This window comes from Salmo salar, chromosome ssa23 (genome assembly GCF_905237065.1).
Source record: "Salmo salar chromosome ssa23, Ssal_v3.1, whole genome shotgun sequence".
NCBI classification, from domain to species: Eukaryota; Metazoa; Chordata; class Actinopteri; order Salmoniformes; family Salmonidae; genus Salmo; species Salmo salar.
The window spans coordinates 33601885-33673973 of NC_059464.1; the positions used below are offsets into that span (position 1 = coordinate 33601885).

Here is a 72089-nt window from a genome sequence, read left to right on the forward strand (position 1 = left end):
GAGCGACATCATTGATGTATAGAGAGAAAAGAGTCCACCCGAGAATTGAACCCTGTGGCACCCCCATAGAGACTGCCAGAGGTCCAGACAACAGGCCCTCCAATTTGACACACTGAACTCTGTCTGAGAAGTAGTTGGTGAACCAGGCGAGGCAATCATTTGCGAAACCAAGGCTGTTGAGTCTGCCGATAAGAATGTGGTGATTGACAGAGTCAAATGCCTTGGCCAGGTCGATGAATACGGCTGCACAGTATTGTCTTTTATCGAAGGGGATTATGATATCATTTAGGACCTTGAGAATGGCTGAGGTGCACCCATGACCAGCTCGGCAACCAGATTGCATAGCAGAGAAGGTACTGTGGGATTCGAAATGGTCGGTGATCTGTTTGTTATTAACTTGGCTTTCGAAGACCTTAGAAAGGCAGGGTAGGATAGATATAGGTCTGTAACTGTTTAGGTCTAGAGTGTCTCCCCCTTTGAAGAGGGGGATGACCGCGGCAGCTTTCCAACCTTTGGGGATCTCAGACGATACAAAAGAGAGGTTGAACAGGCTAGTAATATTGGTTGCAACAATTGTGGCGGATAATTTTAGATAGAGAGGGACCAGATTTAGAGCGTTGGGCTAGTAAACTGAAAGGTTGCAAGTTCGAATCCCCGAGCTGACAAGGTACAAATCTGTCGTTCTGCCCCTGAACAAGGCAGTAAACCCACTGTTCCTAGGCCGTCATTGAAAATAAGAATTTGTTCTTAACTGACTTGCCTAGTAAAACAAAATAAAAACCCGGCCAGGTAGTCCTGAGGCATGGTCCTAGGGCTCAGGTCCTCAGAGACAAAGAGAGAATTAGAGAGAGCATACTTAAATTCACATAGAACACCAGATAAGACAGGAGAAATTCTCCAGATATAACAGATTGAAGCATAAACTACTGCAGCATAAATACTGGAGGCTGAGACAGGAGGGGTCGGGAGACACTGTGTCCCCGTCCGATGATACCCCCAGACAGGGCCAAACAAGCAGGATATAACCCCACCCACTTTGCCAAAGCATAGCCCCCACAACACTAGAGGGATATCTTCAACCACCAACTTACCATCCTGAGACAAGGCCGAGTATAGCCCACAAAGATGTCCGCCACGGCACAAGCCAAGGGGGGGCGCCAACCCGGACAGGAAGATCACGTCAGTGACTCAACCCACTCAAGTGACGCACCCCTCCTAGGGATGGCATGGACGAGCATCAGTAAACCAGTGACTCAGCCCCTGTAATAGGGTTAGAGGCAGAGAATCCCAGTGGAGAGAGGGGAACCAGCCAGGCAGAGACAGCAAGGGCGGTTCGTTGCTCCAGTGCCTTTACGTTCACCTTCACACTCCTGGGCCAGACTACACTCAATCATAGGACCTACTGAAGAGATAAGTCTTCAATAAAGACTTAAAGGTTGAGACCGAGTCTGCGTCTCTCACATGGGTAGGCAGACCATTCCATAAAAATGGAGCTCTATAGAAGAAAGCCCTGCCTCCAGCTGTTTGCTTAGAAATTCTAGGGACAGTAAGGAGGCCTGCGTCTTGTGACTGGCAGGACCAAATCGGAAATATAAGTAGGAGCAAGCCCATGTAATGCTTTGTAGGTTAGCAGTAAAACCTTGAAATCAGCCCTTGCTGAACAGGAAGCCAGTGTAGAGAGGCTAGCACTGGAGAAATATGATCAAATTTTTGGGTTCTAGTCAAGATTCTAGCAGCCGTGTTTAGCACTAACTGAAGTTTATTTAGTGCTTTATCCGGGTAGCCGGAAAGTAGAGCATTGCAGTAGTCTAACCTAGAAGTGACAAAAGCATGGATTAATTTTTCTACATCATTTTTTGGACAGAAAGTTTCTGATTTTTGCAATGTTACATAGATGGAAAAAAGCTGTCCTTGAAACAGTGTTGATATGTTTGTCAAAAGAGACATCAGGGTCCAGAGTAACGCCGAGGTCCTTCACAGTTTTATTTGAGACATATGGTGTCCAGGACACAGCTGTGGGCTGAAGGTGGTCTATAACAAGTGACATCTAGCAGTGGCTAACTGACTACTAGCTAGTAGCTAGTTAGCTGCCTGTCTTCTGTTGGGGGTTCCGGTTCTAAAGTATAGAAAATAGCAGATCCATTTCACATTGGGTGAGGCAGGTTGCAGGAGAGTATGTTCAAATTGAGGTTAACATTTTTTTTTAAATATATGAAATATATACGAAGAAAAAAAATATATATCACGGGACACGACGAGACAAAGACCTCCCACATGTCTGAACTGCTACGCCATCTTGGATTCTGGTTAAGTACGCTGGTTAAATAAGAATGAGCTTTTAGACAGCCCTATTTCCCCAACACAATGGCAACGTCTGAATTTCGCCAAATAACTCAATGTATATTTAGATTTTTTTTCAAGTCGGTAGGCGAAATTAAGAGGGGTAAATAGACCAATGGTCATTAATATAGAGTTGGTCCGACCTTTGCTGCCATAACAGCCTCCACTCTTCTGGGAAGGCTTTTCACTAGATGTTGGAACATTGCTGCGGGACTTGCTTCCACTCAGCCACAAGAACATTAGTGAGGTCGAGCACTGATGTTGGGCGATTAGGCCTGGCTCGCAGTCGCCGTTCACATTCATCCCAAAGATGTTTGATGAGGTTGAGGTCTTTGTCTTCTCAGACTGCTGGGTTTCAAAGTGCTGAGTGTCTCTCTAAACCCTTTACAAGATGTACCACTTAGTTTCACAGGGTGTGAAGTCTACCACAGTGGGGACTTTCCATTTGTACCATTGCCTGACACCTGGTATAGATCACAGATTATGACTGTTGATATTTGCCGGGAGAACAGCCCTAAGATTATATTTTGCCGTACTTAGTCTATTAGTTAACTTTCTTTGATCAAACAGAAGGACAGTTTTAATCACTACTTTGTCTTATGAAAAACAATGGCTTAAAAGTATTTTTAATTCCAGATATTAATGAAAGGATTGTGTTTAGAAATGCTTGTAAGATCATTTGCCATGCATCTCAGTATATCCAGCAGAGGGAAGTCAGACATATTTAGTCTTACAAACAAAAGATGGTGCAGCTTCCTCATTAAAGTAGACATGGGCCTAGTTTCCCACATTCAATGTTTTCCCCCCTACAATGCATTGTTACTACGTGCAACATTGACCTACTCTAGTGTTTTTTATCACACCAGGGAATCCCACCAGTTTGTTGTACCTATTCATATAGTATATACCTCGTCCCTCATTCAAGAGCTATGTGTCTCACATGGAGGTTGACACCCTCCTGTGTTTCACCCAATTCTGTGCCAATGTAACCTCTACATGCCAACCATGACCACCTACAGGTTTATAATGTTTGACCACACTCTAGATACATTAACTTTGACAGACCTTGCTACTGTCATCTCAGTCTGTTTTTCCAGTACCTATGCAGCAGTTTTTGCACCTGCTAAGTTTGCAGTGTGTTAGTGCCGTGCTTAGCAGCACTACGAACCAGATAGATGAACCACAGTGACCAAGGCTTCTGGCACTGAAAATAAGAAGTGGTGAGCTGTCAGAGAATTGTGTCGCTTTCATGTAACCAGAGATACTTTGTTGTCTGAAGCACATGTTTCCATGTAGCCTATCTGTCTAAAAATAATGCATATAAAATAGTAACCCTATGTTGTCTGTCAGTACTTGAGACTTTTACAGGAAATCAACACACATGTACATACACTCAGTTAATATTTTCTGTAACAAAGAGTGTGTGTGTTTATTAATCATTTAGTTGACTGATTTAAGTCCAGTTACTTTCTTGATCCAGGGGAGATAGGTTGATATGTTGGTGTAGACATTGGGTGCTCTCGACTGGTTGCAATGGTCTGCATCATTGAAGGACACAACTCCCACTGCTATCCCTCCACACACCAGAGGACCTCCTGAATCTCCCTGAAATCAATGGTTGAAACACCGACGAGAAGAAACAGTTACTCTACATTTGAAAAACAAGTATTTTATATATATATACAGTACCAGTCAAAAGTTTGGACACACCGACTCATTCAAGGGTTTTTCTTTATTTTTTACTATTTTCTACATTGTAGAATAACAGTGAAGACATCAAAACTATTAAATAACACAAATGGAATCATGTAGTAACCTAAAAAAGTGTTAAACAAATCAAAATATTATATATTTGAGATTCTTCAAAGTAGCCATCCTTTGCCTTGATGACAGGTTTGCACACTCTTGGCTATTTGATCAAGGAGAGTGATGGATGGCTGCATCAGATGACCTTGACTCCACAATCATTTGACCTCAACCAAATTGGATCATTGCTGCCCGGACTTGCTTCCATTCAGCCACAAGAGCATTAGTGAGGTCGGGTACTGATGTTTGGTGATTAGGCCTGGCTCGCAGTCGGCGTTCCAATTCATCCCAAACGTGTTCGATGGGGATGAGGTCAGGGCTCACTATTTTATTCACTTGTCAGCAACGAGTGTGGCTGAAATAGCCAAATCCACTAATTTGAAGGGGTGTCAACATACTTTTGGTCATGTAATGTATATACACATACACTGAGTGTACAAAACATTAAATCAAATCAAATGTTATTTGTCACATACACATGGTTAGCAGATGTTAATGCGAGTGTAGCAGGGACAACTTCCATGACATAGACTGACCAGGTGAATCCAGGTGAAAGCTATGATCCCTTATTGATGTCACCTGTTAAATCCACTTCAATCAGTGTAGATGAAGGGGAGAAGACAGGTTAAAGAAGGATTTTTATGCCTTGATCAGAGGGCGAATGGGCAAGACAAAATATTTGTGCCTTTGAATGGGGTATGGTAGTAGGTGTCAGGCGCACCAATTTGAGTGTGTCAAGAACTGCAAAGCTGCTGGGTTTTTCACACTCATCAGTTTCCCATGTGTATCAAGATTGGTCCAATACCCAAAGGACATCCAGCCAATTGGAGTCAACATGGACCAGTATCCCTGTGGATGTCACGATCGTCAAAAGGAGTAGACCAAGGTGCAGCGTGGTAAGTGTTCATTGTTGTATTTATTTTAAATCAGAACACTAAAAACAAAATAATAAACAATGATAACGACCGTAACGTCTTGCAGGCTTAGACAACGATAGACTGCTGCCTCTGATTAGAACCATACCCTGACCTAACCACATAGAGAAACAAATTGTCTCTCTCAGGTCAGAGCGTGACAGTACCCCCCCCAAAGGTGCGGACTCCCGGCCGCAAACCTGAACCTATAGGGGAGGGTCCGGGTGGGCATCTATACTTGGCGGCGGCTCTGGTTCGGGGCGTAGCCCCCACACCGCCCGCTGATCCCCCCGCTTCTGTATCGCCGGAGGAACCAGTCCGTGGATCATTGCCGGAGGCTCTGAACTGCCGACCGCCGCTGAAGACTCTGGGCTGCAGGCCGCCGCTGAAGACTCTGGGCTGCAGACCGTCGCTGGAGGCTCCGGGCTGCAGACCGTCGCTGGAGGCTCCGGGCTGCAGACCGTCGCTGGAGGCTCCGGACTGCGGAGCGTCGCTGGAGGCTCCGGACTGGGGAGCATCGCTGGAGGCTCCGGACTGGGGAGCGTCGCTGGAGGCTCTGGACTGGAGAGCGTCTCTGTAGGTTCCGGACTGGGGACCGTCGCTGCAGGCTCCGTGCCATGGATCATCACTGGAGGCTCTGGGCCATGGATTATCACAGGAGGCTTCGTGCCATGGATCATCCCTACATGCTCCGGGCCATTGATCATCACTGGAGGCTTCCTACGTGGAGCTGGAACCGGTCTCACCGGACTGGGGAGACGCACAGGAGACTGGGTGCGCAGAGCAGGCACAGGGTATACTGGGCCGTAGAGGCACACTGGAGGTCTGGAGCTTAAGGCTGGCACACCCCGTCCTGGCTGGATGGTTATTTTAGCCCAGCAAGGGCAGGGCGCTGGTACAGGACGAACTGGGCTGTGCTGGTGAACGGGGGGTACCGTGTGTAGAGCAGGTGCAGGATAACCTCGGCTGTAGAGACGCACTGGAGACCAGATACGCTGTGCCGGCGCACTTCTTCCTGGCTGACGGCCAACTCTAGCATGGCAACGGTGAGGAGCTTGCACCGAGCGCACCGGGCTGTGAGTGCGCACTGGCAACACAGTGCGCATCACCGCATAACACGGTGCTTGCTCGGTCACTCGCTCCCCCCGGTAAGCACGGGGTGTTGGCTCCGACTTCGACAATCTCCCCGTGTGCCCCCCAAAATGTTTTTTGGCGCTGCCTCTTGGGCTTCCGTGGTTTCCTTGCCTGTTCCTCCTAGTATCGCCGTTCCGCTTTCGCCGCCTCCATCTCCTCCTGCGGGCGGCGATACTCCCCAGGCCTTGTCCAGGGTCCTGCCCCATCCAGGATTTCCTCCCAGGTCCAGTCCATCGGCCCACGCTGCTTGGTCCTTTGGTGGTGGGATCTTCTGTCACGATCGTCAAAAGGAGTAGACCAAGGTGCAGCGTGGTGAGTGTTCATCTTTGTATTTATTTTAAATCAGAACACTACAAACAAAATAATTAACAATGATAACGACCGTAACATCTTGCAGGCTTAACAAGCAGTACAAAAATAAGATCCCACAACTACAGGTGGGGAAAGGCTGCCTAAGTATGATTCCTAATCAGAGACAACGATAGACAGCTGCCTCTGATTAGGAACCATACTCGGCTCAACACAAAGAAATAGACACCATAGAATGCCCACCCCACACCCTGACCTAACCACATAGAGAAACAAACCGTCTCTCTCAGGTCAGGGCATGACAGTGGAATGCTTTCGATGCCTTGTAGAGTCCATGCCCTGAAGAATTGAAGCTGTTCTGAGGGCAGAAAGTGTTCCTAATGTTTTGTCCACTCAGTGTATATATTTATATAATATACCTGTATATTATTATGATTATTATTATTATTAATTTCAGAATTAACTATACTTTATAACCATACCTGACAAAAGCCTTTATCATCAGCAGTACCACCAGCACATATCATAGAAGTGGGTATGGCTCTTCCCCAAGTTCTCTGGCAGTCACCCCTGTCTACAACAGCAACATTCACATCCAATAGGTCTGTGTTTACAAAGCCGTTAGTTTCAGTGGCTCCCCATCCTGCCACATTACAGATAGCTCCAGCCTTGATGTGCAGGTCTTTCTTAGCGACAGGGATCGGCTTCACAGATCTCCGCCATGGGGTGGGTGTCTTGAGCTGTGTTTAGAGTACAGGATTGCAGTTAGAGTCCCATGTGTTGTGTCAGGCAGGGTAGAATATCCCTGCAAATGGTTTATTAAGGATTTGTATGCTACACAATTCCCTTCTGGGAAGGTAATCATACAAAATCATATACATCACACCTGATTTGAATAGGTGTTTATAACATACTCTAGTTACCCCTTACACACACTTCATTACTTCCCTCTCATTTACCTCCAACAGCATGATGTCATTCTTGTGTGTTTCGAGATCATAATCATTGATGTAATAACTTTTCACACCAATCCTGTGAGCCGAATGTTCCCACTTTTTAATGTTATGAACACCAACCACAACCGTCAGCTGTACACCACTACAAGGACAAAGAAACAATTACTGAATGGCAATAGTTCACTGAAAATATAGATTGTGATTTTCCCCTAACTTGGAGGATATCACTGGAGCTACTGCACTTCCTTTCCTCTATAAGCTTTGACTTACTTATCTCACCCCTATGAAGAGGAAACAACATGCTACTCACTGAGCTTCTAAGCACACAGCACATTCAACAGCGAGGGAGTCCAATCTGGCTGATGGGGTGGTTTGAGCAAAAATATTTACAGGAAATACAATAATATTAATAATAAAAACATTTAATGGAGGGGGGAGGGAACTCATTTATACTTTAAAATGACTGAAACCAAATTTAAACTGTAGAAATTACAACGGTTTCTTGATGGTATCCACTGTCCAGGTTGCTAATAATTACCTAAATAATCACCTAAATTCAGGACAGTCAGGCAGCATCGTAAACTATGTTTTGCAATCTTTTGCACATTTTGACGGCAAGCAAATATAACACATTTTCAGTGCGGCCCTCCAGACCTAGTTGTAGACCGAATGTGGCCCCCGGGGCAAAATTTGTCTGACACCCCTGTTCTACAGCATAAAGCAAATCTGCAATTTTTTACAAAGACCACAGAACCACTTATGACTTCTTGGTGTGAGTTGTTTTCTCCCTCAAATAGTTCAATAGGATAAGAGTAAAACACAATTTACCTTGTGTAGCAGTGAGCGGCCGTCATGACAAAGTTATCTGACACAAGAAACCCCCCACAGATATGTTCCCTCTTTTCCGTTTCCTTGTTCCTCTCCTGCACAGAGACCATGTAGGGTTTAGAGTTGGTTTTGGTCTTTTCTCCATTCACAATGCCAGAGTCCTGGTGGGCTGGTAGAGACATAGAGATATCCCCAAAGAAACCCAAATTAACAACAGTGGGCTTTAAACGACTAGAATTCAAAGACTAGAATTTGTGATGATCACGTGAATTTTTATGCTTTTGCTATGCAACCAAATCAGTGTGACTTTGCAGTTTTCTGCTGTCCATGGTTAGAGGGTCAAATGTCATCCTCTTTTAACTGCCAGAGTGAGTGGAAGTGTGAGTGGACATGTGATAGGTTGAAGTGATAGATAAAGTTTGGTCTTACCTGTGAGCCCTTGAGGGGGCAGGAGAGTGACCAGCAGGAGCAGGACAGATGTGGCAGCCATATTGTCAGAGAGTGTGTCTTCTTCTCAGACTGTCCTCAAAAGTCCTGAGCATCTTTATAAACCCCTCCCAGCTCATCTACCTACACAGGGTTTGACCTATGAATGTGTGAACCTTGCATATCATTCATTCACCCACCACATTCACACCTCATATAGGTCACCGCATTGTGGTTATTCACATTTTACTAGAACAGCAGGACACTGACAAGCAGACATGGTGGTCTTACACTGGTAAATCCACACTCTGTTTCTCCCAATCTGTGAGAAATAGGCTTAAAGGGGCAATCTTCAGTTGCTACATCAATCTTTGGACTCAAATGAAAGATATGCACCAATTGATACTTGATTAATATAACTTATAATTGACTCATGGGCTCAGGTCAACTGTCAAATCCCATCAGAACCCAAAATATAAGATTGCTTCCCCCCAATGTTTTTAAACAACGTAAATGCAAACCAACACTGTATAGCCTCAAAACTTGGTTAAAACTAGAATTTTTATATCATGGATGCCCAATTCTTGAATCCATAGCTCTGTCTATACATTTGAGAGTGGTTACATTTCTCCAGCCCCATCCCTCAGCTTTCTACCAAAACAGGGGGAGCTCTTTGTCATTGTTTCAACTGCTGATTGCTGCTTTAAGAGATTAATCCTTTCATTCCAATCCTAGTGATATGCACAGATCTCAAGTTAGGATTCAGCTCTTACAGATTTAAACCTTTAAGAGTAAATAAAGTACTGCGGTATATCCAGTGGAGGGGGCAAGAGAGTCAGAACTATACAAGCTGCCACAGAAAACATCTGATCATCCTTTTTCGAATTGACTGACCTTCGTGTCTTAAAGAAATTATGGATTGTTGTTTCTATTTGCTTATTTGAGCTGTTCTTGCAATAATATGGACTTGGTCTTTTACCAAATAGGACTATCTTCTGTGTAGCACCCCTACCTTGTCACAACACAACTGATTGGCTCCAACGCATTAAGAAGGAAAGAAATTCCACAATTAACTTTTAAAAGGCACACCTGTTAATTGAAATGCATTCCAGGTGACTACCTTATGAAGCTGGTTGAGAGAATGCCAAGAGTGTGCAAAGCTGTCATCAAGGCAAAGGGTGGCTACTTTGAAGAATCTCGAATATAAAATATATTTTGATTTGTTTAACACTTTTTTGGTTACTACATGATTCCATGTGTTATTTCATAGTTGTGATGTCTTCACTATTATTCTACAATGTAGAAAATAGTTAAAAAAAGAAAGAAAAACCCTTGAATGAGTAGGTGTTTCCTAACTTTTGACTGGTACTGTATAAAGTGGGTAAAACAGAACGTAAACATTATTAAAGTGATCCATGTTCAATGACTCTATGTACATAGGGCAGCAGTCTCTAAGGTGCAGGGAAGAGTACCGGGTGGTAGCCGACTAGAACAGTGACTAAGGTTCAGGGCAGGGTACTGGGTGGAGGCCACTAGTGGTGACTGTTTAACAGTCTGATGGCCTGGAGATAGAAGCTGTTTATCAGTCTCTCGGTTCCAGCTTTGATGCACCTGTACTGTCTCCACCTTCTAGATCAGGGGTGGGCAACTCCAGTCCTCGGGAGCCTGATTGGTGTCACACTTTTTCTCCATCCCTAGCAAACACAGCTGATTAATCAAATTGCATTCTAAGCTGAAGATCATGATTATGTGATTATTGGAGTCAGGTGTATTAGCTGGGGCTGGGGCAAAACTGTGACACCAATCAGGCCCTCGAGAACTGAAATTTCCCACCCCTGTTCTAGATGGTAGCAGGGTGAAAAGGCCGTGGCTCGGGTGGCTGAGGTCCTTGATGACCTTCTTGGCTTTCCTGTGACACCGGGTGCTGTAGATGTCCTGGAGGGCAGGCAGTGTGCTCCTGGAGAGTCCCGTGGTTGCGGAGGGTGCAATTTACCATACCAGGGGGTGATACAGGCTGACAGGATGCCCTCAATGGTGCATCTGTAGAAGTTAGTAAGGTTCTTAGGGGCCAAGCCCTCTCCCTGTCAATGTGGGTGGGCCGTGCTGTCTGTGCTGTCTCTTGTAGGCCACGATCAGCTCCTTTGTTTTGTTGACGTTGATGGAGAGGTTATTTTACTGTCACCACTCCGCCAGGGCTCTCACCTCCTCACTGTAGGCTGTCTCATAATTGTTGGTATCAGACCTACAACTGTTGTGTAGTCAGCAAACTTGATGATTGAGTTGGAGACGTGCATGGCCATGCAGTCATGGGTGAACAGGGAGTACAGGAGGGGGCTGAGCATGCACCCCTGTGGGTCCCCCCTGTTGAGGATCGGCGTGGCGGAGGTGTTGCTGCCTACATTCCCCACTTGGGGTCAGCCTGTCAGGAAGTCCAGGACCCAGTTGCACAGGGAGGGGTTCAGTCCCAGGGCTCTGAGCTTAGTGATGAGCTTGGTGGGCACTATGGAGTTGAAGGCTGAGCTGTAGTCAACGAACAGCATTCTTACGTAGGTATTTATCTTATCCAGGTGGGATAGGTCAGTGTGCAGTGCAATGGCGATTGCGTCGTCTGTGGACCTGTTGGGGCAGTATGCAAATTGTAGTGGGTCTAGGGTGTCAAGGGTGTCAGTGACTCAGGGGCTGAGTCACTGGCGTACTGGTGTTCTTCCATGCCGTCCATGGGAGGGGTGCGTCACTTGAGTGGGCTGAGTCACTGACGTGGTCTTCCTGTCTGGGTTGGCGCCCCCCCTTGGGTTGTGCCGTGGCGGAGATCTTTGTGGGCTATACTCGGCCTTGTCTTAGGACGGTAAGTTGGTGGTTGGAGACATCCCTCTAGTGGTGTGGGGGCTGTGCTTTGGCAAAGTGGGTGGGGTTATATCCTGCCTGTTTGGCCCTGTCCGGGGGTTTCATCGGATGGGGCCACAGTGTCTCCTGATCCCTCCTGTCTCAGCCTCCAGTATTTATGCTGCAGTAGTTTATGTGTCGGGGGGCTAGGGTCAGTCTGTTACATCTGGAGTATTTCTCTTGTCTTATCCGGTGTCCTGTTTGAATTTAAATATGCTCTCTCTAATTCTCTCTTTCTCTCTTTCTTTCTTTCTCTCGGAGGACCTGAGCCCTAGGACCATGCCTCAGGACTACCTGGCATGATGACTCCTTGCTGTGCCCAGTCCACCTGGCTGTGCTGCTGCTCCAGTTTCAACTGTTCTGCCTGCGGTTATGGAACCCTGACCTGTTCACCGGACGTGCTTGTTGCACCCTCGACAACTACTATGATTATTATTATTTGACCATGCTGGTCATTTATGAACATTTTAACATCTTGACCATGTTCTGTTATAATATCCACCCGGCACAGCCAGAAGAGGACTGGCCACCCCTCATAGCCTGATTCCTCTCTAGGTTTCTTCCTAGGTTTTTGGCCTTTCTAGGGAGTTTTTCCTAGGGAGTTTTTCCTAGCCACCGTAATTCTTTCACATGCATTGCTTGCTGTTTGGGGTTTTAGGCTGGGTTTCTGTACAGCACTTTGAGATATCAGCTGATGTACGAAGGGCTATATAAATAAATTTGATTTGATTTGATGTTCCTTAACTAGCCTTTCAAAGTACTTCATGATGACAGAAGTGCATGCTACGGGGCGATAGCCATTTAGTTAAGTTATCTGGGGAGGCAATCAATAAAGTAATAGAGTTCAGGTGAGTCCCATGAAGCGCTGATGCGCGTAACAATGGTGACAGGTGTGAGTAATGATAGGGCACCTGGTGCCCTTGAGCGCCAGAGAGGGGGAGCGGGAGCAGGTGTGACAGTACCCCGGCCCCACCCTCTAGGGGCACCACCCGGCATCCCCCCTGGGCGAGCCTGGCGGGCCGGCCGAGGCACGGGAGCTGGACTAGCCGGGCTGAGGCATGGGAGCCCGATGAGCTGGCTGAGGCTTTTTTATTTATTTAATTTGTATTTCACCTTTATTTAACCAGGTAGGCAAGTTGAGAACAATTTCTCATTTACAATTGTGACCTGGCCAAGATAGAGCAAAGCAGCTCGACGCATACAACAACACGGAGTTACACATGGAGTAAAACAAAAATACAGTCAATAATACAGTACAAAAATAAGTCTATATACAATGTGAGCAAATGAGGTGAGATAAGGGAGGTAAAGGTAAAAAAGGCCATGGTGGAAAAGTAAATACAATATAGCAAGTAAAACACTGGCATGGTAGATTTGTAGTGGAAGAAAGTGCAAAGTAGAAATAGAAATAATGGGGTGCAAAGGAGCAAAATAAATAAATAAATACAGTAGGGGAAGAGGTAGTGGTTTGGGCTAAATTATAGATGGGCTATGTACAGGTGCAGTGATCTGTGAGCTGCTCTGACAGCTGGTGCTTAAAGCTAGTGAGGGAGATAAGTGTTTCCAGTTTCAGAGATTTTTGTAGTTCGTTCCAGTCATTGGCAGCGGAGAACTGGAAGGAGAGACGGCCAAAGGAGGAATTGGCTTTGGGGGTGACCAGAGAGATATATCTGCTGGAGCGCGTGCTACAGGTGGGTGCTTCTATGGTGACCAGTGAGCTGAGATAAGGGGGGACATTACCTAGCAGGGTATTGTAGATGACCTGGAGCCAGTGGGTTTGGCGACGAGTATGAAGCGAGTGCCAGCCAACGAGAGCGTACAGGTCGCAGTGGTGGGTAGTATATGGGGCTTTGGTGACAAAACGGATGGCACTGTGATAGACTGCATCCAGTTTATTGAGTAGGGTATTGGAGGCTATTTTGTAAATGACATCGCCGAAGTCGAGGATCGGTAGGATGGTCAGTTTTACGAGGGTGTGTTTGGCAGCATGAGTGAAGGATGCTTTGTTGCGAAATAAAGGTGACAGGTGTGTGTAATGATGGGCCGCCTGGCGTCCTCGAGCGCCAGAGAGTGGGATCGGGAGCAGGCGTGACAGAAACAAAGCAACAAAGCAACAAACACAAAACCTTATTAAAACTTAAAATGGCACTTCAGTCTCCTTTTCACCTTATTTAAGAACTAATTTAACACCTCATTTAACATCTGAAAGGCACATCTCAATAGGTGGTCCAGGTAAGTCATGACATAGCAGTGGGGGGGGTGGGCCTTTCCTCTTTTGTTCTCTATTGCTCCTCTATTGCACCTCAAGCAAGGAGGAGGCAGATGACATCACGGATTCCCATTAGACCAACTCATTGAATGCCCTACTCCTTTAAGTTTGCAGTTGTGTCTAAAAAACACTATTCTACACAAAACATATTTTTTTACCCTTTAGTGTGTGTGTACTTTACTGTATTTATACTGGGGATATTGCTTTTCAACAGTAAAAGTTCATAAATCGCTGAAGGTCTTCTTTAATATGTTTATCTTCTTATCCTTCTGTGATATTGCAAGGTTCCCAGGTTCAGATCCCAGACGAGCCCCACAGAATGGATCCTCAGTACAGCATAGGAGGTTACACTTCTCTTGAATTGTAAATTATTTTTCTTCTCATGTTTTTACCCTTCTTATGAGACCCTGTGAATCATACCTACAGCACATTGTACCAAGAGGTTTCATACCTACAGCAGTTACACAGAACCAGACATTATTAAAATTATGTGTGGACCACAATTGAAACAGGACTCCTTTAATTTCAGAGACCTTTAGAAGAGAATGCCCACCTAATGCCACAGTTCTGATGGAGTGGGTTTGGAGAGCTAGTGAAGTGGAGACAGAGATGGAGGACGCACACACAGAGGTGGGACTTGAAGGGGAAATTGGTACATTAGTGGCTCCCAGAGGGAACTATATTATAAGCTCATAGCTAGTCTAGACTCGAGGCATTCTGGTCAAAACACTATACCCTCTTAGTGTAGGCTACATGTTGTTGTCACTCTTTGATTAAGTCTGTCTCCATATTTATCTTGGGTACTGAAAAAAAACATACAATTTCACAGGCTGTTTCATTAAAAAAAGGTGCCCCCTCAAACTGAACTGTAACAGAGCATTGTATTCCTCTCCCTTTGCCAACAGTGTCAAGTTATCTGTGTTCTGTTCTTGAGAAGCAGATGATGACATGGCTTGACAGAGGAAACGGACACTTTCTGGTAATGGATATTTTATGCGTCTGATACAGCCCGCCAGGGTAATAAAATAAAAACGTTTTCACCACAGCGAAACCAACTTATTTTAAAACCCCTAAGAAGGACAAATTAGCCATGATGAATTTCAAACATTATACTTGGAAAAATTTATCTTTAGGGAAGAACATCCACCTGCTAGTCCTTGAACATGAAAGGACAGCGTGTGCTACCGTAGCGTTAGCTCTGAGAAAATATCCCAGCACAGATGGTGACAAAAGACAGAGACAGTCTAGCCCCTCTCGCTTGGAGAATTACTCCAAACACACACTGGAGCTCGAGGGGCAGGGTGGATAAGGTTTGGCCCGCCTCAGACTTCTCATGAACCTGTCCCGACTTAGGCCTTTTCCAGTCACCAAAAGCCAAAGACAACCTTATGATGTTGACTGGGACTTGCTTCAGTTGGCCAAACTATCTGGACGGAGCCTCAGCCCCTCCACCCTTTCCCCATCCTCCTAGCCTTCCCTTCCAATCCTGCGGTGTCTGACATGCCCGCAGGCATCTGGGGAATGCCATATGGGGTGAGTGTGGACGGAGGCCTCTGTGGCACCAAATATCTGTGAAGTGGCATAGTAGGGCTTTGGGGGTAATGTAGCTGGTGCGTGTGGCCCTAAGAGGCCCTGTCTCATGTGGCTGCAGACGCACAGACTAATCCACTCACTCAGTGATGAGAAGGCCCGGCCTGGCCTTTCTGATGGATCTGATGTCTGCTGCCAAGACTCCAGCAGACAGTTCGGCCAGGCAGCCACAGAAAGAACAAAAAGGTAAAGGAATTTCTGAAAGTTATGAAACTTAACTTGTTCTAACTGACATTGTAACTCATTCTAACTGAGTTCTACGAGGAAGAAAATAAACAGTCTGCTTTGTCTGAGACATTGGACATACAGTATTCTCATACTCTTCTAACATATACAGGTACACACGCACGCACTCACGCACGCACGCACGCACGCACGCACGCACGCACACACACACACACACACACACACACACACACACACACACACACACACACACACACAGACATGCACATGTGCACTCACAGACTCATCGTCTGCCCCTCGGTCTATTCACCGTAATAACTTGGGCTGTTTTTGTAACAAAACATGACCCTAATCCCAAATGCAGGGAGCTGTGAATGGCTCTGAACAAAATGGCAGACAAATGAGAAGGATTAGAGTAGGCCTGTGAAAGACTGAAGGGTTTGCTATTGATCTTCGGTGGTCCTGGTCTCTCTCTGGGCCTTTCTGTTTAAAAACCCCACTGGGTAAGAGCATGCAGGGCCACTCCAGAGCCCCCTCGGCGACTGAGAGACACACAACAGCCGCAATTAGTCTCAGGAGCTGTAATAGCAATTCAATAAGCGCTTTAAAATTCTGCCCCTTCCCCCCTCCTTTTTAGTCTACATACATCAGATCGGTATTGTGAGTGGCAAGGTTTTTTTTTCTTCTCCCACCCACCACAGTTCTTTTCACTCCTCTGAGAGAAATTGACCACACAGGGTTTCAAAGGTCCCTGAAGCTTTAGGACGTTGTAGCTAAAGCAGCATGACTTGTGCCCCCATCATATTATTGCTTGTTTTGTCTGGAAGAAATCATTTTTATGAATCTTTTACAGATGACAAGGAATGTATAGCTACAAAAAACCTCTGCTTAGTTCAATAATCTATATACAGTATGTGTCTGTAAAATAGGGTAATAGGCAGAAAAATGTATACTAAAATTCACAGTTTGAGGTTAGAATAATTCCCACAGTACTGCCCTAATATTGTGAGGTCAGTACAGAGTTCTGCTGTAAACAATCAGGACAAATCATTAGAACACTGAGCAGCTATGCATTGCTATGGGGTCGTTTTCAAATATAGTTCTTCACAACTAAATGATATTGCTTATATTTTCTATGCCCTTTGCCAAACCTTGGAACCAACCTATACGAGTGCATCAACACATTACGTAGTGACACATAGCAACTGATCAAACCCTATATTTAGTAAGAAGCACCTGTGCATAGGGCATTAACTGGCCATAGTAGAGTGGGAGTGGGTGATGTCCTTTGGAGGATATCCATTCCCATTCACTTGTATTATGTTTGGAGCATTCCACCTTGATTTTTTCATGGCGTTTTTCATCAAAGTCGATTGCTTTGATGACCGCTGCCTAGGGATCCCTCTTGTTTTTCTGGCGAGCGCACTGACAGGACAGCAGAGGAACAATGATAATTACAGACTCCCATTTAGTGTCCCTGTGCTCTGAGCTGGGTCTGGTATAAACAGGCAGCCTCACCTTAAAGCCAAGAAATACATTCTTGGACTGTTAGACGAGTGGAGAGGTGAAGACACTTTGACGATGAGGCGAGCCATTCAACAGAACAGGCATAAAATGGGATTACTTTACTTTGTGGGCTTGCATGTTTCAAAGAGATGCTGTGCCTGCTGAAGGATTAACAAGGACGCATTGGTCGAGAAACACCTGCAAAACTAGACTTCTGCAATTACAGTATATAACATCTGTCTATTGTCTACTAAACTTTATTTCCCCAATTAACTGTTAGTAAAATACAGAACTAAGTGAAGGTTTCACTGCTTTCAGCTGTTTCTTGTGAGACCCTATAGATTGGGCATGTGGCACTTTAAAGGTTCAGATGGTGTCGCAGCTGAAACTTCCCCCACTAAGATACAAGTAACCCTTGGCCACGTCTTCAGCTCTAAAGATGTAAAACTATAAGGGTGTAAAAAAAATACTATTTAAAACTTACACACTCAGTCTCCCTAGACCATCACACCCACATCCAATTGTTTGGCAGACCTTTGGATCGAACGGCAGCGTGACACAAAGTTGTTTTGAATAGACATGTTTCCCATCAAAAACAAATCACATTATGACGGGCTGAAACGTTTGCCTTTCTCCCACCAATAGAGGCCATTCATCTCCATCTTTGCAGTCTGCAGGGTAAAAAGATTCTATAGCCTCCCATTCTACCAGGCCTTCAATGTGATTAAAGACCCATGATAGCCCATTGAAGAGCTCATCAGGGGAGGTCCACTACATCAAATCCACTCCCGCTGTGAATGTTCATGTGGGGATGATGATGATGATGCAGGTTATGTAACTCTGATGGAGATGTTGACAACGCAAAACAATCAAGGCAAGTACAGTACATTACATGAGAGGCAAAAAGGTCACTCTTTAGAATGGAGCTAACTGAAGAGATGTGGAGCGTGTTAGCATAAGTGACTCCATGAACATTGGGTAATTTATGTGCATTTTATTGACGTTCAAGCTGAACACGAACCAAGACACTCACTAATGTTGTTTTGATGACAGTATTCAACTGACAGACTACCTAATAACTGACTAATAATTGAAACAGGTGTTCTTGTAGATCCTCATTGCTGACCATTCAGATGATGGGAGGAGGTGCCATATTGCAGTAACATACAGTATAGACTAGAATATGGACTGGAATACAATTAGGATTTCAGACTAGACACAAAATGGAGACAATAACATCAACTTCAAATGTTATACGGTACAAAAAGGTTGAAATATATTAAAAGTTCTATTTGCAACAGGTTTTTGAAAATGTTAGCAAGACATGACAAGATAATGCAATAACCAGCTACCATACATACAAAATGAATGGGTTGTCCTATCACATACAACCCAGTGGAGGCTGCTGAGGGGAGGACGGCTCATAATAATGTCTGGAGTGGAGAAAATGGAATGGCATCAAACACATGGAAACCCCCTATTCCACTCCAGTCATTACCACGTGCCCGTCCTCCCCAATTAAGGTGCCACCAACATCCCGTGATACAACCTCAAATGCACTACGTGTTTCAAAGGGAGTACCGTATGCATTTAACTACTGAATTCTGGAACTAACATATCAGAGACAACGTCGTGACTCCCACTTTGAAAGATTGACCCCTGAGCTAGTGGTCTAGGATGAAAAAAGGAGGCTAAAGCACACTTCTGCAGAGCTCACAAGTTCATTTCAGAAACCCAGAAGACCCGATAGCCTTCTAGTCTATGTCTATTCTATTCTACTATTTACTTTATGTTCCTATTCTTATCTTTTATTATTTCTTATTGTTGTTGCATTGTCGAGAAGGAACCTGCAAGTAAGCATTTCATTGGACGATGTATACCATGCGTATCCCGTACATACGACTAATACAACTTGAAACTACCAGATGTCTTACAGCAGATATCCATGGGTATCAATGTACATCAGTCCAAACGTTTCCATAAACATGGAATTCTGTCCCCTCTGTATGAAGTCCACTCAAATGCAGAGTCCTTTGCGGCGTTGATTGTATAGGCCTTTCAGTATCTTTAGAGAATCATCTCTCTTGCTCAGATGGATATTTTTGACAACCTAAATCAAAGTCCTGTTTACTCTTTGTCAGCTCTTTTACATCGGCAGTCCATTGGTTTAACAGAATATTGTAAGGTCACTCAAGGGAAAGCATTGTCTCCTGTAGAGTCGCAGAAAATAAGGGATGGGGGCAATATATAGACAATACTCGTACCCTTTAGAGGGAGGATATGTTTCAATTACACACTTTCTCAGCGGACGGTGGTGTCAAAATAACTCCTTGACACAGAAGTGTCATCAATATTATCCTCTCAGCTTGATAATCAATCATAATAATAATAGACATACTGTATTTACACAATATTAGCAGCTTTACTTCTGGACCTTGTGCTTGGGGGGGGGGTTGATGAATAACTTAAACTTACTGTATTATGCCCCCCACATCGATCTGGACAAACAAAATAGTTTATAAAACCCCAACAAATGTACATATATGGGAGAGGGGATGGATATAATAATAATCAAATAATCATATTATTCCTAATTATCTTGGTAACCACAACACTAGTAGGAGGGACTGGCTGCAGAGCAGAGCATGAGTCCAGTTGTTCATCTATGAGGGCAGCATGGGGAGGAAGTGGGTGGAGGGGTGTCTCCTCCGGGCTTTGTGACCTCGCCGGGGTTTCCCCCTGCCGTTCAGAGATACGAACATCTGCCTGCCGCCATGTTTCCAGCGCAGGGAGGCATACGTGTTGTAGCCGTTCTCCTCGATGCGCTCCTTGAACTTACAGTTAGGGTTGTACTTCACCTGCAGGGGAGGGGGGGAGGGAAAGAGAGGGAGAGAGAGGGAGAGAGAGAGAGTACAACAGGTGTTTATTATGACCAGAAGAAGTAACTAACAGCAGTAGCATGGACACACCTCTGAGATAGGGACAAAGGTCCATGTCTGTTATTGCATTCATGTTTTCCATTTATTTCTGTGTTGTTATGGAGTTATTTGTTGTGCGTTGTTTCTATGATATTCCATAACAAAACAACAACCATCCACATTGAATGACAAAGCATTTTATAATTAGGTGTTCGTGTAATGGCTGTCGTCTGAAGTTGAAGGAGTGGACCAAAGTGCAGCGTGGTAAGTGTTCATATTTTATTTACTATGAAACATATGAACAAAAGAAACAAAAAAACTAAAAGCCAAACAGTTCCGTCAGGTACAGAATCACTAAACAGAAAACAACTACCTACAAACACAGGTGGGAAAAGGCTGCCTAAGTATGATTCCCAATCAGAGACAACGATAGACAGCTGCCTCTGATTAGGAACCATACTCAGCCAAAACAAAGAAATACATCACATAGAATGCCCACCCCACACCCTGACCTAACAAAATAGAGAAATAAAACGACTCTCTAAGGTCAGGGCGTGACAATCCGTTATGGTTGGATCATGGCCAAGAAGATATAACAATATAAAAACATGTATTTTTGATACTGAAACTAACCTACATGAAAAAGTGTTAATCTGCAATGTAAAATGTTTTGACAGTCATCTATCAGATTGTTATCTCTTCCTTGATCCATTTCTGAGGCTAAGAACCGAAACAGGGATTTGTGTCAATATACAGGCACAGGAACTTCCTATCTGTACGTAGGTATGACCTAAAGATATGACCATCAAAACAGATTCTGGAGCAATCCCCTCTACATGCCACTATCAGGCTGAGATCACAGGACCCTTATGGAGATAGCATCAGCCTAGCTTGATTCTCCTTCTTAATGGTCATTAAGGGAGGTTTCAGTGGGAGGCTCTAGGAAGCTGAGTGAGTTCATCTATGTCCTGTTTATGCTGGTGGCAGGGTGAAATAATGGTCTGCAACTCATCACAGCTTCACATTGCTGACTGATTGCCAGCTCCAGATTTCTCTCTCTCTCTCTCTGAGCTGTAAAACACTTAGATACCATGCCATAGGCAGCCTCATTACATGACAGAGAGAGAAATAGAGAGAGAAAGAGAGGGAGAGAAAGAACGAGAGAGCTGTGTATGAGCACAACAAGTGGCAGATGGCACGCAAGACCTTCACATCTGCCTCTTCTGACATCTTAGTTCAGCCTCCTTTTCTTGGCTCTGTGCAGTATTCTGACTTTTCTTGGCTCTCTGCAGTATTATGACTTTTCTTGGCTATCTGCAGTATTCTGACTTTTCTTGGCTATCTGCAGTATTCTGACTTTTCTTGGCTATCTGCAGTATTATGACTTTTCTTGTCTCTCTGCAGTATTCTGACTTTTCTTGGCTATCTGCAGTATTCTGACTTTTCTTGGCTATCTGCAGTATTTTGACTTTTCTTGGCTATCTGCAGTATTATGACTTTTCTTGGCTATCTGCAGTATTCTGACTTTTCTTGGCTATCTGCAGTATTTTGACTTTTCTTGGCTATCTGCAGTATTTTGACTTTTCTTGGCTATCTGCAGTATTTTGACAGTGGAACAAGCCTCTCTTCAAGACTTGCATGCGAGCATCACCTGCAGCTATTATCAAGCTGGGCCCAGGTATATTGTCATGATTGATATTGCCACTATTAGAACTTGATACTTGAAACTCTGGCCTGCTATTGATTTTCCTAGTGTGGACCTCAAAAACTCATTTGAATGGAATGACCTGTGATGGAGGAAACATCAGTGTCCCCTAGCTGGAACCTGGCTGCCCATGATGTCTCATGTAACAATGTTGCAAGGTGTACCTACCGATCCAAAGAGTGTGCCTTTTTTGGACATTGCTAAGTACAGCCCGGTGCTGACCGATTTGATGGCGACGACTCCCACACTGACAGATCGGATTTCCATTAGAACTGAAAAAGAAGGAACAGAAGTCTCTGTTAGAACAGGGGAGTTTTCCATCATAAGCTACTCTATCATTATCGATTAGGGAACCAGACGGGCATATGCTCTGGGGAGAGGGTTTCCCAAGACAAAAGAGAAAAAAACTGGATATGCATAATAGCCCATTTAAATGATTCCCTACGGGAAGAGACATCTACACCTCAGTTCCTTATTAACAATCATCTCACTGAGAACTACTAGACTGCAGAGACATAAATACATTTGAAAATCGGCTGTGTCATCCTTCAGAAATACAATGATATGATTGAAATCAGCCACTTCAAAAACATATCATGAACAATATTCAAGAGGAAAACTCTATTTACTTGTAAGACAACACTGTTTTCAAGTTAAAAAAATACAACTAAATTATTCTGTGTCTGGAAGTAAGGTATGATTTATGCAATGAAATGAGAACACCCAGTCTTTTAATGCATTCTGAGCCAGACAAAATTTTCCAGAGCTCACTGTATCTACACCCTCTCAGTAGACTGACTATAGCATTCAGCACAAAGAGCATTATGGGCTGGGTCCTGTCTGCACAGGGAGGGAGTGCCATCATCCCAGACCAGACACTGACACTCCACCCAGATGATGCCCGGTGAAGTTTACCACACAAAGCAGCGTCTGATGGCCACTTACACCAACCTCTTACCCACTTTCTCCATAAAAGACCTGGCAGTGCTGCAGGCTAATTGTTTCTTCTGGGCACTGATTGCAAACAAATCCCATGTGGCTTGGTCATGATCTGGTTTTAGTCTACACAAAAAGCCCTTAGCCATTGTCATGGTGATAGACGGAAATGTTTTGGAGATGACCTGTGGGTCTTACCACAGGAGCCTGAAAAGAACCTAATTGTTGGATACGGTGCTCCCTTGGAGAACTCCTCCTGTCTCACCTTCAAAGGCACCCTGATGTGGCCTGCTATCAGATCTAAGCACACATCCCTCCCAACAGACATCGCAAGCCATGGAAACCTGTTTTTGGAGGAGAAAACATCTTGAGAAACATGCTGTTTTTTTCTCCTCTAATGGACACCCCTGAATGTTGCTGAAAAGGGAAACGAGGCTAACAAATAGGCTGTTGCATTTGGACAGGACCTGTAAACACAGTAACACATCAAGGTGCTGAAGGAGATGTGGACCTCACACCAGTAGGAAATGAAGTAGGAGCAGTAAACTCACGAAGCGCCCAGACCAGCGGTGCAGCGCTGCTCATGCAGAACCACATGTGCTGAAGGGGGCAGCTAGTGGGTTTCCGAGCAGGGACACTGGTTAAACCCATCCAGCGATGAAAAATAAACTCGCTCACCAGGGTCCGAGCAGGTGTTACTCTCCCGCTACTGCCATCTTTCCTCTATTTATTTATGTAAATCCAGACTTTGTTTGGAAAGAAATTAGGAAAAAGCTGTAATTGGGAGCAAGGGTTGGCTTAATATGTTTGGGGATAAAAAAATAGTATTATAAACTGGGTGGTTCGAGCCCTGAATGCTGATTGGCTAAAAGCTGTGGTATATCAGACCGAATACCACGGTTATAACAAAAATGTATTTTTACTGCTCTAATTACATTGGTAATCAGTTTATAATACTATAACGCACCTCGGGTGTTTGTGATATATGGCCAATATACCACGGCTAAGGGCTGTATCCAGGCACTCCGCATAATAACAGCCCTTAGCTGTGGTATATTAGCCATATACCACACCCCCCAGGCCTTATTGCTTAATTATATATCAATCATTATTTGAATATGTTGGTAACCTATTTTATGAAAAGGATAATGATGTTTGAAACACCCGTGCCAATATATCCTCCAAACACCGGTAAGATCAGGGGAAGTTTTTATTCAGGTGAAATCCTTATCAACAAGTGACATTGTCAAATCAACCACTAGATAAGACAGCCAAAGACATTTTCCGTTTCTCTTTCCTTCCTTCCTGAACCATGGCGCGATACACAGACTCACAGCTGCTACCACCACTATCAATGCTTACCAGTTGAGGTCATCCACATCAGACACACAGCGAGGCAGAGAGGCAGAGAGGGTAAATAGACAGAGAGACAGAGAGGCAGAGAGGGTAAATAGACAGAGAGACAGAGAGACAGAGAGGGTAAATAGACAGAGAGACAGAAAGACAGAGAGGGTAAATATGCAGAGAGACAGAGAGGGTAAATACGCAGAGAGACAGAGAGACAGAGAGACAGAGAGGGTAAATACACAGAGAGACAGAGAGACAGAGAGGGTAAATACACAGAGAGACAGAGAGACAGAGAGGGTAAATACACAGAGAGACAGAGAGACAGAGAGGGTAAATACGCAGAGAGACAGAGAGGGTAAATACACAGAGAGACAGAGAGACAGAGAGGGTAAATACACAGAGGACCTGTTGAGTGTCTTTCTTCTCTGACATGTGTGTACATGGAGCCCCTTTCTCCACACAGCTGCAGTGGGACAGCCAGCCAGTCAGCCCAGGGCCAGTCAGCCTGCCAGCCAGCCCAGGGCCAGTCAGCCAGTCAGCCCAGGGCCAGTCAGCCAGTCAGCCCAGGGCCAGTCAACCAGCCAGCCCAGGGCCAGTCAGCCAGCCAGCCCAAGGCCAGTCAGCCCAGGGCCAGTCAGCCAGCCAGCCAGCCCAGGGCCAGCCAGTCAGCCCAGGGCCAGTCAGCCAGCCAGCCCAGGGCCAGTCAGCCAGTCAGCCCAGGGCCAGCCAGCCAGCCAGCCCAGGGCCAGCCAGCCAGTCAGCCCAGGGCCAGTCAGCCAGCCAGCCCAGGGCCAGTCAGCCAGTCAGCCCAGGGCCAGTCAGCCAGTCAGCCCAGGGCCAGTCAGCCAGCCAGCCCAGGGCCAGTCAGCCAGTCAGCCCAGGGCCAGTCAGCCAGTCAGCCCAGGGCCAGTCAGCCAGCCAGGCCAGGCAGGTACCAATCCATCCAGCTGCACCCCCATCCCCATCCCTCTGATCCTTCAAAGGCACGTTAGCACTTTGATGGCAATGTCCCCTTTACGAGCTGTGTTTACAAACACTGGGTGTTATGGTGGCAGGGAGCGTGCAAGCGACTCATAAGCCATTAGGCCCAGGCAGGCTGGTGATTGGAGCTCACTGTGGGTTTATGGGGACTTGTCTAGTCCAATGAAAACCGCTGGTGCCTGAAAGTGCTGCTGCCTCTAATTGGCATGATTTGCTGCTCTGAGCTCCAGGCACGGTAGGTGCTACCATGATCCTCACTCTGATACGTAGATTGCACTATGTACTAAAAGTAAGGAGTGGATGGCGTGGTTACAATGACTTTTCTTCCCTGAGGTATCGAATGCAGGAACGTGGATCTCTCACGTGTGAGAATAGTTTTGTACGGACGATCGTTTGGATATCAGTCTTCAAATAGACCTCATTATGTTAAGGCTAATGACCATGAGAACTCACGTTAGACCCACATGTCATGTGTGACAACATGTTGTGTCATATTTATGCAATGAGTGTTTGTGCTTTTTTCAATGCAATATTAACTCATTTTTGCATGTTAAAGAATTATTGCATGTACACATGCAATAAAGGAACTAATGATGAAAGAAAGGGTATCTATCTGTAATCATGCTGGTTATTATAACCCACTCTCTGCTGTGCATGTTTCATCTGCTCTGTTGACGAGACAGGTAGCATTATCTTCTTTCTTACCCTTGGCAGGATCTGTTGACATGTTTTGGCCAGAGCTGTTAATAAGCTGAAGCTGCTATTACAAACAAATCCCTATACAGGACTAGTCAAGTGTGGACTGACCGTTTTCTATCTTCTATGGGATTTTCAAAGCCCAGTCGTCTTTTACTCTTTCTCTTTTCTTTCGTTCCCCCTTTTTTGGAAGTGAGCCCCTCGTCAGATCATTCAGCCTTTTCTGACCTTGAAATAAAAACGCAGAAAGGAAAGCGAGAGACTCTCACGGGGTTCCTTTTGTCAAACTCATGCTATGGGAGGAGGAGGGAGTGGGTACTGGGTGTAGGGGCTGGTAATAAAAAGGGGGAGGAGGGATCATAAAACTATGTGGACTCCAACTTGCCCCTCCGTCCCCCAATAACTCTTTGTTACTTACCTGAGAGGTGGAGGAAAGACAAGATCTTATTAATGACTGAGCTTTTCGTTGGACTTGGGGGGGGGGGGGACGGGTGGGGACGTTCCGTCCCATCACAATTAAAAAGCAGGGGATAAGGGAGGAGGAGAATCGAGTGAAAGATTTCTTGGATTGCCCCCTTCAGCAGCCCTCCATGGCCCGGTGCTCGACCAGGAGAGAGCCTGGGAATCGGGGGCGCTCCCGCTGGGCGCTTGCTCTTGATTGACATACCTTTTCAATTATTTCACAGTTTGCCTTTAAAATGGAGAGGTCCCTGTTGTTTTTTTCTCTGCCCTCCTTTTCAAAACACAAGCTTTTCATGCTGTGTCTTCACTGCTGGGCCTAATGGCTGTGACCAGCACCTTTGATCTGAGCTGACCCCCTCAGAGGGCTGAGGGCTGAGGGCTGGGGACTGGGTCCAAGCAAATGCCTGTGTGAGTGTGTGTGCGTGTGTGTGTTGGTGTGTGCATGGTTAAGGAAGGAGGGGACAAAGCCAGCATCACTCAATAGTACTTTAAACACCTTGAAATAGGATCATGGCAACAAGAACTTGATAGGTGATTGGATCGAAATCGTTTCAAATGAACCCTGGCAATTAACTTTTTATGTAGCATCACTCTGTTATTAAGCATACTGTTTTTACTCTAATCTCAATGTAGGTCACACGTTTTGAATGAATTCGCAGAATATGGGAATCTGTAGATCTATACTACAGATGTACTATTTTTACATTATGAACAATTATAACATCAAAAGGAGGATAAGGAAAATCATTCATATTAGCTTCAGCTATACGTGTCTTGTTGAAGCTATGTGAGCCATATCAGTCTTATCATACAGCCAAACTCTGCTGGGTAGAAAGGAGAAAAGGACAATCGACCCCTCTTGGCCTTTTTTCGTCACTTTTTATGAGTATATAGTGCTTTTTAGACATCTTGAGACCCCCTTCTTTTGTGTGGAGCTCGAAAGGCAATGGGGGTGAACAGAGGAGAAAGGGGAGCTTAACTTCACACCACTGGCTTCTACCTTGTCGCTTGTCTGTGTTTGAAAGGCTGGGGAGGGTCTCAGTCTGTCCTGCTCGGCCTCACATAAAGGACTACTTTCACCTGCACGTTTAATGGATAGTCTCATCTAGAACTCAGTTTACACACAACTTTCTCCTTGACCTGTAGATTAGATACTGTAGGGCATCAGAGGAGCAGTATTAGTTTCATGACAAACACTTGATAAGGATGTCTTTCAATAAAATGTATATGCTTTTATCACGTTTTTTTTTTTTCATGAGTGAAGAAAATACCCCCACCCTCCCCTCCCACAACCCTAACAAAAACAGCTGACCTGGCCATCAGTTAGTGGCCCATTAAAAATACAAACATCATCATCTAATTGGTTTCAGTCCCTGTCCAAGCTGACAACCTGATATGATAATGCTGAACCACATTGCCATGTGGTTATGGGCACCCTGAGGTTGTGGTGACAGATCAAGTCCAAGGACAGAAGCATGTCACTGGCAGGTTCATCGCTCTCTCTCAACACAGCCCTGAAGGCATAGAGGTAACAGAGGTAAGAGGTAACAGCGGTTAGCCAAACGATGGGCTTCCAAGTTCTGTGGACAGGGATCTGTAATGTAAGATCTGCAAAATATATTTGAAGAAGAGTGGATCATAAACATATGTTTTGTATCATTAATTGTAGAATTTATCGCCTGGTCGAAATACCACCGAATAGACCCCCCCCCCCCTTAATGTCAAGGCTTTTGTTTAATTCCATTAATTCCATTCCGACTGAAAGAGTAGCTTGGCTAGGCTTTGGCTTTGAAAATATGATTTCTAGACGTTATCTATATAATAGAATTGGTAACAGAGAAGTGCTTAATATAATGGGCATTTTATAAATGACATGTATAGTATGGAGAATACCCATTGGATGGCCACAGTCTTGACAATTTTACCGCTACATTGGGCGGCCCATTCGTTTTAGTGATAGCTGAATAATAGATGGTGAATTTCTTGTCAGGGACCCAGTATATTTCGATTATAATAGCAGAATTTACTGGAAGCCTGATAATTCTATCATGGCATGTGATACTGCCTCATTGATGACCGTTTTTTTTAATGAGTGGCTGTATGAAACCAAATCTTCCATTAACTTCCAGTCTGACAGTGTTGGGACGGAAAAGGATCGCTTACAGGATACACAGACGTCTGCTGGGAGGCGAGGAGGGAGACTCGCTAACCTTCACATACGAGCTTGTAATTCAGTCAGGGTACACGAACTCACACCCACTAAGGAAAAAGACAGCAGAAATATATTATCGAACAGCGTTCAATATTACACTGTCTGTATATTACTACACAACACTTGGTACATTTGGTGAAGCCAAGTTGCACTTGTCGCAATTATATATTTCCACAGTATAATGGTACACTTTGATTGTGACATCCAAACTGAATCATTAACCACTTCATCTTTCAAACAGCTTTGAACTCTGGGAAAACAGAGAGGGGTGGATTTAGGTAGGTTGTATGTGGTCCATGTGCGTGATTGGCAGTGTTACATGATGACATGAAAGCAAAGATGGGCAGGTTTATGTTAGTGCAGGGAGGGAGCAGGCAGCAGGGCTTGTTTGGGTCATGGTTCTGCATGGTGCATGTGCCACATGTCTTTCCCATTAACCCGTGTCTGAGGAGAAGGTAATGGACAGAAAGGAGCAGCATTGATCAGGCTCAATCTCAGCATCTACCTGCTGAAACCAGATGACAAAGCCCAGGCAGGGAAGAGCTACAGGGAAGGGCAGGCAGAGAGAGCCCCATAGAGCTCCATAAAGACCCATATCATGACTGACCGAGCGGCTGGTTGGGTGATTAAGAATTACAGCTGGAAGAGAGATTACCCCTGCTGAAATATCGCACCCTTTGAAACAAATTTAGAGACATGAGAGAGAGGCCTTGATTAGCCAATTGGGGGAGAATTCCCTAAGCACTATTTCCAATCCTGGAGAGCTCAAATGGTTTGCTCATCAGAAGGAAGAGAGAAGGGAGAATTGGATATCTAGCCCTGTAGATGTACATGCAAATCAATGCACCATAACTAAATCCAATTCTAGGAGAAACTAAAAAACATGTTTAACCCTTAGAGGTGAAACAAACATGCTTTTGACTATCTTCACATCACATTCACTTTTCATTGAATGGTTTATTCATGTCATTTATCTTCAGGGATGTTGGTTTGGATGCTACAATATGTTCTACATTCAGTTTCATTTAAAGACACTATAGTCAAACTTGCTTCAGATGGAAAGCGAGCCAGAGTGTATGATGAGGGATTTGTGACCTTTGGTTTTTACATGTTTTCTTTTTAGAACTGCACGCTTCATAACTAATGTGGCTGTCAAAAGGTTATGCCAGTTTATTCTGATATACTGAACATATGGTGTGATGCCCTCACCAGTTTACAGGACTGACTGGGGCTGGAAAGCAGAATAAAATGTTCAATCTCTGCCACCCCAGAGCAGTGCCCCAGAACTGTTGAGCTGCCGCTGTGGAGCTCAAGGCTCAGCATCAGGGCAGCAGCCTGTGTCTCCGGACATGCATCATGCCTAATTAAGTCTCACAAGGCAAAGATGATTTATTCATCCCACCCAAATGGCTATGAGACATGTCTCCTCGGGGCAGAGTGCAGCTAAGTGGCTCCCTCACACAGACACACACAGAGGCACACACACATACACATACACATACATACACACATACACATACATACACACACACACACACACACACACACACACACACACACACACACACACACACACACACACACACACACACACACACACACACACACACACACACACACACACACACACAATGCACAGAGTGCAATACACACAAATACACACACTATGATAGTACATATATACTGTAATGCAGTATACACATTCAACAATGTGTTGCCTCTATATGCTGACTGTTTGTCTAAAAAAATAGATTTAAAAAATGTAATTTTAAATCATTCATTTCCAGACCCAGACATACGTGAGACTCAGACTTAGATGAGATGAAAGCTACTGAAACAGAAAAAAATGTAAACCCCACACCAACTTGATGAAATCTGAGTCTCCGCAATAACATTACCTGAACATCTCTCTCAGGTCTACAGCATGTTGGAGACATTAAATGCATCCAAAGTAGCCGAAGTAAAAAGTATCCAGCCTTTTAGCCTCTCTCTTGAAATGAGGTAAGACTGTCTTGGACTCTTGGCTACCAGAGGTTCTAACAAGTAAAAAAGATACTCAAGGCTATTTTTACTCTCATTTTTGGGCGGTTGTGATCATTCCTTATAGTAATGGATGTTGTTTTTGTTATACAGATGTACTTTTAATAACCAGTCACCCTGACACGGTTAATGAAGCGAGGATAAGACAGTACAGTTTGAAGTTTGTACAGTCTGGTGCATGTCCTACTACACACACCACAACCACACACCACTACTACACACACCACAACCACACACCACTACTACACACACCCCTACCACACACCACTACTACACACACCACAACCACACACCACTACTACACACACCACAACCACACACCACTACTACACACACGACAACCACACACCACTACTACACACACCCCTACCACACACCCCTACCACACACCACTACTACACACATCACAACCACACACCACTACTACACACACCACTACTACACACACCCCTACCACACACCCCTACCACACACCACTACTACACACACCACAACCACACACCACAACCACACACCACAACCACACACCACTACTACACACACCACAACCACACACCACTACCACACACCCCTACCACACACCACTACTACACACACCCGTACCACACACCACTACTACACACACCACTACTACACACACCCCTACCACACTCCACTACTACACACACCCCTACCACACACCACTACTACACACACCACTACTACACACACCCCGACCACACACCACTACCACAAATCACTACTACACACACCCCTACCACACACCACTACTACACACCACTACCACACACCACTACTACACACCACTACTACACACACCACTACCACACACCACTACTACACACACCCCTACCACACACCACTACTACACACACCACTACTACACATCACTACCACACACCACTACTACACACACCACAACCACACACCACTACTACACATCACTACTACACACACCCCTACCACACACCACTACTACACACCACTACTACACATACCACTACTACACACACCCCTACCACACACCACTACTACACACCACTACTACACACACCACTACCACACATCACTGCTACACTTACCACAACCACACATCACTACTACACACCCCACTACTACACACACCCCTACCACACACCACTACTACACACACCACTACCACACATACCACTACTACACACACCCCTACCACACACCACTACTACACACACCACTACTACACACCACTACTACACACACCCCTACCACACACCACTACTACACACACCACTACTACACACCACTACTACACACACCACTACCACACATCACTACTACACACACCACTACTACACACACCCCTACCACACACCACTACTACACACACCACTACTACACACCACTACCACACACCACTACTACACACCACTACCACACATCACTACTAAACATACCACTACTACACACACCACTACCACAAACACCTCTATCACACACCACTACTACACACACCACTACCACACATACCACTACTACACACACCCCTACCACACACCACTACTACACACACCACTACTACACACCACTACTACACACACCCCTACCACACACCACTACTACACACACCACTACTACACACCACTACTACACACACCACTACCACACATCACTACTACACACACCACTACTACACACCACTACTACACACACCCCTACCACATACCACTACTACACACACCACTACTACACACCACTACCACACACCACTACTACACACCACTACCACACATCACTACTAAACATACCACTACTACACACACCACTACCACAAACACCTCTATCACACACCACTACTACACACACCACAACCACACACCACTACTACACACACCCCTACCACACACCACTACTACACACACCCCTACCACACATCACTACTACACACCCCTACCACACACCACTACTACACACACCACTACTACACACCCCTACCACACACCACTACTACACACAACACTACTACACACACCACTATTACACACACCACTACCACACACACCACTACTACACACACCACTACCACTACTACACACCACTACTACACACACCACTACTATACACACATGCCAAAACCCTGTGTCTGTCTGAGGACTTACATGTGTCTTGTACGGTGTCTCTGTACAATGTGAGGATCTATACAATACCCTCCCTGCTGATGACTTCATGTGTACAGTACAGTGGACACTACCCTGCCTGCTGATGACTTCATGTGTACAGTACAGTGGACACTACCCTGCCTGCTGATGACATGCATGCGTGAACAATAATGTGACTAGATCATGTATAGAAATAGCCATTCTATTTACATGACGTATGCGATATGTTGTGTAGTCAATGAGGTACCTGGAGGAAATTGAAACAGAGTGAGAGGAAGGCCTGTCCGGGTGTGACGGTGTCTGTGTGTTTCCTTCCTATATGGCCAAGAACACGGAACAACAACGGACAATTGACAGAATGGAGAACAGGAGAACAAGAAGAAAAGAGCTGTCAGAGCTTGCTCCTTCCCTACCCAGATCTCCACTGTTGTTCCCACATTCCTCTTGGGGGATGAGAGCGCCGATGGGCCTGATAACATTATTTGCCTACTGTCTTTTAATCTATCAGTCCACACTCACTCACTGCTGAGCTATCTGTATGTGTTGGGATAGGCTTGCACGGATGTCCCATACACACTGGACAGCTTCGCATAGACCAGTTGTATGGGAAGTGATGGGGAATGTGCAGTGATATGGGGCTGTGGGTAGACTTATGTCATTTTATTGTTGAAACGTTTTTCTCTATTTATGGTCCTACAGATATCAATCGTTTTCAAAAGATTGGCCAGCGGGACACGGTTAATAAAAAAAAAAAATTCGCACAGACAAAACTACGTATTTCAATGGCATGTGCAAATCATAGAACATTCCACATGACAGTATCGAGATAAACAAATAATGCAATGCTTACTCAAAATAGTTTACACAACATCCCCAGATGATAATGAAGTGCAACTGTGATTCTCTGATCTGAATGCATCTAACCTATGATCCTGGCTCTTTTTGCAGGGTGCTTTACAGTTCTACGGTATGGTTGAGTTGTTTTATCTTATAAACAAACACCCCTTTGACAATGTCATACCCAGTATAGTTTTACAAGCCCACGGCACAAGTCATGCAGTATAATGCCAGCAGTTGACGAATGAGCATTCAATGTCAAATTAAATACTACTTGTATGACATGCTACTAGTACGGAAACATGAATTCATCCCTATTCCGGCTCTATTTTACTCTAACCCTCTGAGTGCAGACCAGAACGGGCTTCTACTGTGTGTGTGTGTGTGGGTTGGTTTGTTCTTGTATCCTTGTGGGGACCTAAAATCCCCAAAAGTCCCCACAAGGATAGTAAAACAAGGAAAATTCTCCCTTTTGGGGGACATTTCTCACATCCCGTTGAGGACAAAGGCTATTTTAAGCTTAGGAGTTAGGTTTAGAGTTATGGTTAAGAATTAGATTTAGGGTTACGGTTTAAGGTTAGGATTAAGGTTAGGGTTGTGGTAAGGATAAGGGTTAGGGTTATGTTTAGGTTTAGGGGTTAGGGAAAATAGGATTTTGAATGGATATTAATTTTAAGTCCCAGTGAGGATAGAAGAACATAACGTGTGTGTGTGTGTGTGTGTGTGTGTGTGTGTGTGTGTGTGAACGGGTTAGTGCTCAGGTGAAAACTGACTCTCACACTCCCTCGGCCGCGGATGTGATGGGTGACATTCTCTAGCACACAATCCCTCTCTGGTACAGTTTCATGACCCGCACAGCACTCGGCCCAGTTTCCCCTTTATACTGCTGCTGCTGGGAGAAGTGCTCGGGGGATTAGCCAGGTCCTTCAAAGGCCATTAAAGCAAATGACAGGTATCCTGTTTCGGCGGTGCTGGGACAGGCCAGGTGAGGAGCACAGAGGCCAAGCAGGAGAGCAAGGGTCAGCTGGGGACAAAAAGACAAGGCCAGCATGGGCCCCACTCTATCTGGCTCACTCGCTGGCTCTCCTAAACTGGGAGCCCTGCGTTTATGAATGGTCCTCTTGATGGGACCGTCGAGACATTGTCTCACTCTGGTAACTTTAGCTTTTTTACAGTCCGGCGTTTTGTTTTCAGATTGGGGAGTTTTTCTTTTCGTGTGGGCATGGCTTCCCCGATGGAGAATTTTTAACTTACCAACGATGCTCATTCACATTGTAATTTGCATTGCGATACTTCTCTAAAGTAAAGAAGCACAAATGAACACAAAAGACTAAGCAGTATGAAATTAACGTTTTTTTTTCAAACTGCCCAAGATTTTGGAGGACAAATGTTGTTGGTGACAAATGGATTTAGGTTAAGTCATTCTGTTTCCCTCTATGTGGGGATATCAGACTCTATCGTACTAGTTAGAAGTTATGATATGGTACATAATAATAATAATAATAATAATAATAATAATAATAATAATAATAATAATAATAAATGGGACTTATATAATACTTTTCAAGAACCCACAGTTTTACAATTGCAGAAACCTGGCAGCTAGTGTTGTACTATATGAACTTGGACTGAATCATTGCCAGACAATCCTTCCCCTCGGCTAAATATTTTCTTAAAATTGCACTTAGATTTTGCATTTCCATCAAAGACCTACATTTGAATACTTGGGACGGCCACACACCATTATAGTTTATCAGTCCATTGTTTTATCAGTCTACATCAATCTATTGGACATTGTGTGAGACAGATACAGCTGATAACCATGTATAGATGGCCATGGAGACTTCCATAGCCTGCCATTGTCCCTGGACATCACATACACAGTTTGTCCCTGGACATCACATACACAGTTTGTCCCTTGTCCACCGCCTCTCTCTCTCTCTCTCTCTCTCTCTCTCTCTCTCTCTCTCTCTCTCTCTCTCTCTCTCTCTCTCTCTCTCTCCACCCCAGCCCCACTCGGTGAACGACTATCTAGCAGAGCTGCGGAAGTGTTGAATTAACCAATTACCTCTTGCAGATAAAACACACGTTCTCACAGTCTGGTAGACCAGGGTCAAATGTGACCAATTACCCCATCCCCTCCAAGCAGAGATCCTCAGTCTGTCTGATTCATCCACAGTAAGACAGGGCAAATCCCTCAGAATCCTGACCCATAACTAGAATGGCCCAACCCAAAGACACATAGTAAAATTCTACAACAGTAAATCTCAAAAACAACACTGAAGAAAACAGACTAACAGTGCACATTACCATTAAGTTGGGTTGCCGCTGATGTACTGGGCCTACCTATGCAGATACTGAACATCAAATAACTTGTTGTAAACTATTACAAACATGAGTCATTCAAGATAGGGTATGCAGTAAAAGAGGTTTGTATGGGAGACCTCCCGCCCTGCCACACAGATAGCTAATCATTTCATCTGTAAACACAGCCATATGGAAGACGTGCTCATACTTGGAATGCCAACATGCAACAAGTGGTATTATAAACAGTGAGTTCCTCAGGTCTGCTAAGACTATGCTGTGACCCCATTAAATCCCTCCAGCATGAACAATCAGACAACAATCCCCCTGTACTGATGAAACCAAGAGGCATGGGTGGCAGCCCCGGGGTGCAGTGGTGCGGGTCGTGGGGCGACTGAGGGATTGGAGGGGTGAAAGGGGTTAACTGAGCCACAGTGTGGTCATCTGTCTGCGTCTGTGTGGTACGGAGGGGGTTTTCTTTAATCAGGGAGAGAGAAGGAGCGCAATGCCTTGAAATCATGCATCACATCCGTAACGAGCGAGAGGCTGTCAAAGGCTTCACAGATAGTTACGAGCAGATTCGCCCCGCGCTTTGTGACTCACGGCTTCTGCAGTTTCCTGCACTTTACTATCAAAAGGGGGCCACTAAATTACAGTTGGAGTTGCATCTGCAGCTGGTTTGCTGTCCAGACACAGGCAGCCCCCTCTGACTGGAAACAGAACCAGAGGAAAACAAGGGCTTGTTTACCATTTCCTACCTTCATCTTTGGCTGCAAAACGTGCAACACTGATTCAGGAGCAGGCGCATCTAAACTTAAACAGATAATGTCAGGTTAAACAGTGGGGTTTCATAACTTAGGTACAGCGAGAACTTGACGCTCGTGTTTACAAACCCAATTATCATGCTATCAGAATACATGCTATTTCATTAACTCATTTGAACTCCACTTAGTTCCCTTTAGCCTTAATTAACCCTAACCGGTCCAGTGATGACCTCTGGCTTATTTGGGTTTCTTCTGAACCTCCCTGTTTCCAACTTATCCAGGACTCTGGACAAAATAGGGACTGTGTTGCCATGACAACCAGGATGAGACGAGGTGAGTGTCTCTTTGAGTGGCAGGGGATGAGGTTGGGTGGCTCATCAAGTTAAGTTCAGAGAACTAGAAAGTTCCACTGAATGAATATTATACAGAGTCGTCTCCCTGGCCTCAGTTTGCCCCGTATTTACATTATTAAAATGAGACGGGCAGACAGGGAGGTGACAGGCGGCACAAGAGGGAAATCAGGGCCCTGTCAGAACTGTCACTAGCTCCACTGGCCAAAGGGCCCTGACCCCAATCCTATCCACTGCAGGGGAGGAGAGAGAGAGGAGGGGGAATGGGGCTGGCATCTAGACCCTGTCGGCTCATCCCAGCCACCACACACACACACACACACACACACACACACACACACACACACACACACACACACACACACACACACACACACACACACACACACACACACACACACACACACACACACACACACACACACACACGTCAACCAGCTCATGTTGCAGCTGCTGCAACTGTCACTGGCAAAGATGTGGCGAAAGCCTGCAATTTTAAACACATCTAAATATTCTGTCTGGGGATGCCTTGCTACGGATGGCTGCAGGCTTCGGGGGGGTTTCATCACCTGTTCTCTGTGCCACATTGTTAACCAACTCCAATTCTTCATGAGTCATAGTCATTTATGAATAAATGCTTAGTTATCTGATATATGAATGCACCGTCCCATATGAAAGTAATGTTACAGTACACTCCCTCTGCCTCATTCATAATATTCCGTCAGAATAAGCTATAGGCAGGAATCATTACTGTAACTGCTCAATGAGGTGCTGGTTTGTTTTAGATTGAAATCCTACTGATTGAGTGTACTTCCTTACTGCAGCCGTCTGTGGAGAAAGCCCACTGACACTCCAATGCTTTGTTACCACCCAATGTGCTTTAATGAAGAGCATGAGCTCCTACATACATACAAACAGAGAGAGAGTGAGTGAGTGAGTGAGTGAGTGAGTGAGTGAGTGAGTGAGTGAGTGAGAGAGAGAGAGAGAGAGAGAGAGAGAGAGAGAGAGAGAGAGAGAGAGAGAGAGAGAGAGAGAGTCTGAATCTACTGAGGTAAAGTCTGGTTCTGATTAGCATTAGTGGAAGGAAAGGCACATCTTTCTCAGTGTAGAGTCCACATCATGCTCCTACAATGGCACAAGAATAAACACTGCAATCCATTCTATAAAACACACACGTGCAAGTTCACAAAGAACTTTTACACGCTACTCACATCCTGCTCATTTTCACTTAGCTAAATGCTCCCTCAGATACAAAACAGGTACAGGGGATGCGTGTGTAATGCATTTCTACAGGGAGGTGAGGTGCATCGTCTAAACCTGATGGTATGCCAAACCTGGGGAGTTGCTGTTTTTACACTTTTACATTTGCATTCATTATCCCCTTCCAGAAATGGCTATGAAGGTTATAGTACATCAGACAGAAACTTTAAACCTGCTCGACTTTGTGTGGGCATACGAAACTATGTCAAGGTATTCCTCCTATCTTGAATATTGTATCAATATTCTGGGTGTGGCCTAGGACTACAGAGGGGTCAGGGTTCACTCCTGTAATCTGTGAAATCACATCCGCTGTCTCACACAGGAGGAGCTTGGGATTATTACCATTGATTCATACCAACAACCCCAGCACCACTGTATAATAATGAGTCATAGCGACATGGTGTAAAGATAAGGCCTATTAGTAAAAATAGACCACTATGTCCATGTAAATCTGTCATTTCCAGTATATTTCACCGTGACACAATGTGACTTCCCTGTGGAGGTGTTGTCATTAGCCAGATATACATTCTATTACACACATAGTAGCAGTCAATGAATCTCTCTTTCAGTTGCCTGACAGCAGGTTAATATTTACTCCCAGCCATGCACGCAGGTTGTTGATGTGAGGGACTTGGGTCCAGAGAGCTTTCCACACAACGCCTCTCCTCCCTCCACAGACAGATGAGGCAAGGCGGGTGGGTCTCTCAGGCCGGGCCCCAGACTGCTGTAAGTAGGAAAGGGTGGGGAGGCGAAGGATCAGATTTACGTGAGTGTAGGGGCGCGTGGCATCCAAACCTTGCCCTATTTTATGGTTGCTTGTTGCTTCCTTTAATGATGCAATCCAGGAATATCTGTCTAATGGGTGGGCAAGTTAGCCAACAATCGGCAGGTGTGCCGACTACGCATTCTTAAATGATATTGCTTTCTTCCTTTTACCATTTGTTACTCACATCCAGGACCCTGTGATTGCAGGTCAAATTTGTACACTTTTAAACTCTCCAGTCAGGCATTACCTGATTTCAATGATGCCAGGTTGTGCCTCTTTTTTCCTTAAAATATTATTTTTGCTATCTCCTCTTCTCTTCCAGGGCCAACAGCTCTTTCCAAGACGATGATGTGAGACTCTTTATTCGAAAAGGTCAAAATAAAACCATTAAAACTCTGACAGTTGGCCTGCCCTCGTCTTCCACCTCGTAGAGCCTCGCAGAGCCTCGCAGAGCCTCGCAGCGCCTCACAGAGCCTCGCAGCGCCTCACAGAGCCTCGCAGCGCCTCACAGAGCCTCGCAGCGCCTCACAGAGCCTCGCAGCGCTGGGGTTGAGTCCATGTCTCCCTCTCCGTGTTATGGAGCAGCCTGAGTGCTGGTGACAATATTTCCTTTGGCAGATGATGATTCAAAACATACTGTATGGTGCTGCTGCCTGAATAAGACTGGCTGACTGGCGGTTCCCAGCTGATCTAATGAATACTTACTTTACGCCTTTCACAAAAACCCCTCTAATAATAACAGTGCTAATGACCTCTCATTGAGGAAAACGCTGAGCTCTACTCCCCTCTGAAAAGTAACAGTCCGTGTAAAACACTGCAATGCCCACTGTAATGTATTGTAGGTCATTAAAATGATGTATAAGCAGGGAAAATCATTTAGGGAGCATGGTTTGAACTCTATTAGCTAGAGTATATTAGTCAAGGTAGCCAGCAGACAGAGCTGAATAACATCAGACAAGAGCTGAATAAACATCAGACCGATCTTAATAACGTCAGACTGAGCTGAATAACGTCAGACGGAGCTGAATAACGTCAGACGGAGCTGAATAACGTCAGACTGAGCTGAATAACGTCAGACGGAGCTGAATAACGTCAGACTGAGCTGAATAACGTCAGACTGAGCTGAATAACGTCAGACTGAGCTGAATAACGTCAGACGGAGCTGAATAACGTCAGACTGAGCTGAATAACGTCAGACGGAGCTGAATAACGTCAGACTGAGCTGAATAACGTCAGACGGAGCTGAATAACGTCAGACGGAGCTGAATAACGTCAGACGGAGCTGAATAACGTCAGACTGAGCTGAATAACGTCAGACTGAGCTGAATAACGTCAGACGGAGCTGAATAACGTCAGACGGAGCTGAATAACGTCAGACTGAGCTGAATAACGTCAGACGGAGCTGAATAACGTCAGACGGAGCTGAATAACGTCAGACGGAGCTGAATAACGTCAGACGGAGCTGAATAACGTCAGACTGAGCTGAATAACGTCAGACGGAGCTGAATAACGTCAGACGGAGCTGAATAACGTCAGACTGAGCTGAATAACGTCAGACGGAGCTGAATAACGTCAGACGGAGCTGAATAACGTCAGACGGAGCTGAATAACGTCAGACTGAGCTGAATAACGTCAGACGGAGCTGAATAACGTCAGACTGAGCTGAATAACGTCAGACGGAGCTGAATAACGTCAGACGGAGCTGAATAACGTCAGACGGAGCTGAATAACGTCAGACTGAGCTGAATAACGTCAGACTGAGCTGAATAACGTCAGACTGAGCTGAATAACGTCAGACGGAGCTGAATAACGTCAGACGGAGCTGAATAACGTCAGACGGAGCTGAATAACGTCAGACTGAGCTGAATAACGTCAGACGGAGCTGAATAACGTCAGACTGAGCTGAATAACGTCAGACGGAGCTGAATAACGTCAGACTGAGCTGAATAACGTCAGACGGAGCTGAATAACGTCAGACTGAGCTGAATAACGTCAGACGGAGCTGAATAACGTCAGACTGAGCTGAATAACGTCAGACTGAGCTGAATAACGTCAGACGGAGCTGAATAACGTCAGACTGAGCTGAATAACGTCAGACTGAGCTGAATAACGTCAGACGGAGCTGAATAACCTCAGACGGAGCTGAATAACGTCAGACGGAGCTGAATAATGTCAGACGGAGCTGAATAATGTCAGACGGAGCTGAATAAGGTCAGACTGAGCTGAATAACATCGGGGGAGCTGATTAACATCAGACAGAGCTGAATAAGGTCAAGGGGAGCTGAATATCGTCAAGGGGAACAGGGTTTTTCTGGCATCAAGAACACTTGATGACTTGTCTCGCTGTATCTTTCATTTATAGGCTGTCAAACTCTGTAATTGTTTCAGTTCTCCGCAATGAACTCTCTCCAAGGTCTATAATGTGTGAAGCTCTTATTCCCCTCGTCATTAAAACAGCCATGCAAATGGACACCCTCTTAACATCGTTTACTCAAGTCTTTAGAAGAGGGTTCCTTATTGGCAATGAGATCGTCTCCTTTTTGTACTCTTTCAAATCCACAGGATGTACAAAAGGTAGGATGTAAAAAGGAGTTTGCTCTTGGAGCCAAAGTCAGACTCAATAAACCCAGTGATGAACTCAGTACGTAACAGAAAAGAGCTGAGGCCAGACCGCGGTTGTTAGCTGCTAATTGCCCAAAAAGCCTTGCCATTCATGATATCAAACTCCGGTGTTAGCAGCCAGTGAGGTTAGACTAATTAGTGCCACTGCCACACGTTTCCCGCAACATTCCCAGGGTGTGTGTGTGTGTGTGTGTGTGTGTGTGTGTGTGTGTGTGTGTGTGTGTGTGTGTGTGTGTGTGTGTGTGTGTGTGTGTGTGTGTGTGTGTGTGTGTGTGTGTGTGTGTGTGTGTGTGTGTGTGTGTGCAGTGTTTTTGTTGCTTTTTGCCTCCCAATACCAGGAACCGCTGGCAAGAGATCGATTTTTATAGTTTCCCACTCGGACCAGGGCCGCTGTCCTTATTCGGAAGGATTAAAGCGGCAGGATTCGTGGGATTTTCCCCTCCTGTTGGCACCATGATTCTCTACGAAGCCCCTTAGACTCTTTGGAGGAAACCTTGCACAAGGTCTAATGAGCAGTGGGAAAGACTCCAGCTCTCCTACCTTTTAAATGTCCACCACAATACTAAGCAGAGCACACCCCGGCCCTCTCACACCCTCATTAACGTGTGTGAACTCCCTATTCAAAACAGCCTGTCCTTACTTTAGCCAGGTGCTTCCCTCTTTAGCTTTTTCTCCATGCTTTTGATCCAGTCACACATCTAAGTCCGTCTGACTTCTCTAAGCGTTAATGATGAGTCATGAGGAGGAGTTAGACAGAATATTTTAGAGAGAATAGAACTTTCTCACGCCTTCAGAAGGGCTAACTAAATACCCAGAGCATAGTGTAGTGTCTACCAAGTGAATGTTTAAGGCCGGAGCAAGGAAATACAAACATGTTATACAATACATTTGGGAAATAGGGAAATAAAGAAGTCATTCAGTCAATGGTTGGGATTCCTGCCTTGGCTCATTATCAGGAACATCGTCAATAAGGAAAAATAATCACAATGAAAAACTCAGGTGTCCACATTACCTTCATGTTTACACCAATGATAGGTCAGTTTTACTGCCCTCTCTCTCTCTCTCTCAAGACCCTTTGACTGTTTCCACATTTTGTTATGTTACAGCCTTATTCTAAAATATATATATATTTTTAAGCAAATCTATTTACACATAATACCCCATAATGACAAAGCAAAAACAGGTTTTTAGATTTTTTTGCAAATGCATAGAAAAAAAACTATCAAGTATCACATCTACATAAGTGTTCAGGTCCTTTAATCAGTAATTGTTGAAGCACCTTTCAGAGCGATTACAGCCTCGAGTCTTCTTGGGTATTATGCTACAAGCATGGCACACCTGTATTTGGGGAGTTTCTCCCATTCTTCTCTGTAGATCCTCTCAAACTCTGTCAGATTGGATGGGGAGCGTCGCTGCACAGCTATTTTCAGGTCTCTCCAGAGATGTTCGATCGGGTTCAAGTCTAGGCTCTGGCTGGGCCACTCAAGTACATGGAGAGACTTGTCCTGAAGCCACTCCTATATTGTCTTGGCTGTGTGCTTAGGGTCGTTGTCCTGTTGGAATGTGAGTCTTCGCCCCCAGTCTCAGGTCCTGAGCACTCTGAAGCACGTTTTCATCAAGGATCTCTCTGTACTTTGCTCCGTTTATTATTTCCCTCAATCCTGACTAGTCTCCCAGTCCCTGCCACTGAAAAACATCCCCACAGCACGATGCTGCTACCACCATGCTTCAACATAGGGATGGTATTGACCAGGTGATGAGTGGTGCCTAGTTTCCTCCAGATGTGACGCTTGGCATTCAGGCCAACGAGTTCAATCTTGGTTTCATCAGACCTGAGAATCTTGTGACCATTGGGTTCTTGGTCATTGTCAACTGTGGGACCTTATAAAGACAGGTGTGTGCCTTTCCAAATGATGTCCAATCAATTGAATTTACCACAGGTGGACTCCAATCAAGTTGTAGAAACATCTCAAGGATGATCATTGGAAACAGGTGTCACGTCCTGACCAGTAAAAGGGGTTGTTTGTTATTGTAATGTGGTCAGGGCGTGACAGAGGGTGTTTGTTTTGTGTGTTTCGGTGTATGTTCTATATTTTCTATTTCTATGTGTTTATCTGGGTTTTCTATTTCTATGTTGGGATTTTGGAACGACCTCCAATTACAGGCAGCTGGTTGTCATTGCCTCTAATTGGAGGCCATAGTTAAGTGGGTTAATTTTCTCTTGTGTTTGTGGGTGGTTGTTTCCCTGTATAGTCTGAGCACCTTACGGGACTGTTTTTCGTCGTTTGTTTTGTGTAAGTGTATTTTGATTTTCCTTCTAATAAAAAGAAGATGTTCACTATATCTGCTGCAGTTTGGTCCGCTCCCTACAACGGCGCTTATGACAGAACCACCCACAAAAGTAGGACCAAGCAGCAGAGGAAGGAGCAGCAGGAAAGTTATTTGGAGTCGTGGACATGGGAGGTGGTATTAGATGGGAAAGGACCATGGCACCAGGCTGGGGAGTACAAGCGCCCAAAGGAGGAGCTGGAGGCAGCAAAGGCTGAGCGACGGAGGTACGAGGCACTATATCCTCCATTTCAGGAGGTGAGGAGGCAGCCCCCCCAAAAATGGGGGGGGGGGGCACACGAGGAGTTGGAGTAAGTCAGGCAATAGGCCTGAACCAACTCCTCGTGCTTATTATGGGGAGCGTTTGGCGGTGAGAGCTCCGTGCTATGCGGAAGTGCGCACAGTCTCGCCCATCCGCACGCACAGTCCGGTACCAGCGATACCAGCCCCCCGCAAGTGCCGTGCTAGAGTGGGCATCCAGCCAGGGAGAAATATCCCTGCTCAATACATCTGGCCACCAGTGCGTCTCCTAGGCCCAGGCTACCCTGCGCCTGCTCTACGCACGGCAGCCATCATGCCTCAGCACAGCCCAGTTCGCCCTGTGCCAGCACTCCGCCCGTGCCGGGCTACAGTAACAATCCAGCCAGGACGGGTTGTGGAGGCTGTGCGCTCCAGACCTCCAGTGCGTAGTTAAGGCCCTGTGTATCCAGTTCCTGCTCCTCGCACTAGCCCTGTGGTGCGTGTTACTGTTCTGGCTACTCCAAAGCCAGCCCCATGCACCAGGCCTTTAGTGCGCCTACCCAGTCCAGTACGTCCAGTTCCTGCTCCTCGCACTAGCCCTGTGGTGCGTGTCACTAGTCTGGCGCCTCCAAAGCCAGCCCCACGCATCAGGCCTTCAGTGCGCAGTTTCCCGTCCAGAGCTTCTGACGACAGTTCCCCGTCCAGAGCTTCCGATGACAGTTCCCCGTCCAGAGCTTCCGGCGACAGTTCCCCGTCCAGAGCTTCCGGCGACAGTTCCCCGTCCAGAGCTTCCGGCGACAGTTCCCCGTCCAGAGCTTCCGGCGACAGTTCCCCGTCCAGAGCTTCCGGCGACAGTTCCCCGTCCAGAGCTTCCGGCGACAGTGCCCCGTCCAGAGCTTCCGGCGACAGTGCCCCGTCCAGAGCTTCCGGCGACAGTGCCCCATATAGAGCTTCCGGCGACAGTTCCCCGTCCAGTGCAGAGACGGCCCACAGTCCGGAGCCGGCAGAGACGGCCCACAGTCCGGAGCCGGCAGAGACGGCCCACAGTCCGGAGCCTGCAGAGACGGCCCACAGTCCGGAGCCTGCAGAGACGGCGCAGAGACGGCCCACAGTCCGGAGCCTGCAGAGACGGCCCACAGTCCGGAGCCTGCAGAGACGGCCCACAGTCCGGAGCCTGCAGAGACGGCCCACAGTCCGGAGCCTGCAGAGACGGCCCACAGTCCGGAGCCTGCAGAGACGGCCCACAGTCAGGAGCCTGCAGAGACGCTCCTCATCCCTGAGTCTCCAGAGACGCTCCTCATCCCTGAGTCTCCAGAGACGCTCCTCAGCCCGAGGTCTCCAGCGACGCGCCTCAGCCCGACGTCTCCAGCGACGCGCCTCAGCCCGGGGTCTCCAGCGACGCACCTTAGCCCAGAGCCTTTAGCAGTCGTCTACAGCCATGAGCCTTCAAGAGGGGTGGGCAGGTTAGGATGGGGACTAAAGCCGGGGCCTGAGCCACCTCCGTAGTTGGAGGATTGGGGAGGGGGGGTGTAATGTGGTCAAGGCGTGGCAGAGGGTGTTTATTTTGTGTGTTTCGGGTTTTTGGTGTATGTTCTATATTTTCTATTTCTATGTGTTTATCTGGGTTTTCTATTTCTATGTTGGGGTTTTGGAACGACCTCCAATTAGAGACAGCTGGTTGTCGTTGCCTCTAATTGGAGGCCATATTTAAGTGGGTTAATTTTCTCTTGTGTTTGTGGGTGGTTGTTTCCCTGTATAGCCTTACGGGACTGTTTTTCGTCATTTGTTTTGTGTAAGTGTATTTTTGGTTTTGCTTCTAATAAAAAGAAGATGTTCACTATATCTGCTGCAGTTTGGTCCGCTCCCTACAACGACGCTTATTTTTTTATTTTATTTTATTTATTTATTTTATTTCACCTTTATTTAACCAGGTAGGCAAGTTGAGAACAAGTTCTCATAGACAATTGCGACCTGGCAACAGAATGCACCTGAGCTCAATTTTGAGTCTCATAGCAAAAGGTCTGAATACTTAAGTAAATAAGGTATTCCTGTTTTTTATGTTTAATACATTTGCTAACATTTCTGAAAACCTGTTTTTGCTTTGTCATTATGGGGTATTGTGTGTAGATTGATGAGTAAAAAATGTAATTTAATACATTTTCGAATAAGGCTGCAACATAACAAAATGTGGAAAAAGATTCTCTGAATGCACTGTGTGTATATATATATATATATATATATATATATATATATATATATATATAAAATGGCACAGATGAAGAAAGATAAAACAGCAAATTGGCAAATAGTGAAGCGGGCATCTTTTAATGTAAGTGACTTCTCTGATTATACTTGTCGCAGGGCCTTATTTCCTCAGGTTGAACGCGGTGTCAATGCCTGGAGGTCGCTCAACGGTTCGATGCCTTTAGCCACACCCTTCATTTCAACAGTGGGTCCTTTTCAAGTGAGATGTGAAAATGGCTCATACATTGGCATACTTGCCAACTATATTTCATAGGGAACTGACCTGAGAAAAAAGGAAAAAGTAAGAAAACAAGGTTGGCCAGCCTTAGTCCGAGGGATATCAAACATTGTGTTGGGATTTTATTGGTCCTTAACAGCGTTCTCCCTATTCAGTGATTGGCTGCTGTGGTTTATCGTGTGGAAGATGGTCCAGCCTCGACAGCTGTTGTGCTCTGCTTAATTAGTAAGATTTGACCGATGACCTGGGACAGGATATGATGAGTAATGACTTTTAGAGCTTTTGTAAACACTTTGATTTGTTTGGCCCTTCGATCATTGTACCTCTAGCATTTGCTAAAAAGAAAAACATGTTGAACCCCAATCAGTCAAAAATAAATCTCTCTCCTTTTATTATTATTTCAACACGCAACTTTAGTGCCTTGGTGACATGGTAGTTTGTAATCATATGAAGGCCTACTTTGCCAGTGAGGTTTTTGCAAGCTTTCCACCATTGGCTCGGTTTGGCAGGCACTTTATCATGGCTGATGGGTATCTAGATCATTTGTTTTATAAATACTGTGCTGTGGCCTGTGGGGATTAGGTCTGGCTGTGACAATAACAAGTTTCAGGAATTGATACATGACCTGTGTGCTCAAAAGCATCAGGACAGAACATGATGCTACTGTATCAGACAGAACTGCACCTTTGAAATTATAAAAAAAAAAAAATGCAATTGATATCTGGCCCACAAATCATGTCCAGACCAGTACAAGTGTTACATTTCAATATATACCACAGATCATTCAGTCATTCAGTGTAATATTCCACTGCGGGACTTCAAGAACGTCACTGTAGAGGGTCGGTATCATATTGTATCTCGACATAAATATGTGAACACAAATCACAGCATCTATCCTGGTATAATACACAGTTGAATTATTGGAAATTATATCCCAACCATTTTGATTTTGGAGTATCACTCCCTTGCTCACCCTTTGCACTCAGACTGTGCTCCCTGCTCTCTTTAACCCCACTTTCTCTGTCTCTCTCTCTCTAAACTGAGAAAGATGTGCCTTTCCTTCCACTAATGCCTAATCAGAACCAGACGTAACATTACCTTACCTTCAGCTCTCTCTCTCTCTCTCTCTCTCTCTCTCTCTCTCTCTCTCTCTCTCGCTCTCTCGCTCTCTCTCGCCCAGCCTCTTCCTTCAGCTGTTCCATACTCTGGTCCACTGGGATTGATACAATATTTTCCAACCTCAATTAGCAGAGGGCCCGTTGACTAATTCCAACTGTTTTTACACCTGAGAGGTTGGGAGCAGGGGCTGGAAAAACTGAGTGAGGCGAGGGTGTAGCAGGGCAGTCGGGGCAATGTAGCCGTGTTGACAGACCACAACACTGAGAACAAGGAGGGTCCTCGCACTGGACAGCATTCAGGGCTCTGCTGAGCTGTGCTTCCCCATTCACACCAGCAACATTAAAACATGTGGGAAGGAGCAAGGGGTCTGCTGCGGGTGTGTGTGTGTGTGTGTGTGTGTGTGTGTGTGTGTGTGTGTGTGTGTGTGTGTGTGTGTGTGTGTGTGTGTGTGTGTGTGTGTGTGTGTGTGTGTGTGTGTGAGTGTGTGTGTGTGTGTGTACATGTTTAGCTATTCTTCTTCAAGAATACTAAACAAACAAACATAGTGTTAAGGTTAGGTTTTTGGGTTACGGTTAGGGTTAAGATTAGGGTTAGGGTAAGAGTACGGGTTAGGGTTAGGTTTAAAGTTAGGGAAAATAGGATTTTGAATGGGACTGAATTGTGTCCCCACAAGGTTAGCTGTACAAGATTGTGTGTGTGTGTGTGAGTGTTTTTGTGTGTGCGTGTGCGTGTGCTCATGTGTGATGTGTTCACAGAATTTGGTTACATTACATCTATGTTTGGATAATAAAGTAGTTGCTGTTTCTTTATGTTTTATTAGACACTTGAGACATTTTTGTCAACCCAACACAAACATCTACTGTGCCAGCCAATCCACTTAAAACTCAACACAAACATCTACTGTGCCAGCCAAGCCACTTAAAACTCAACACAAACATCTACTGTGCCAGCCAAGCCACTTAAAACTCAACACAAACATCTACTGTGCCAGCCAAGCCACTTAAAACTCAACACAAACATCTACTGTGCCAGCCAAGTCACTTAAAACTCAACACAAACATCTACTGTACCAGCCAAGCCACTTAAAACTCAACACAAACATCTACTGTGCCAGCCAAGCCACTTAAAACTCAACACAAACATCTACTGTGCCAGCCAAGCCACTTAAATCTCAACACAAACATCTACTGTGCCAGCCAAGTCGGTTAAAACTCAACACAAACATCTACTGTGCCAGCCAAGCCACTTAAAACTCAACACAAACATATACTGTGCCAGCCAAGCCACTTAAAACTCAACACAAACGTCTACTGTGCCAGCCAAGCCACTTAAAACTCAACACAAACATCTACTGTGCCAGCCAAGCCACTTAAAGATATGTGTAGTCTATTTCACTGAGACAGTCGTACTGAGGCTGCAGTCTTGTATCTGTGTCAGTGGAAGCTCATTAAAAATGCAGAGCTTCCGCCCAGTCGTCCCTCTCTAATCTAAAGCATAGTGACCATATCAATATCAAGGAATTCTCTAGGTGCAATGACCTGTGGTAACACAGAACCCAAACTGGACCTCAGAATAGACCAGGCCATATCGTCTCATTGTGAGGTATGACCACATCACGACCATAAGGTCCATTTCACTCATTTCAAGGCCGAATGACCACTGGTTTGGCAGGGTGCAGCTTTAGGGGTGCAGGCAGGTACACACCCTCACTGTGCTGTAGTGTTCATAGAGAACCGTTCTTTCCAGGGCAGGAAATGAGAGGATGGTGGTTAAAGAGTATGAGAGCATTGCATTTGGGGGCTGCACATTTTCATGGGGAACCACTCTGTACAACTGACTAAGCACTTCTGACAAGACCACGGAAAGACACAAATCTCCCAATCCAGATGCATCACTTTTGCTGTTTTCCAGCATGAAAAAGCTTCATGTAGCTGCAGTCCTCTTAAGAACTTCCATTGCGATGCAAATTCCTGATTTCCGCTCCTGCTCCAATCTGATTTTAAAGTGTCAAAAATAAGTACGACCTGAGAGAGTAACGTTTTATGATTATGTCTGACATCTAAACTACCTACATGAAAATTAGAATCCCCATTTGAGGGAAAACAAACACCAGCACAATTTTGAATTGTGATAATTCAAGTCAATGTGAATGGATGTCGTGTGTGTGTGTGAGGTATAAAACTGTCTGCCAGACGAGAAGTCTAGTAGCCCCGGCAGGTTAACAAATGTCACCGACTGTTAAAAAGCTGTACACAGTGGCAGACTGACTGGGCAGTCCTTGCTGGTAGCATGGAAAAACCCTGATTCAGCCACTTGTGTAAAAAGGCATTAACGACTAAATACATAAATATAACCGTTAAAGGCATAAACCTCTCAAGGCTGTCCAGTGGCCACTGGGAGGCCAGTTCATGACCAGAGACAACTCGTCTGTCCTGGTCAACAGTCTGAAAGACACTATTGATGGAGATTGTGGAGTGAGTGACACCTATGCCCAGTGCACTGCCCTCCTCTCAAGTGTCCTTATTACTAACATCAGATACAGTGCATTCTAATCTGGGGAATCTTAACATACTGAGATGAGATAATAGCAGCTGTTGAAAGAGCTGATCTGTTCAAGGCATTTTTTGGAAAATCATTGATTGATAGGTGTGTGTGTAAGAAGACTTTACACTTTGCATGGGTATGTAGAAATTGTCTGAGTGTCTACCGTACATTATACAGTGCTGGCGAGCCCAATGCACCTGCTGTACGTGGAAATGAAGCCAGCTCTCTGGTCTAGTCTGAAGTTTTCACACACACGTGATCTTTGTTAGCGGTTGATTCTGGGTCTGTACTTAACAGTTTATATCACAGAGGCTCCAAATTATCCTGACAATTCCACTAACGAGCGCTCAACAAAATCGGTGAGAAAACTGTGAGAAATAGAAAATTGCTGCCCCTTGAACCAGAGGACTTTCAACACAGTTTTGACAAGTTAATCCCCTGTGATATTGAAGCTTTTTACCCAAGCCCAGTTTGCATGACCAACTGATGCTTTATGTCTTTCTTCAAGTCTGCCTTGCTGTAAACACAGTGCCGGGTTTCCCATGAGGTGTGTTAATCCACACTGGGTATTCCCAGTTTACCTAGCAACGCCTCCTGCTCCAAACACAACATAAATAGGAGTGACAGGCTGATATAAACCAGTGAAACCCCTATGAACCACTATAAAAGTAGCAAGATAAGAGAGTTCACACCACCATAAAATATAATATAGTGTCACAGGCATCCCGCCACTCCTCCATCACATAGGAGAGATAGAGAGGGGAGATAGTGCCAGCTTACTCACTTTCAGCGTAGTTTTTCCGTCTGGTGCCGTCCACCTTGCCCGTTTTGTCGATACAGAGAAAGAACTTGTTGGCGGAGTAGAGCCGCCTTAGTCGGACATCGCCCTCTAGGTGATTGTAACTGCGTGTGTGCCGCTCCAGTGTCCATGAGCAGTTAATGCCCCTCGCCAGTACTTGGAGGGGCTCATGCCCTACCCCAGGTGGGCAGCCCCCCAGAGCCGTGCCAGCCACCAGGAGCAGGGTGAGGCACAGCAGGCTGAGGGAGGCAGCGCTGGGCAGGGGCGGAAGCCCGGCGTGGGCAGTGCCAATGGCAGCGAGGTCAGGACCGAGTCCGGCGACGGGTGGCATCCATCTGCACATGGTGGGTCAGACTCCCAAGGTGCACCTTGCACAGGCAGTAGGCATGCTGGCTGGCTGGCTGGAGACCCAGGCTGTGTGGTCCAGTCGAGTGGTCTCTCTCTCTCTCTGAAGGTGGAAAGGGGTGGTGATCAAGCAGGCAGCAGACCCTGTCACTGAGGACCAGTCAGCAGAGCAGAGAGGAACCTGGGCTTCTAACCAGCCCTCTGTCACAGATTACTTTGTCTCTTTACTTGTCTGTCTGATGATAAACTCCTATTTCTCTCTCAGCCTCTATTTACTCACTCTGTCCCCTACTATGATTTATTTTGTAATTCCATTGCCAAAAGTCATCTGTTACTTTCTGTTGTTTTCCTTGTTCTGTTCCTCTTGGCTTGTGTCCTTCTTTCCAGCTGCAGAGTCAATCAGTGTCCTGTCCTGCGATGTGTGCACCTTGCGATGCTCCTCTCTCCAGCTGGACTGGAATACAGTGCTTATCTGGCTGAGAATGACTTGAGTGAGGGAGAGTGAGTGACTGTGTGTAAGTGTGTGTAAAAGTGCAATAGGGAGAGCGAGTCACAGAGAGAGTGTGTGTGTGTAGAGAGAGAGGAGAGAGAGAGAAACAGAGAGGGAGACAGAGGGAGAGAGTGTGTGTGTATGTCTGTGTATATGTGAGTGAGAGAGGCAGAGTGAGGGGAAGGTAGAGTGAGAGAGAGTGAGGGGAAGGGAGAGTGAGAGACTGTGTGTATGAGGAAGAGAGAAAGAGGCAACAGCTACTGAGTGAGAGAGGCAGTCAGTGAGTGAGAGAGGCAGTCGGTGAGTGAGAGAGGCAGTCGGTGAGTGAGAGAGGCAGTCGGTGAGTGAGAGAGGCAGTCGGTGAGTGAGAGAGGCAGTCGGTAAGTGAGAGAGGCAGTCAGTGAGAGAGGCAGTCAGTGAGCGAGAGAGGCAGTCAGTGAGTGTGTGTCTGGTCTGTCTGCCTCTATGAAGCAGTGAAGCAGTAAATAAATGTCTCCACTCTCTCCTGTGCAGTCCGTCCCTTCTCCTGTGTGGAGTGGGAGGCTTGGGCTTGTCCTGCATTTTATCCTGGGCAGGGCTTGCATCTGGGGAGTTGAAAGGAGAGGGGTGGGGCCACAATCATTGATAACTATTTGAAATAAACGAGGAGGCTTTGCACAATCTCTCTTTTATCATTTCTTAATGTAGCCTATATCTCTTAATAGTGGTTCCTAGAAAGCCATTAGCCGGCCACCTGTAGGTTTTTTTGCTCCATGGAAAGAGTCAACTGGAAAGTGTTAAGTCAAACTCCTTTGTTGTACCAGCACCTGAATAATTATCCTAGGTCAGCAGTGAGAAGGTAAATTGACATGGAAGGGGGCCTTTTGTGACACCTGTGACTGGACTGTTTGTAGACACATGGGACAGATTAAAGAGGGCTTTAGTTTGTCGGAAACAACGGCAGAGGAGTCTTCTGATCACCTGTGTTAATATTTCTTTGAGGTGGTTTCTGATGTTCACCTCTGATTTGTGAGACCAGGGTGGTAATGGTGAACACCTTTTTAACAACTTCACACTCTGTCTGTCTGTTGTCACAATCAGGCTGTAAATCAGGACTGAGTCATTGCGTTCAAATAAATTAATATGTCACCTTAGGGCCGGCTCTAGCCTTTTGGGGACCCTAAGCAAGATTTGGTTGTGGGGAGCCCCCACCTCACAGGCAAACAATTTTGGTTTTAAAGTTAATTTCCTGCAATTCTACACATTTTGCATTGGGGAGTAGAGAAAATATTATCTTGCAATTTTATAACACATTTCATGCAATTCTACTTCTTTTGCCATGGGACAGAGAGATACAAATTGCAGTTTAACAGCTTATTTCCTGCAATTCGACACATTTTGCCATTGGGTGGAAACAACATTCTGCAGATTTAAAGCTAATTTCCTGCAATTCTACACATTTTGCCATGACTTATGCCATTTTAATGATATCTGAGTGGGAGGCAGTCGGTGAGTGAGAGAGGCAGTCGGTGAGTGGGGGCCCCCTTGAGGTCAGAGCCCCTGGGTCCGTGCCCTGTGAGCACGTTGGTATACGGCCATGATTACTACAAGTTTAGATAGCTGGCTAGACTAACTTACCAATCTAAAAATAGTTAGCTGACATGGCTAATCGAGTGACTGTCAGTGACTGAAATAACAAGAGAAAAACTGTCAACAGTAAGTTGACTTCCTAAAAAAATATAAATATACCTGTATATACAGTCGTGGCCAAAGGTTTTGAGAATGACACAAATATTAATTTTCACAAAGTCCGCTGCCTCAGTTTGTATGATGGCAATTTGCATATACTCCAGAATGTTATGAAGAGTGATCAGATGAATTGCAAAGTCCCTCTTTGCCATGCAAATGAACTGAATCCCCCCCAAAAATGTCCACTGCTTTTCAGGCCTGCCACAAAAGGACCAGCTGACATCATGTCAGTGATTCTCTCGTTAACACAGGTGTGAGTGTTGATGAGGACAAGGCTGGAGATCACTCTGTCATGCTGATTGAGTTCGAATAACAGACTGGAAGCTTCAAAAGGAGGGTGGTGCTTGGAATCATTGTTCTTCCTCTGTCATCCATGGTGACCTGCAAGGAAACACATGCCGTCATCATTGCTTTGCACAAAAAGGGCTTCACAGGCAAGGATATTGCTGCCAGTAAGATTTCACCTAAATCAACCATTTATCGGGTCATCAAGAACTTCAAGGAGAGCGGTTTAATTGTTGTGAAGAAGGCTTCAGGGTGCCCAAGAAAGTCCAGCAAGCGCCAGGACCGTCTCCTAAAGTTGATTCAGCTGCGGGATCGGGGCACCACCAGTACAGAGCTTGCTCAGGAATGGCAGCAGGCAGGTGTGAGTGCATCTGCACGCACAGTGAGGCGAAGACTTTTGGAGGATGGCCTGGTGTCAAGAAGGGCAGCAAAGAAGCCACTTCTCTCCAGGAAAAACATCAGGGACAGACTGATATTCTGCAAAAGGTACAGGGATTGGACTTCTGAGGACTGGGGTAAAGTCATTTTCTCTGATGAATCCCCTTTCCGATTGTTTGGGGCATCTGGAAAAAAGCTTGTCCGGAGAATACAAGGTGAGCGCTACCATCAGTCCTGTGTCATGCCAACAGTAAAGCATCCTGAGACCATTCATGTGTGGGGTTGCTTCTCAGCCAAGGGAGTGGGCTCACTCACAATTTTGCCTAAGAACACAGCCATGATTAAAGAATGGTACCAACACATCCTCTGAGAGCAACTTCTCCCAACCATCCAGGAACAGTTTGGTGACGAACAATGCCTTTTCCAGCATGATGGAGGACCTTGCCATAAGGCAAAAGTGATAACTAAGTGGCTCAGGGAACAAAACATCAATATTTTGGGTCCATGACCAGGAAACTCCCCAGACCTTAATCCCATTGAGAACTTGTGGTCAATCCTCAAGAGGCGGGTGAACAAACAAAAACCCACAAATTCTGACAAACTCCAAGCATTTATTATGCAAGAATGGGCTGCCATCAGTCAGGATGTGGCCCAGAAGTAAATTGACAACATGCCAGGGCGGATTGCAGAGGTCTTGAAAAAGAAGGGTCAACACTGCAAATATTGACTCTTTGCATCAACTTCATGTAATTGTCAATAAAAGCCTTTGACACTTATAAAATGCTTGTAATTATACTTCAGTATTCCATAGTAACATCTGACAAAAATATCTAAAGACACTGAAGCAGCAAACTTTGTGAAAATGTATATTTGTGTCATTCTCAAAACTTTTGGCCATGACTGTACACTGAGTGTACACAACATTAGGAACTCTTTACATGACGGACTGACCAGGTGAATCCAGGTGAAAGCTATGATCCCTTACTGATGTCACCTGTTAAATCCACTTCAATCAGTGTAGCTGAAGGAGAGGACAGGGTCGGGGGCTCTAAGCTACTGCTTATACCTGGGGCCGGCACTGCTGATACCTAATGTATTCCATTCAATATTTGTCAAAACTGTCCATATTCTGTCCTGTCCTCACTCCTTCAGTGTATTCCTGATGGTATTTGAAGGGTGGCTCAAGTTCACTGCATGCTAATCATTCATAACGAAATGAGGACAAAACTGTAATGTGTTGACCTTTTTAACACAAAAGTAAAACCAACTGAAATATTCACTTTCATCTGATTCTACCAGCCGAGGGTGCTAGGAGAATCCGCAGTGAGAGCAGCCGCAGCACTCCACAGCACATGTTCTAAAGTGAGTCTATCCAGTTAGTGCAGCACTTACTTCCTTTTAAAAGGGTCCCGGTTTCAATGATGTGTACCGCCCCGGGGCGACCACGGTGTCCAGGGGTGGAAGTGTGTTTGTGGGGTGCGTGCACAGAGAGGACAACAGTGACTTCACACTCCTTCGCTTGTTAACTGCTCCCAGAAGCTTGACTGTCCCTCTATCCCCCCTCTCCCATCATAAAAGACCAGTCAGACAGAGGCCAGCTGCCCTCTCTCTCCCCCACAGCTCCCAACCCCCCTAAACCCTGGCAGCCATTCCTGTCTACCTGCTTGTTCTGGCCATTAGATACTGTGGAGTTCCTCCTCAAAACGTCTCTCTCTATTTATCTGCATGGGCCCCAGGAAAAGCGACATTTCACCCCCAATTAAACCACTCTGCAGTGTCTCTTGCCTTCCAGTAGGTTTATTCCTTCTTTCCTTCAAACTCTCCTTATTTCCACCCTGTGGAGTTCATTGGAGTGACTGTCTGTTTGTTGTTGCCTGCCTGTGCTGTTGCCAGGCTGGAGGAGCCTGGGCTGGGAGAGCACAGCACACATTGGGGATGTGTTTTTTGTTAGCATTGTATAAAACTGTTTCCCCATCTTCAAAAAAATGTAAACAGTTAGCAGGACAGCTGAGTGTTCGTAGACTTGCCTGTGTAATTGTTATAGGGTGCTCCAGCCTTCTCCATCAGCACTGTAATGGAAAACAATTTTCTTCAATGTCCTCTGAAGTGCTAGAAGACCTTCTATCACAGCTTGCTTTGCTTATGCCTGCTCAAAAATGTGTGTATCTAAATACAAATATGCAACTCTAATTGTAATCAGTGAAGCTTATACATCTACCTTCAGGTGTGGCTGGTAGACTTTGCATCATGCTGTGGGAGTGTAGGCCGACATAACTTTATATAAAACAAATGCTAAAATAACTGGGGTAAGGGGTTTTCTTTGGATTCTATTTGATTCTAATGCATCTTTAAGCTAATTTATATGATAACTCTTCTATTTCCACTTCATTCGTATGCCAGCTGCTTGGTCATCTCTATTTTCCCTTCATGGAGAGTGAACTCTTTCATGCGGCCTGCACCCCCAGGAAGCTCCACTTGCCCTTCCTCTCTGAAAATTACCCAGAATTAAAATCATACAATCATGCTATGTACTGTATAACTTCTTACTTAAAAGTTAGTCTGCCCCGGAGGTCAAGAACAAAGTTTATATCCGCATCTGAATGTCAGATGTGGCAGTAGATTGCTTTGTGGTGTCCTGGGTCCAAGCGAGACACACGCTCATGTATTGCTGTCTGTGGCTTGACTATAGACCGACAGTATCCTTAGCTATTGAAGTTGGATACATTATTGAATAGGTAGAATATGAATGACCCTAAATAGAGCTGTCTGGATATTTCCAGGAGGATATGGTGTTTGAAAGAATGTTGTATTGTTCAATTATTTTATCATATTTAACCAGAAACCTGTATATTTATCACTGTGCTTTATTCTCAGTTACCAGTGCAAGACATACTAGAATGACACATGCAGTATAGCATTAAATACAGTACGCCTACATGACATAATCCAAGTCCATTCAAGACTTTAGTCAATGTGATGATCATTAAGAACAAAGCACATTAATTCCCTATCCTAAAATACGAGGCAAACACTAAAGTCAGAGATCAGTAACAGGTGGGGGGCCCTCTGGTGTGACGCAGCTCTCTCTCCAAATGAGAAAGGGCTGGCTTTTTGGTAGTTTGAGCCCTCCCCTCTCTCCTTTCCCCTGCAGAAGGCTTTCAGTCAGCTCCCACGTTGCGTCTCGCGGCCAGGGTGCGCCCTGAGCAGAGAAAGCTCTTCAGCCCGGGCACCAGAGGATGTTCACAAGCAAAGGAACCTAATCTTTCCCAGCAGGGATCCAAGCGGCTCTGTAAGTGTATGAATGGAGATAATATTTCTGTAATGAGTCCTGTTTGTACCCTCAAAGTCTTCAAAAAGGCCTGAAACTCGACCTCCCTCTTAGCACTGACAATCCCTCAGTAATAGATCCTATTATTAATTGTTTGCTAACTCCACTGACTCACTCCCTGTTTCTGTACTCTTTCTCTCTCTCCCTCTCTCTCCCCCTCTCTCTCTCTCTGATCTCCTTTCAGTTGATCACCCCTGACCTCTTGCTTTTTAAGCATATGATCATTCTGCTCTTTTGTTTTTTATCCAAATATTAAAAGACAGATTTACATTCGTAGTATATAAGTCTCTTCACATTGCCCTAGTTAGCATCTTTTTGTAGGCCTACCAGATTTATGGAAATGTACGAAATTCACAAAAGGGAAATACTGTTCAAATACAATGCCATGCCAATACATTATTACAACTTCTGTGTTTATGCAATTAGTCTGTCGTCACTTGTCGACTTCCTGCCAGTTTGAACCAATGCAGGTGTTCTTGATATCTCTGTGCTGCACACCGTGGGTGACTGTGTAAACATCCGGGACTCATTCAGGAACTAACCAGACCACCACCATCCCTGTGCCCTGGCCTAGTCAGAGCACGGTTCATTTGCATATCCTGCTTCATGACTATTGTCTATTGTCGGTGGCCTGGTGATAAGTGGGGCACCTATCTGATGGACTTTACTGTTCTGAGAGATCCAGATGGCGGGAGCAGATCCCGAGCGATACCACAAACTGCGGCTTTTTTAAGGAAAAAAAAAAGAGACATGCCAGGTGTGATTAAGTAGCCATGATTTTGCACGTCAGTGATTCTGAAGCAGATAATCAGAACACTGATAAAGTGAGAGACAGAGATAGCAGTATATAGACATGGTTACTGTAAAGACCTCTGCTGGCTCAGCATTTTACAACCCCTCAGAGGGTTTGGACAAGAACCAAAAGGATGTTTTGAGTCTAGCATTAAATACAGTGATGGAAATAACTAAGCATCACAAAGGCAAACTGCTACAGTACATGTGGCTCTGTAGTCAGAGCCATTATTCCATTAAGTAGCACTTGTAAATACCAGCTGTAACAGGCGTCGTATAGAGGGGACCAAGGCGCAGCGTGTTGAGTGCTCATAATATTATTTTAATGAAAACTAACACTTATACAAAACAAACAAAACGACAGTCAACTGTTCTGTCAGGTTACGTGAACGAAACAGAAAACACAAAATACATACAAAACAAACCCCCCTGCCACGCCCTGACCATACTACTATGGCAAATGATCTCCCCTCCCCCCCGAAGGTGCAGACCCCGACTGCACCCAAACAAAAACCCAACAAAAACAACCCCAAACACAAAGGGAGGGAAGGAAGGGTGACAAACGTCTATGGCGGCTCATGCGCTACACCCAGACCCCTCCTCTGCCTCCGATCCTCCAGCAATGAAGGTGGCTCCGGATTAGGGCGTAACCCTCGTTCCGCCCGCAGATCCCTCCGCTTCTGTAACCCTGGCCTGTGGCTCATTATCGGGCTGTAGATCCTTACCGGAAGCTCTGTGCTGAAGACCACCGCTGGAGGATCTGGGCTGCAGGCCACCGCTGGAGGATCCGGGCTGCAGGCCGCCGCTGGAGGATCCGGGCTGCAGGCCGCCGCTGGAGGATCCGGGCTGCAGGCCGCCGCTGGAGGCTCCGGGCTGCAGGCTCCGGGCTGCAGGCCGCCGCTGGAGGCTCCGGTCTGGAGAGCATCGCTGGAGGCTCCGGACTGGAGAGCGTCGCTGGAGGCCAGGCCTGCAGACCGTCGCTGGAGGCCCCGGGCTGCAGAACGTAGCTGGAGGCCCCGGGCTGCAGACCGTAGCTGGAGGCCCCGGGCTGAGAGGCGTCGCTGGAGGCCCCGGGCTGAGGGGCGTCGCTGGAGGCCCCGGGCTGAGGGGCGTCGCTGGAGGCCCCGGGCTGAGGGGCGTCGCTGGAGGCCCCGGGCTGAGGGGCGTTGCTGGAGGCCCCGGGCTGAGGAGCGTCGCTGGAGGCTCCGGACTGGAGTGCGTCGCTGGAGGCTCCGGATTGGAGAGCGTCGCTGGAGGCTCCGGACTGGAGAGCGTCGCTGGAGGCTCCGGACTGGAGAGCGTCTCTGTAGGTTCCGGACTGGGGACCTTCGCTGGAGGCTCTGGGCCATGGGTTATCACTGGGGGCTTCGTGCCATGGATCATCCCTACAGGCTCCGTGCCATGGATCATCACTAGAGGTTCCGGGCCATCACTGGAGGCTTCGTGCCATGGATCATCCCTACAGGCTCCGGGCCATGGATCATCACTGGAGGCTTCGTGCCATGGATTAGCACTACAGGCTCCGGGCCATGGATCATCACTGGAGGCTTCGTGCCATGGATTATCACTGGAGGCTTCCTACGCGGAGCTGGAACCGGTCTCACCAGAATGGGGAGACGCACTTAGGACCGCGTGCTCAAAGCAGGCACCGTCCATACTGGGCTATGGAGGCGTACTGGAGGAAGAGTGCGAGAAGCAGGCACAGGACATACTGGGCTATGGTGGCGCACTGGAGGGAGAGTGCACGGAGCAGGCACAGGGCACACTGGGCCTTGGAGGCGCACTGGAGGGCTGGCACAACCCGTCCTGGCTCGATGTTGATTATAGCCCGGCAAGGGCGGAGCGCTGGTACAGGACTAACTGGGCCGTGCTGGTGAATGGGGGGTACCGTGCGTAGAGCAGGTGCAGGATAACCTGGGCCGAAGAGACGCACTGGAGACCAGATACGTTGAACCGGTGCACTTCTCCCTGGCTGCCGGCCACCGGGCTGTGAGTGCGCATGGGCGACACCGTGCGCACCACCGCATAACACGGTGCTTCTACCGTCACTCACACCCCACGGTAAGCACTGGGAGTTGGCTCAGGTCTTAACCTCGCCTTCGCCAATCTACCCGTGTGCCCCCCCCAAAAAAATGTTTTGCCGCTGCCTCTCGGCCTCTTCTTGCCTGCCTAGCCGTCCCTCCCAGTATCGTCGTTCCGCCTTCACTGCCTCTATCTCCCACTGCGGACGGCGATACTCCCCAGGGCTTGTCCAGGGTCCTGCCCCATCTAAGATCTCCTCCCAGGTCCACTCCTCTGAACCATAATGCTTTGTCCTGCTCTTCCTCCTCGAGAATGCACGCTGCTTGGTCCGTTGGTGGTGGGTAGTTCTGTAACAGGCGTCGTATAGAGGGGGGACCAAGGCGCAGCGTGTTGAGTGCTCATAATATTATTTTAATGAAAACGAACACTTATACAAAACAAACAAAACGACAGTCAACAGTTCTGTCAGGTTACGTGAACGAAACAGAAAACACAAAATACATACAAAACAAACCCCCCTGCCACGCCCTGACCATACTACTATGGCAAATTATCTCTTTCATTGGTCAGGACGTGACACCAGCATGAAACAAATTCCCTGTTGATGCTCATACTTTAAATATTTGCTCAATCTGTGTGGCAAACAACAAATCAAATAAAGTTCTGTCATTAAAACATTATTTATGGCAGTATTGGCAAATAATCATGCAGGACTAGAGTTTAGGTAGAAATACTGATGTAATGTGACCGACAAAAACATAATTCCTACTGTATGTGGCTATGCATATACTGTACATATACTGTCCAGTACACACACAATCATTTCGTAAATATGTTTTCTTGACCATTTCAACATGATGACTAATATCTGACATGTCCAACAACGACTCCTCTCGGATGTCATGCAGTTGGACAGCCGAAAGCATGCAGCTGTCTCGAAAAACACTAGTTTCTTTCCACAGGGGGAATGTCACATGTTCCATCTGAGAGGCACACACACATATGCTCAAAGCATTTACCAACACGAGCCTTTCACAAAGCACCTCCGTCAAGTTTTCTTGGCCAGGTGAACTTTCAAAACAGCGTCCATCTGTAAAACAAAAAGGGAGCCCCTACAGAGGTGTGCAACGAATCCATATGATCAAAGTGTGTGAGAATGGCAGCCTTGTCCTGGCCTGGCTATTATCAGGGCCATGAATGGCTGTCTTCTCCCCTTTTGTTGGCTCAGGCATTGACAGTCACTCACCCGGCAATGACTGTCACCAGCGCAAAGAGCCAGCCGCCAACAGAGGCCGACCACATCAAACGAGCCTGTCGAGGGGCCCTGCTCGTGAACCATAGCAACAAACACCTCCTGATCCTCACCTACAGCTCAGCAGCAGACACCAAACGATGTGACTGTGATCCCAGCCACCACCTCCATTGAGAAAATATATACTGCCTGGACCTCATTTCCCAGCCTGACCTCTCAAGTAGTACTTATGTTAACTTCCAGCGCCTTACACAAAAGGCTGTACAAGTCTTTAGGAATGCTTTAGAGGTGACAAGTGGAATCTGACACTTGTTAGGTCAAACAGCATGCATGCTATTAGAACGATGTAGAATGTATGTTCTGCATTACTTAAATTTAGGATACAATGAAAATGGCCTATGAAAAAAGATCGCATTCAGTTTCATTTTAATTGTATTGTACTCCAGAAAGCACTGTGCATTTGTTTAAAATGGTACGCTGAGCATAATATTGAATAAACAATATTACATTTTCCAAAGATGATATCTTGTAGACCTTCTGCTTCTAAAAATGACAAGTCTCACAAGTGTATTTTGCAGTGCATAGTAGAGACTGGACAGTTTATATGAATCTCAAAAGACCAGACAATGTATCCTATTGGTTCCCTAACCAATTAGGAAGCTCAAATGAGCCAGATAAGGTTCAAGCGCATCATTCATAATATGAAGTTATTTAGCAGCAGAGATAATATGATTATTTTCCATAGTATCAGGTCAACATGGTAGCCCTATTAGGTTGTGTAAGAGGAAGACCCTAAAAATGTCTAAAGACTCCAGCCACTCAAGTCATAGACTGTTCTCTCTGCTACTGCACTTGAAGAGGTACTGATGCATCAAGTCTGGAACCAACAGGACCCTGAATAGTTTTTACCCCCCAGCCATAAGACTGCTAAATAGTTCATTAAATAGTTAACCAAATAGCTACCCGGACTATCTGCATTGACCCTTTTGCACTGACTGTTTTGACTCATCACATACTCTGCTGCTACTGTTTACTATCGGTCACTTTATTCCTAGTTATATGTACATATCTACCTCAATTACCTCGTACCCCTGTACATCGACTCAGTACTGGTGCCCCTTGTATAGAGCCAAGTTATTACCTCGTACCCCTGTACATTGACTCAGTACTGGTACTCCTTGTATATAGCCAAGTTATTACCTCGTACCCCTGCACATTGACTCAGTAATGGTGCCCCTTGTATACAGCCAAGTTATTACCTCGTACCCCTGTACATCGACTCAGTACTGGTGCCCCTTGTATACAGCCAAGTTATTACCTCGTACCCCTGCACATTGACTCAGTACTGGTACTCCTTGTATATAGCCAAGTTATTACCTCGTACCCCTGCACATTGACTCAGTACTGGTACTCCTTGTATATAGCCAAGTTATTACCTCGTACCCCTGCACATACACTCAGTACTGGTACTCCTTGTATATCGCCAAGTTATTACCTCGTACCCCTGCACATTGACTCAGTACTGGTACTCCTTGTATATAGCCAAGTTATTACCTCGTACCCCTGCACATTGACTCAGTACTGGTACTCCTTGTATATAGCCAAGTTATTACCTCGTACCCCTGCACATTGACTCAGTAATGGTACTCCTTGTATAAAGCCAAGTTATTGTTACTCATTGTGTGTCTATTATTACTTTTATTATTACGTGTTTTATCTTCCTATTATTTCTCTATTTTCTTTATCTCTGCATTGTTGGGAAGGGACCTTTATGTAAGCATTTCACTGTTAGTCTACACCTGTTGTTTGGGAAGTATATGACAAATACAATTGTATTTAATTTATTACATTGTAATTACACACTGACAACACGGAGAGTCAGTTCAAATGTGTTTTAAAAGTTGACCCGTGGTGGTTGGAAGCCATCCAAAAGGTTGTGGGTCTTTATATTATGTGGCAATTTCTCACTCAAACCAAGACATGAGAGTACCAGCAAGACCACTTATGTATGACCTCTAGTTTGACCTTTGTTCTACTTATTTTATGGTAAGGCTGCCACCTATAGGTGATATAGGTCACACACACGTCACACACACCTTGTCCTTATTTTTTTTTAGTGGCGTTCATAATTTCGACATTTGATAAGATATTCTTAAATAATGATAAAATAGAAATCTGACCAAACATAAAAGTTATTATTCTCCCTAGAGAATAAATGATACAGGTTAAATGCCCAATGCAGCCATTTTTACCTCAATATCAAATCATTTCTGGGTAACAATTAAGTACCTTACTGTAATTGTTTTCAATTAAAATGGTCAAAAATAAACCAAAATATCTTCTTAACAAAGAGCAATTTCTCTTTGTTAAGTGGGGATGGGAAAACTGAAAACTAGCTGTTATTAGCAGCGAGGTTCGGAATTCTCTTTCTTATTGGTGAATCAACTAATTTACCGCCTGGTGATGTCAACAGGCAGGCCAAAACTCCATCCCACCATAAACTGTAATGTCTTATGTTTCCTCGAGCCGTGGCTGAACGACGACACGGATAATATATAGCTGGCTGGGTTTTCTGTGCATCAGCAGGACAGAACAGCTACGTCTGGGAAGACGGGGGGTGCGGGTGTCTATCTACGTGTCAATAACAGCTGGTGCGCCAAGGTATTTCTCGCCTGAGGTAGAGTACCTCATGATATGCTGTAGACCATACTATCTACCAAGAGAGTTTTCATCTATATTATTCGTAGCTGTCTATTTACCACCCCAAACCGATGCTGGCACTAAGACCGCACCCAAAGAGCTGTATAAGGCCATAAGCAAACAAGAAAATGCTCATTGAGAAGCGGCGCTCCTAGTGGCCGGGGACTTTAATGCAGGCAAACTTAAATCAGTTTTACCTAATTTCTACCAGCATGTCACATGTGCAACCAGAGGGAAAAAAACTCTAGACCACCTTTACTCCATACACAGAGACGCATACAAAGCTCTCCCTTGCCCTCCATTTGGAAAATCTGACCATAATTCTACCCTCCTGATTCCTTCTTATAAGAAAAAAATAAAGCAGGAAGTATCAGTGACAACGCTCAATACGGAAGTGGTCAGATGACGCGGATGCTATGTTACAGGACTGTTTTGCTAGCACAGACTGGAATATGTTCCGGGATTCATCCAATGGCATTGAGGAGTATACCACCTCAGGCACCGGCTTCATCAATAAGTGCATCAACGACGTCGTCCCCACAGTGACCGTGCATGAATATCCCAACCAGAAGCCATGGATTACAGGCAACATCCGCACCGAGCTAAAGGCTAGAGCTGCCGCTTTCAAGGGCCAGGACACTAATCTAGACGTTTATTTGAAATCTTGCTATGCTCTCAGATGAACCATCAAACAGGCAAAGCATCAATACAGGACAAAGTTTGAATCCTACTACACTGGCTCTGACGCTCGTCGGATGTGGCAGGGATTGCAAACTATTATGGACTACAAAGGGAAACCCAGCCGCAAGCTCTCCAGTGATGCGAGCCTAACAGATGAGCTAAATGCCTTTAATGCTCGCTTCGAGGCAAGCAACACTGAAGCATGCATGAGAGCACCAGCTGTTCTGGAGGACTGTGTGATCACGCTCTCCGTAGTCGATGTGAGCAAGACCTTTAAACAGGTCAACATTCAGAAGGCCGCGGGGCCAGATGGATTACCAGGACATGTACTCAGGGCATGCGCGGACCAACTGGCAAGTGTCTTCACTGACATTTTCAAACTCTCCCTGAATGAGTGTGTAATACCTAAATGTTTCAAACAGACCACCATTATGCCCATAGTTCCTATGCCCACCACGGCATAGCATTCACGTCGGTAGCCATTAAGTGCTTTGAAAGGCTGGTCATGACTCACATCACCACCATCATCCCGGAAACACTAGACCCACTCCAATTTGTATATCGCCCCAACAGATCCACTGATGACGCAATCTCAATCTCACTCCACGCTGCCCTTTCCCACTTGGACAAAAGGAACACCTATGTGGGAATTCTGTTCATTGACTACAGCTCAGCATTCAACACCATAGTGCCTACAAAGCTCATCACTATGCTAAGGACCCTGGGACTAAACACCTTCCACTGCAACTGGATCCTGGACTTCTTGACAGGCAGCCCCTAGGTGGTAAGGGTAGGCAACAACACATCTGACACACTGATCCTCAACACTGGGGTCCGTCATGGTTGCGTGCTTAGTCCCCTCCTGTACTCCCTGTTCACCCACGACTAAGTGGCCAAGCACGACTCCAACACCATCATTAGGTTTTCTGACAACACAACAGTGTGCCTGATCACCAACAACAATGAGACAGCCTAAAGGGAGGAGGTCAGAGACCTGGCAGTGTGATGCCAGGAACACAACCTCTCCCTCAATGTGAGCAAGACAAAGGAGCTCATCGTGGACTATAGGAAAAGGAGGCCCGAACAGGCCCCCATTAACATTGATGGAGCTGTAGTGGAGCGTGTTGAGAGATTCAAGTTCCTTGCTGTCCACACTATCATTGTCCAAACACACCAAGACAGTTGTGAAGAGGGGATGACAATTATTTTTCCCCCTCAGGAGACTGAAAAGATTTGGCATGGGTCCCCAGATCCTCAAAGTTTTACAGTTGCTCCATCGAGAGCATACTGACTGGTTGCATTACTGCCTGGTATGGCAACTGCTCGGCATCCGACAATAAGGTGCTACAGAGGGTAGTGCGTACTGCCCAGTACATCACTGGGGACAAGCTTCCTGCCATCCAGGACCTACATACTAGGCAGTGTCAAATGAAGGCCCAAAAAATTGTCAGAGACCAGTCACCCAAGTCATAGACTGTTCTCTCTGCTACCACACGGCAAGCGGTACCGGAGTGCCAAGTCTAGGTCCAAAAGGCTCCTTAAACCTGTTTGAGCGCATGAACCGCTAGCGGGACACCTACGACAACATCCGGTGAAATTGCAGAGCGCGAAATTCAAATATAAAACTCTAAATATTAAACATTCATGAATATACAAGTGTCATACAACATTTAAAAGCTTAACTTATTGTTAATCCAACCGCGTTGTCAGATTTCAAAAAGGCTTTGCGGCGAAAGCATACCATGCGATTAGAGACTAGTATGGAGAGTAGTATGTTCAATAGGGAAGATAAATAACGAGGAGCGCGCACCTCATTCACGCGCCAACAACACTACTTTTCTAATGAGAGACACCTTGGAAAAACTACAACTACTTGCTCATTTTTCAAAAAACAAGCCTGAAACCCTTTCTAAAAACTGTTGACATCTAGTGGAAGCCATAGGAACTGCAATCTGGGTCCTATCTATTTGTATATCCCATAGGCTAGCATTGAAATGGCCTGTGACCTAAAAAAACAACATTTCAGGGTAGATTTTCCTTGGGTTTTCACCTGCCATATCTGTTCTGTTATACTCACAGACATCATTGTAACAGTTTTAGAAACTTCAGAGTGTTTTCTATCCAATGCATATCCTAGCGTCTGGGCCTGAGTAACAGGCAGTTTTCTTTGGGCACGTCAGTCATCCGAAATTCCGAACAATAACCAGTATGCTGTAGAAGTTTTAACAGCTTCTACCCCCAAGCCATAAGACTGCTGAACAACTAATCAAATGGCCACCCGGACTATTTACATTGACCCCCCCCCCCGTTTTTACACCGCTGCTACTGTTTATTATCTATTGCATAGTCACTTTACCCCTACCTATATGTATAATTGACCTCGACTAACCTGTACTCCTGCATATTGACTCTGTACTGGTACCACCTGTATATTGCCTCATTATTGTTACTTTATTGTGTTACTTTTTATTACATGTTTTACTTTAGTTTATTTAGTAAATATTTTCTTAACTCTATTTCTTGAACTGTATTGTTGGTTAAAGGCTTGTAAGAAAGCATTTCACGGTAATGTCTACACCTGTTGTATTCGGCGCATGTGACAAACCCAATTTGACTTGATTTTTCACTGCACTGAGACTATAAACAAACTTTTTACATACTCTGAGTATAAAAAACATTAGAAACACCTGTTCTTTCCATGGCAGAGTGGCCAGGTGAACGAAGGTGACCGCTCTTATCCATTATTGATGTCACCTGTTAAAACCACTTCAATCAGTATATAGATGAAGGGAAGGAGACAGGTTAAAGAAGGATTTTTAAGCCTTGAAACATGGAATGTGTATCATTCAGAGGGTGACTGGGCAAGACAAAATATATTTAAGTGACTTTGAACTGAGTATGGTAGTAGGTGCGAGGCGCACTGGCTTGGGTGTGTCATGAACTGCACCGCTGCCGGGTTTTCAAGCTCAGCAGTTCCCCATGTGTATCGAGAATGGCCCACCACCCAAAGGACATCTAGCCAACTTGATACAACTGTTTCGACACCTTGTAGAGTCCATGGCCTGACGAATTGAGGCTGTTCTGATGGCCAAAGGGTGTTCAATGCAACATTTGGAAGGTGTTCCTAATGTTTTGTACACTCAGTACAAATTGCACAAATTTTATGTTTACTATTATATTTCTTTAACAAATAATATTCTACGCTCCTTTCAATACATAAAAAACAATTGTCTTGTTTCTAAATCTACAATTCGATTTATTAGTAGTCGTCTATCCTTGCCTATACTCTGCTCCTTTGTGTTCGATTAGCTTTGTCTTTTTCAAGATGGCAGCCTAGCGTGGAGAAGTGTTGTGCAGTTATGTAAACATGTCGCTATTGAGACTGTGTGCCTTACCAAAGTGTCTGAGTGGTCGAATATTGTTGGAAAGAAGTGTTCGTCGTGTTTCAAATGCTGGCCATTGCCACTACTTTCTTACACTCCGGAATAACGTTGAAAGACGAATATCAGGTAAATGTTGATGTCCCTTGCGCTTGCTAACTTGTTAAGTCAACGGGACGAGTGCTCAAGCATGCAGGATTCATATTTCAGACAGTGTTGTCAGACCTGGAAAGCGCACAGAATATCACTTGTGATATGTCTCAATGTATACAGTATGTTTGTAATGATGCATGATAATCGTTAGATAAATTAACTGACCAGCCACCCCCTCAATCCTGTTGTGATTTTTGTAGCCATGCAGCTAGCTGGGTAACGTTACATTACTTAGACATCAGAGGTCGTTGGCTGATAAATGCCAATATATACATTTATTTTTAAGACTTTGCTAATCCATACTAAATGGCAAATGAATTGACAAGTCAACCATCTACCTATGAGTTGGAATGTTTTGAAATGGCACATTTTGTCCATGAGCCAGATCCCCCAGATTTGGGCCGTCATGTCTCATAGACTTTTTTTTTTAAAGGTCCATGTCCCTAGAGTTGGAAAATGTGTGATAGCAGTGCAGCAATGGTAGCTTTCTGTGTGTTATCACTCTTACATCCATTAATTTTTTCCAACAGGGATTTTAACCTATGAGAAAATGTCAGTATACAACAAGTTATTGCTCGCTTATACCCTTTCATCATTGGACATTTTTTATTCACAATTATCCATCAGACACGGTTTCGGGTAAGTTCAGGTTAACAGAACTTTGACCTCAAGGGTATATACAGTTGAAGTCGTAAGTTTACATACACCTTAGCCAAATACATTTTAACTCCGTTTTTCACAATTCCTAACGTTTAATCCCAGTAAAAATTCCCTGTCTTAGGTCGGTTAGGATCACCACTTTTTTTTTAAGAATGAAATGTCAGAATAATAGTAGATTTATTTAATTCAGCTTTTATTTCTTTCATCACATTCCCAGTGTGTCAGAAGTTTACATACACTCAATTAGTATTTGGTAGCATTGCCTTTTAAATTGTTTAACTTGGGTCAAACATTTCAGGTAGCCTTCCACAAGATTCCCACAATAAGTCAGGTGAAATTTGGCCCATTCCCCCTGACAGAGCTGGTGTAACTGAGTCAGGTTTGTAGGCCTCCTTGCTCGCACACGCTTTTTCAGTTCTGCCCACAAATTTTCTATAGGATCGAGGTCAGGGCTTTTTAAGCCATTTTGCCACAACTTTGGAAGTATGCTTGGGGTCATTGTCCATTTGGAAGACCAAGCTTTAACTTCCTGACTGATGTCTTGATGTTGCTTCAATATATCCACATATTTTTCCTCCCTCATGATGCCATCTATTTTGTGAAGTGCACCAGTCCCTCCTGCAGCAAAGCACCCCCACAACATGATGCTGCCACCCCTGTGCTTCACAGTTGGGATGGTGTTCTTTGGCTTGCAAGCCTCCCCCTTTTTCCTCCAAACATAAAGATGGTCATTATGGCCAAACAGTTATGTTTTTGTTTCATCAGACCAGAGGACATTTCTCCAAAAAGTGTGATCTTTGTCCCCATGTGCAGTTGCAAACCGTAGCCTGGCTTTTTTATTGCGTTTTTGGAGCAGTGGCTTCTTTCGTGCTGAGCGGCATTTCAGGTTATGTCGATATAGGACTCGTTTTACTGTGGATAAAGAAACTTTTGTACCTGTTTCCTTCAGCATCTTCACAAGGTCCTTTGCTGCTGTTCAGGGATTGATTTGCACTTTTTGCACCAAAGTACGTTCATCTCTAGGAGACAGAACGCATCTCCTTCCTCAGCGGTGTGACAGCTGCGTGGTCCCATGGTGTTTATACTTGCGTACTATTGTTTGTACAGATGAACGTGGTACCTTCAGGCGTTTGGAAATTGCTCCCAAGGATGAACCAGACTTGTGGAGGTCTACAATTGTTTTCTGAGGTCTTGGCTGATTTCTTTTCATTTTCCCATGATGTCAAGCAAGGAGGCACTGAGTTTGAAGGTAGGCCTTGAAATACATCCACAGGTACACCTCCAATTGACTCAAATGATGTCAATTAGCCTATCAGAAGCTTCTAAAGCCATGATCATTTTCTGGAATTTTCCAAGCTGTTTAAAGGCACAGTCAACTTAGTGTATGTAAACTTCTGACCCACTGGAATTGTGATGCAGTGAGTTAAGTGAAATAATGTCTGTAAACGATTATTGGAAAAATGACTTGTCATGCACAAAGTAATGTCCTCACCGACTTGCCTAAACTATAGTTTGTTAACAAGAAATTTGTGGAGTGGTTGAAAAAAGAGTTTTAATGACTCCAACCTAAGTGTATGTAAACTTCCGACTTCAACTGTATCAGAATTACCTGTATAAATGGTTTTAAATCAGAAACCCTGATACATTTTAAACGTATGACAAGTGGTTCTGAAAGGTCATGACATTACATTTCACATTATGTAATATAACCAACTTTGATAGCACCAGCTACAACTATAGTTTATTTATTTTTTAAATCACCCATATTGTACCATTAATATTAGAATGTTTGGAGCTTAGCCATAGAAATCCATGTAATGAGGCAGCTATGTTTTTGGATTGTAATTTAAGTGCAATAAGCGCCAAATTGCACTTGCAATTGTGCAATTTGGTGCTTATTTCACTTAACCTCTCTGGGACCCGCAGTACACACTATCAACAGCCAGTGAAATAGCAGGGCTGCAAATTCAAAACAACAATAATCTCATAATTCAAATTTCTCAAACATACAAGTATTATACACCATTTTAAAGATAAGCTTCTCCTTAATCCAGCCACAGTGTCCGATTTCAAAAAGGCTTTACGGCAAAAACATTAGATTGTTAGGACAGCGCCTAAACAAGAAAAAACACACAGCCATTTTCCAAGCAAGGAGAGGCGTCACAAAAACCAGAAATACAGCTAAAATGAATCACTAACCTTTGATGATCTTCATCAGATGACACTCCCAGGACTCAATGTTACAAAATACATGTATGTTTTGTTCGATAAAGCTCATATTTACATTTTTCAATATTCTGAGTACAGAGCTCAGCCATCAAAGCAAGGTATAAAGTTACCCGCCAAGTTCTGGAGTCAACTAAACTCAGAATTAGTATTATAAATCTTCACTTACCTTTGCTGATCTTCGTCGGAATGCACTCCCAGGACTCCCACTTCCACAAGAAATGTTTTGTTTCGTTCGATAAACTCCATATTTATGTCCAAATACCTCTGTTTTGTTTGCGCGTTCAGATCACTAATCCAAAGGCATAACGCGCAAGCGAAAAACCAGAGACGAAAAGTCAAATAGTTCCATTACCGTTCGTCGAAACATGTCAAACAATGTTTACAATCAATCCTTGTTTTTTTTTTAACATAAATCTTCGATAATATTCCAACCAGACAATAGGGTATTCATTATAGAGGTAAAAGAAGGAAGGGCGCGCTTGCGCAGTAAACAACTCACTGGTCCCAGGCTTGAGTCAGCTCCTATTCTCTGCCCAGTAACAGTAGAAGCATAAAACAAGGTTCTAAAGACTGTTGACATCTAGTGGAAGCCTTAGGAAGTGCAAAATGACCCCACAGACACTGTAGTTTGAATAGGGATTAGATAAAAAAATCCAACCAGGAAGTGGCTTG

General features: G+C 45.3%; 3 protein-coding genes across 4 annotated transcripts in view; 1 reads left to right on the forward strand and 2 right to left on the reverse strand.

The window, feature by feature from the left end:
- Positions 1-3733: 3733 nt before the first annotated feature.
- On the reverse strand, positions 3734-8848 carry LOC106584265 (duodenase-1). Its single transcript, XM_014169313.2, has 5 exons — positions 8717-8848; positions 8288-8456; positions 7463-7601; positions 6986-7243; positions 3734-3945 (listed from the first exon to the last, which is right to left on the reverse strand). Exons 1-5 carry the CDS (start codon positions 8775-8777, stop codon positions 3781-3783), a joined length of 792 nt encoding a protein of 263 aa, XP_014024788.1. The 5' UTR covers positions 8778-8848; the 3' UTR covers positions 3734-3780.
- A 9278-nt stretch (positions 8849-18126) lies between these two features.
- Positions 18127-52025, reverse strand: LOC106584266 (fibroblast growth factor 10). The gene is made up of 3 exons (XM_014169314.2): positions 50980-52025; positions 21939-22042; positions 18127-20005 (listed from the first exon to the last, which is right to left on the reverse strand). The coding sequence occupies exons 1-3, from the start codon at positions 51335-51337 to the stop codon at positions 19811-19813; spliced, it is 657 nt and encodes a 218-aa protein (XP_014024789.1). The 5' UTR covers positions 51338-52025; the 3' UTR covers positions 18127-19810.
- Positions 52026-68309: 16284 nt separating this feature from the next.
- Positions 68310-72089, forward strand: part of LOC106584450 (DNA-directed RNA polymerase, mitochondrial) — a 48936-nt gene continuing 45156 nt past the window's right edge. For both annotated transcript variants that reach the window (XM_045706004.1, XM_014169805.2), the window contains exon 1: positions 68310-68504. In XM_045706004.1, the coding sequence (XP_045561960.1) occupies positions 68363-68504 (142 nt within the window). In that variant the 5' untranslated portion in view covers positions 68310-68362. The remainder of the gene's footprint in view (positions 68505-72089) is intronic.

What these genes read in the sequence shown, in the direction of transcription:
- LOC106584265 (XM_014169313.2), bottom strand. Translation starts at nt 8,777, where the DNA reads ATGGCTGCCACATCTGTCCTGCTCCTGCTGGTCACTCTCCTGCCCCCT. An exon ending in GCCGCTCACTGCTACACAAG is followed by an intron (nt 7,602 to 8,287) that starts GTAAATTGTGTT and finishes TTGTCCTTGTAG; the next exon opens with TGGTGTACAGCTGACGGTTG. An exon ending in ATGACATCATGCTGTTGGAG is followed by an intron (nt 7,244 to 7,462) that starts GTAAATGAGAGG and finishes CTCTAAACACAG; the next exon opens with CTCAAGACACCCACCCCATG.
- LOC106584266 (XM_014169314.2), bottom strand. Translation starts at nt 51,337, where the DNA reads ATGTGCAGATGGATGCCACCCGTCGCCGGACTCGGTCCTGACCTCGCT. An exon ending in ACGGAAAAACTACGCTGAAA is followed by an intron (nt 22,043 to 50,979) that starts GTGAGTAAGCTG and finishes CTTCTTTTTCAG; the next exon opens with TTCTAATGGAAATCCGATCT. An exon ending in AAGGCACACTCTTTGGATCG is followed by an intron (nt 20,006 to 21,938) that starts GTAGGTACACCT and finishes CCTCCCCTGCAG; the next exon opens with GTGAAGTACAACCCTAACTG.